We start from the raw sequence: 72,089 nt of genomic DNA, 5'->3' as shown, positions 1-72,089 counted from the left end.
GGTGTACCAGAAAGTACAGCACTGCAAAGGCAGAAGATTGTCAGCTTCATCCATTTGGAAGAATGTCTTAAATATGGGAAAACAGTGAGGCTGGTGAACACCATCACAGGCAGGATCTGATCACAACCAGTGAGGAGAATCTCACACAATGCTGCGTACACACCATGGTTTCCAGGGTCAGAATTGCATATTTAAGTGCTATCTTTATTGCAAAAACAAACCTGTTCTACTGTTTACACAGTGATCCAGCAAAGCATCCACAAATGACCACACTTTTCCTACCCAGATATCAAAGGAACTGCCACTGCTCCAGTACAGAAAGTAGCACACATAACTGCATGGGGAACAGACACTTCTGCAAAAATAATCCTCCAGCTTCTAGTTCACCCTCACAACAATCCGCCTGCAGATTTTCTGAAGCTGCAGAAACACCATGGAGATATTTGTAAGATCGGTTAAATAGGTGTTGTTATGATTTATCTTGATACAATCGTACCTATTGATGTTAAGTTTTATCACCTAAATTATTTTTTAAATGAACAGGGCCCCACTTAAATTGAGTTTTGGAATACCAATAATTTTTTTCTTCCATAATTTTCTTCTTCCAGCATATTCAGCTGACACTACCCACAGCCAGCCATAGATAGCAGTTTCATCACCAGTGGACCCATGACTTTGCTGTAGGAAGTGCTCTGTGATAAAGTGACTTGAAAGGAACAACCACTGCTAAACTTAAAATGCAATCACTTTCTGTAGTTACTTTAACATCCAGAGCTATATGGGAACATCTAACCACTCTAAAACATATAATGAGTAGGTTCCACCTGTGAAAAATTCTGTGTGCTCAGGACAGAGATTCTTTATGAACTATGGATTGTTAAGAACAAGTCACCAAGAATAAACCAGATTTTGTCATAGCCTGCATGAGCTCAGGAGCTCTACAGGTTATTGGTATTGATTTGACATTCAAAAGAACACTACCCTAATTCTTTCAAGAGGGCCTATCTCAGCAAGAAACACAGTAAAACCATTTAAGTCAGGCTTGGAATGCTACAATAATAGCAAGGTTTGAGTTATTTCAATTCCTGTCATTGTCAGTTTGAATCACTAAGCACAGAGAGGTGAGTGAGGAAGGAGAGAGATTTTTGAAAGATAGGAAGACTTGAGATACTTCTTGACTTCAGCCTGTTCATTATTACCTGGTCTTTGATACACTTCAGAGGTAAAATTGAACCAATGACCAGTTCAAAGCTGATGTGTTGATGGCTTACACCCATTTAAGAAAAGATTTGAGGGCACAAAGCAAGCCCATGTGGATGAAGTAATCCTGCTGATGACATACTTAATTCATCTAATTCCCAGATACCTTAGTAAGGCCAGGCTCCCTTTCTATATTTTCTTTTAGTTTTTCATCACTTACATTTTTCAAAGCAGGTTTCTTTGGATACCTCTGGAAGTTTACTAGCTTTTTGAGAATGTGTTATGAGCATAATACCTTTCATGCTGATGTTTCACATAAAACCCCCAACTTCTACCAACTCAATAAGCAGAAACATTAGAAACTTAAATGTTTTCCCAGTGAGCCTTTCATTTTCCATATTGGTTTGGATAAGTTGTTTTACACTGACTTGGAAAATATACCCAGCCAGAGAGCACTTCCAAATTAGAAGTAAATTGATTGCACTTTGGACTGGAGAGGGTAGTAGGGGATGGAGAGAAGACAGTATTGCTACCAAGAAGCATCCTCACAGTCATTAGCTGCAGAAAGAACTGCTCCAGAGGCACCTGGAACAAGCAACAGGAGAAAGGAGAGTTTTTAACTTAAGAGAGGGTAGATTTAGACTCAATACAAGGAAGACATTTTTACAATAAGGCTGGTGAGACAGGGGAACAGGTTACCCAGAAAAGTGATGGATACCCCATCCCTGACAGAATTCAAGCCAGTGAAAAACATGGTCTAATTTAAGATGTCCCTGTTCACTGCAGGGGAATGAACTAGATACCTTTAAGGATCCCTTTCAACCCAAACTATTCTGATTCTGTATCTAGCTGCCCTTTATTTGTGCTTTTTTTTTCACCCCCAGATTTCTTCAAGCATAAAAATGTGGTGATTTGAGGTGGTGAAAAAGTTAAACCCTGTATACCTGGGGGAGAATACTAAGGCAGACTGGCATGAGAAGGTGAAATATACAGTTAGACAGTAGAAGAAGCACCCTGAGGATCCTTAGAGCTACCAAGATTTAGGGTTGGACTGATCCTGCTGCATCCTATACTGAGGGAATAGAGAAGACAATGGTAATCTGAACAGGGATTCAATGTCTCTCTTACCCACAGCTATCAAGGGCAGCTACAGGAAATTCTGTCATCTGTCCTGTTAGCCTTTCATATCACCTTCCTCCACTTTCAGATTTAAAAAAAAAAAAAACCCAGAATACAAATGGATAATTTCAATGTTATCCAGCAAAGGCAGATATGACAAGATGATTGGTTTTAATTTGACACAAACCACCTATGGATTATCAACATTTAGCTCCAATTGCTGAATTATACTCTGTGATTTGGAGGATGGCTTTCATCAGTCCCATCTGGTCTTCAACATTTTCCTGTCAGAGGAATCAGGAGTTACAGACATCGTCAACAATTATCAAAAGGAACATGAGGCGTGAGTTACTCAGTGATATAAAAATAAAGGCATCTATTTCTGGGTTTGTGATAACTCCAGAGACTATTTTCCATGGTTAAGGATCCTAATTTCCAACTCGGGTGTGTTTCCTCTGTCAAACTTCACTTGCATCACCTCAAAGTATCAGAATTTTCTGTCCCAGTTCTCAAAGACAGGAAGTTTCCATTGTGTTCCATAGGTGTGTGGGCACTGGTAGGACCAGTGACAGGGATCCGTTTCCCTGCCTTAAGTGATGCCTTTTGGGGCTACCTAAAAGCAGAGGCCAGACAGAATTAAGGCAATAAAAAGCAGTTATATTTATTGAAAGGCCTTCAGGTACATTTAGGGCAGACAAAGCCCCCCAGGGCTACATCCAAAAATGGACCATGGCTCACAGGTTTTCACACTTTTATAAGTTTGTGCCATTTGCTTATTGGGGGTTAATCTGACAATTACAGCTTCAGGTAGTGAAGCCATGTACCCCAAGTTTGCTCCCCCAACTCACTTTTGTTTCCATCTCTCAGGCCTGAGGCAGTGAGGTGTCCTTGATTGCCAGGCCTGGAGAGGAATTGTTGTGTCTGCCCAAAATGGGAAAGCAGCAGCTCACACTGTGTGTGGAGTTTAGAGTTATACACTAAAGAACTGCAGGATTACAAATATATGAAAAATATAAAAGCTAAAATCCTAAGGCATCATAAGGAATGAGAATTTTACTGTCAGTCCCAACGCAGCCCCACAGTTCTGGTGAGGACTCAGACCCTTGCAGAGAGCACTTGTAGTCTGCATTCTGGAGTCCCCACTCCACCCTCCCACCCAGCCCTGGGTTTACTACATGTGGAGCTGCTGGAGCTCAGCATTCCCACCTCTCTGTCATTCAGATTATTTTGACACAGCCTAATGAAAAGCAGGAGTGAACAAACGCCTGATATTGCAATAAGTGGAACTCTGTTCCCTGCCACCAGCTGTTCAGATGGAAAATCCTTCCTGGCATGGCAGAGGCGGCACACATGGAGTGCAAATTAAAGTCTCAGCTTCTCCCCAGAAGGGCTGGCCCAGTGAGCTGTGCCCCTGAATGAGAGAAGAGATGGGAGGGAAGGATCCCATCCCAAACACCCCACAGAGCAGGGATGAGCAGCTGGGTGTGCTGAGGAGGCTCTGCAGCACCCAGGCTCTAACCTGAAGGCGAGTTGCACTTCTGAGAGCAGAACCTGCCTCTGTGAAACTTATTTAACTTTTTAAAATCTAAGTGCTGTCATTTTTGAATGAGCATTATTTCAGAATCTGTAAGACACAAGCTGTGTTCATTAAAGTACACAGCTTTGTGTTAATATTTGTTGTTCCCCTAAAGCAGCACAAGCCATACAGGGAGCTCTGTACACTCAACACAATGAAAACCAATCAAGAAGCAAACACCCAATACAATGAAAACCACTCAAGAAGCAACTTCTGGTTTCAGCTGCAGCAGGACAACCTCACATCAGTGAGATGATGCCAGATTCATTCTGACATCATCAGAGATATGACAGGTCAGATTTGCTGCCACAGCCCAATGGCCTGAGCCACCGTGGCAATGCAAATCACCCCAAATCCAGAGATCTCAGGGAAGAGCCTGCACTGGCTCCTCTGAACCAGAGGAGCAAAGCTCCAGCAATTTACTGTTGCCACTGAGATAACACAAATTTCCTCAAGAAACTGAAAACTTCACACACTGAACGCAGTATTTGCTGCAGCTTTTGTGTTTCTTTTTTTTTTTTTTTTTGGTGTAAAGCTGGAACATTTCTTGTGTTTTCCAACATAGGTTGTTCCCTTCTGCAGGCCACCTCATTATGTATTTATGAGAGTGCCTTGTCTGCTTCTCCTTCATCTCTTTTGTATCAGAAGGGACTTAGTCTCAACACAGCTCTCGGGGAGAGGGAGAAAGGCACAGTGATGCATGAAGGAAGTTGAGAACAATATGTATTTTCAAAGAAAGAGAATGGAAAATATCTTAACAAAGGTCCCAAAAGGCAAGCTGAAATAAGCTCTTATTTGCAGAAGACAAAATACTTTACAGGTGTGAAGTCCTTCCTCCTTTTATGCCATGATTAATATTATTAGTTCCCATGGATCAGAGTAGTATTTCTTCATTAGATAAAATAACATGGTTCTTAGAGTATCTCCAAAATTTAGAATGGGCAAATATAACTAAATACAGGAACATCCTTAGAATTACAATAGATAATTTTTGCCTCCATCTTTGCAGAAATCCAATATATTTAAATATTCATAGTATTTTAATTTCACATACATTAATCAAAAGTACAGGTTAGCATATGTCACCCTTCCTTTTACTTTTGAGTAATTTTTCAGGATATTCTGTATGTTTTCAGCCAGAAACAACCCAAACAACACATTATGTAGTGAAGAAATCCTGACTTTAAAACCCTGCAATAGACTTTAAGTACAACCAGACTTTTCCAGTCCTTGTTCTACAAAGGTCCTTCCCCTCATTTATCACAGCTGCTCCAGCAAATTGCTGAGGGATGGCCTTTGGAATAAAGCTTGTAAAAAGCTCCAAGACTGAAGCAGAAGATCTGCAGTTGAATCTGAGACCAGACAAACGCCAGAGCAGTGCTGGGAGCTCGGCCCTGTGCATCGCCCTGGTCCAGCCACTGATCCTGATGTGCTCAGCCAGCTGTTCTCAGCCTGTGGAGCAGCATTCAGGGAAGTGCAGCAGGAAAACACTCAAGGCAAAAGGGAATATTTCCAGCCAGAAATGACTGGGGGCACACAAAAGAGGGGTAAACCATTTCCCTAGGTGACACCACTTGTTGGGCCAGTTTGCACACCTGAGTTTGTAAACATAAGTGAGAATCTGGATGGATAAGGCAGGAAAATTAGCATATTCCAGCTTTTCAGATTCAGAGAGGGAAATTATATTAAACAGCTCAAAAGGAAGAGTGAATATAGCTACAGCTCTTATGGCAGGACTGTGCCACTTGTGCCAACTCCTTTGCTACAGGAATGGGAACTTTCCAGTGTCAACTGAATATGAAATCGTTAACAGCACACACATTCTCACACACATTTATTAGGAGCAAAACATATTATCTACCTGGTGGAACTTAAGATAGAAGGAGAAGTACATCTGTGGCTCTTGTGCAAGAAAAAGGCTGCTGACATCAGATCTGGAGAGAAAAAGTGGAAGACCACACATTGAACACAAAGAATCTCTAAGTTTGCTGGTGTCTTAGAAGCTCTCTCCATTTTCAGGGCAGATTAACCTCGTCCTCTCACTTTGCCTTCCTCTTCATACATTACCACAGCATATCAGCAAGGCCAGCTCCTGCACTCACACTCAGCTGCATAAGTATCTGTGGGAAATGCAAATATACCACAAAAAAAAATTATCATTTTTTGTCCCGCTTGCTTGGGCAACAGCAGGTTTTTGCTCAATTTTAATATCCTATATTTCCAATGCAAACACCAGAACCAGGTTAGAGAGCAGCACATAAGTGGCCCACGGGGGACTTCATTTTGGAGCACCAAAGCAGAGCCATAATGGGCCAAGCCCCAGACCCTGACACAGGAACCCACAGCAGGAATGTCAGCTGAGCGCTTTCCTATTTGACAGGGAAATGCAGGCTAAACACCACATAAACACCGCCCTCCTTACAAAGTAAATGCATTTTTGCAAATCTATATTTCTCACTTATTCAGTCTTTTCTCAGAAGCAGCTTATTAGTGCTCTGTTCTCCAGTGTGTGAAATCTGGCTTTTCCCCGCTTTGGATTTCCTTTAGTTCCAGGCTTTTTGGAGCAATTGTATGGATTTCTTATTAGCAGTGCCAATGTTTCATTTAAAATATCACTAAAGCCAATTCTATTCTAAAAGTGTGAAAAATCAAGCTGTCATTTCCCTGCTAATCCAGTAAGTGTATCTGAGGAGTAAATGATCACTCACTGGACTCTCTGTGTAGGGTACACTTCTGGCACCATTTCAGTGCTAACAAGGATTTCACTGATTTATACTGACATATATTCCATTACAGACTCTACAGAGGCATTCATAATATTTGAAATTTTTTTGGTTTCTTTTTTATTGTCACAGATGCATGAACAGATTTACATTTTTTAGATAGTTCGGTTTGGTAGGCAGTAGATAAAGCTGCAGAATGATACATTTGTAGGAAGTACTTACCAATAAATTTCATCCTAAAAATCTGATACAATTTCCTACTAATTTTTATATCAGTTGCTTTAACTTTTCATAGTTTCTCTCCCTTTTCAGTATTGATTTAAGTATGGTGCACAGCACAGCTCAGGGAGAGTATTGGATTGCATGGATCAAGAATTCATTGACTTATTACTGCTAAAAGGAATGACATGACTTGGTTATTCTTTATTGTGTTCTGTACTTCTGAATCTGCTCATCAAACCTATTTAAACCCTTTCTTTGACAAGACAAGGACAGTCACATTTTACAATAGGTGCATTATAGTTCCTGAGATTCCTTCCTGCTTCCAAGCTCATCCTGACACAGCTTCTTTTACAGAAGGAATTTTTAAAATCCCTCTTCAGAATTACTATAAGAAATTACATTTATTCTGTTCAAAAATATTTCTATCATTTGCTAAAGAAATTCTTCAGAGGAAAATGTGAAAAAAAGCGCATTTTTCCTAATCCTGATGGCACCAGAATGTCACTTTCCTACAGAGAAGCCTTATACTAGACAGCTACAGAACTTCTGCAGGGCGTGAAAAGTCCTACAGGCTCGGCCTGAGACATAAATTTGGGGTTCTATTCTTTCAAAAAATTCCTATTTTACCTTGACTAAATCACCCAAACTCAGGCCTTCTAAATTTATTTAGATGCTTTAGACTAATCCAACTTTATAAAATCTGTATCCTTTTCTTCCTCCTTCACTTTGTTTTTAAGAAGTAAATCCTTATCCCATACAAATGGAAAGCTGACACACATTTTTAAGACCATCAGTTTCTCTGTAACAAGTGCCAGTGATTGATAGCAGAAAAAGTTACCCAGGTTTTTTGAAGCATGTATTTTGAAGAATCCTTATTCTAACTTAAGGGCAAATTCATTTCTTGAATAAAGCAGTGCCAATGTCATTAACCTCACTGAATTGCAAGTCTTGGCAAAAAAGAAAACCACCTTTCCTACTACTTCTTTGAATGTAATTATTCATGATTAAAGAAAGCCAAATTAGTAGGAAATGTGAATTCAGTTCCATGAAGCAATTTCAGAGATACGAGCAGCTGCACCTTTGCTGCAGAGAACTGTAAAAGAGAACCTTTACTGCCTGCTCATAATTCAGAGCTGCTGTGCATGGGCTGAGGAAGAAAGGGAATGTTAATTATGTTTTCTTTTAACCTAACCCTCCTTTAATAGACCTGTTTCTAGGAATACCATATCCATAGATGGTTGAAGTGTTCTTGAGTTAAGAAGCTTTATTTCAGATGTGAAAAGATTGAAGTCAAGTATTACATTTCCTAGCTATTAATTCTTTCTTTTTAATTTTTTTTCTGAGTATTTTTTGGAGTTTAATACTTCTCTTAAGTAAAGTCCATTAGCTATGTAAGAACATCAGACATACTTTTCCTTCTTCAATCCTGTTCACCTCATTGTGCCCTTTCCTGCAAATTGCAAAGAAATTGAGTCGTTCTAAAAATGGCAGTACCAAACTCACTCCCTGCATTTCAGTGTCAACATACATTCAAGTTTTCAGGGTTATTTTTCCTCCTCTTTTCTACTGGTTTACTGTCTGACTTCCTTTCTTTTCTGAAAGAGACCAGTCCTTTCTGTTTAGCTGTATATCTTGTATTCATAAACAACTATTAGAGGTTAAAGACAGCAATGTTTTAACCATTCTGCACATGCAAGAGAGAGGCAGGATTCCACCCTGCTCTCCTCATACATTTTTAACCAGTTCTTTATTCAGTGCCATGCTTTACCTTGACGGTTCATAACTTTTATCTTGCAAAGAAATCTCTCATTGTTTCCACTGAGGTTTACAGTATTAAATTGCAAAAAAACCAATCAGTCCTGCAGCTGGCACTGAACTGGTCACTGGTGCAACTCCAAGGGCTCTGTGTTGGAGTCACACTGCTACCAACAAACACCACCATGGGGGGAATGCACAGAAACTGGTAGGTAATTTGCTCCACAGGTCATAATCAAACCCACAGGTGTTCTGGGCTGTGTGCCAGGGTCCCTGAGCCCCCTGGCAGGGTCCTGGCAGCTCTGGGCACCCAGAGGGATGCACTGAGTTCCGACAGAGTTGATCTCTGTTAATGGCAGCTCCCCCCACAGAATCCCTGCAGGGCCAGTGGGCAGGGACAGAGATTTCTGCTCAGAGCTCTGCTGGGACACTGATGCACTGATGGGGTTAGGATGGTGTGCTGCTTGTTGAGGATGTGGACTGGGAATTTTAACTGCACTCATCTGCTAAATTTATGTTAAAATCTTTTCTTAAAGTCTGCTCTCTTTGAGTTAACTTCAATAAGTTCTCACACGGTGTCAGATACTGCAGGTAACCATTTCCAAAGGCTGAGTGTGACTGGAGACCCCCAGAGAAACACAAGACACAGCTTTTACAGTCCCAGCCTGTGCTCCCTGTGCTGTACTGCAGAAGAACTCTGTGATGGTGTTCACAGGGGTCTTAGGATGAGGGAAGAGACGAGCATCTGACTCCATGTCTGAGAAGGCTTGATTTATTATTTTATGATATATATTACATTAAAACTATACTAAAAGAATAGAAGAAAAGGTTTCATCTCAGAGGGCTGGCTAAGCTAAGAATAGAAAGGAATGAAATAACAAAGATTTGTGACTCAGACACTGTGTCCAAGCCAGCTGACTGTGATTGGCCATTAATTAGAAACAACCACATGAGACCAATCCCAGATGCACCTGTTGCATTCCACAGCAGCAGATAATCATTGTTTACATTTTGTTCCTGAGGCCTCCAGCTTCTCAGGAGGAAAAATCATAAGGAAAGGATTTTTCATAAAAAGATGTCTGCCACAGAACTCCACCTGCATCACCCACCTTCAGATGCATTTACACACCCTATGCAGAAATGGAGAATTGCTATCCCACCTCCATTGCAAACTTTTCTTCTGCGTCAAGTAATTCAGCTAAGAAATTTTTTTGCATATAAAATCATTCTGGTCTTAAGCATCTCTCACAAAAGAACAATCCTGCAGTAAGAATTGACAAGAATCCCCTAAAGAATTATGGATTGCAGAATCAAGAACTATCTTTTGCATTCCAACTCCAACAGAAATTCCAATTTCTAGATGAAAAGGCACCTCTGAAAGCAACATAGAGGCAGTTTTCACTTCTGAATTTCTGCCTCTCTGTGCCCCTCCTTTCATGCAGAAAAATTAACTTGTCTTTGTCATCTTTTTAGCCAAGAAATCACTGCAATATCTTACATTTATATAATTTCTGCTTTTTCCTTTATGTTGGATATGTCAGTTTAGACATATAAAGTCTCCATCACTCATACTTCCTGTTTAATATACATGAAGTATCAGTAATAAATGGGTATCATCTCACATACTGTCCAGGTGTTTTCTGAAAATAAATTAATGGCAAACTGTTGAATCTCACTAAAGGGAGATTTTGCAATTTTTCTTAGAGCATGAAAATAACTGTTATGCCACAAAAAATATTAGAAAAAAGTATTTTTGCAAGTCACAGAGCAGAAAATACTTTTTTTTTCTTTTTTAATAAACCATGAAAATATATACAGGAATATCGCAATTGACTATATTCATAATTACTTTTAATGCAACTGAGAATGAAGTTTTCCTAAACCCCGCCTGTCTGTTGATTTAAATGGTACCTTTCACACAGTGCAATAAATCTGCAGCTTTCCTAATGCAAATCAAAAATATGCAATAGATGAATGGTCCAATGCAGCAATCGTGGTACATGATTGCAGTAAAATAATAAACAGCCACAGCCTGAACAATGTTTCTAGTGTGATGACAATGTCAACAATCAAACAGCCAAATACTTTTTCTCTTGAACAAAATTTAGGGAAATGAAAAATACTTAAAACCTCATGCAGGTGACATTCATTAAGTATTTTCCTCATTGTTCAGCAATAACTTCCTTTTTTTATTTTATTCAAGCAAGTCACAGTGTTGCCAGGACATTTTTGTGAGAACATTTACCTTCACGTATGCTTGTCAAAAACATTATTTCTCCACAAAACAGAACACTGTAAATTGGATAGACTATTTCTTGAGGGCAAGGAAAATAATGTTGTTTACTGCTATTTTTTCTAGGTTTGTACATATAATAAGACTCTGAAATTACCTCCTTGGGATGGTTAATGAAGTCGAGTAAGCCCATTTATTGTACAGCAGAAGCAATAACTTGTTTTAATTCTATATTAATATAATTTTGCCTGGATTTTTTTTTTCAAAATAGACAGTTCTGCTCTATTCTGGGGCAAATTACGTACTCTGTGCACATACTGAGCATGCCTTGATAACCAGAGTTCCCATTACATGTTTAATAATTGACTATTCAATAGAGCATTGATGCATTTTTGTCTGGAACTAATTCACCTTTGTCTGTGTATCAAGAAGAAAGTACAGTGAATTACAGATACGGTCTTGAAATGTAAAGGCCGTATGCTTTATTCATCTCAGGTCTTTTAAACTCCATATTCATGACAGGCACTGCTTGGGAATTAATATCCTGACTTGGATATGCCAGTGTATATACAATATGATTTATTAGAGCAATGATTCATTGAAAAGCACCTTGAACCTCTCAGGGAGACAGCACCTTCTGTAGCAGGTTTGACCTCCCAAATAAATCACTCACTGCTGTATTTGCAGAGATGTGTGTGACGTGTCACACTAACAAATAAACCTGTTGGTCACAGGATTTAAAAGCAAGTTTAATAAAAGTCTAAAAAATCCACACAAATATCTCTGTGGCAGAACAGTAAGCACAGGAAGGTCCCCTCTGCTCATGCAGAGTTGTCATCCCATCACTGCCAGCTTAGGAAGAGAAGCTCTTAACAGAGGGCTTATTCTCAAATGTAGGATATTTCATCTTAGCAAAAAATAAGCACCTCCAGCACCTCCATTCTCACCAAACACTTCTAACGAAGGTCAATCAGCCTGGGTGGTTTCAAGCACAAACTCACTGATCTAGGTCTCACAACCCCATGGAATTCAGCCCAGAATGAAAAATAAGACTGAAGAAAACAATCTCTAAAATTTTCAACGAATGGCATTCAATCTCAAGGAGAAAGAGCAGTAATTTTTCTCCATTGGTAAACATCCTCTCTTAGCTGTACAGTAACCAAACTACTTTTCCATGTTTGGAGGTTGCATGCCTAAAGGTGAATTTGTTGTATACTATGCCATTTAAGCCAGCATCTTCAAAAGCAATAAATTCCCATACAAATTATTTTTGTTACTTTGACACCACTGCACTATTGGCCCAATAGTGCCTCTGAATTTCTTCTGACTATAACCAAAGCCAAACCCCTCACAAGTGAAACAGCAATGCCCTGAAGTAAAGCATCAGTTATTTTTATAGTGATTTGTAAAGTCACAAATGTAAGTTTGTCACCAACCAAATCTGCTGAGGGGTTGCTTCTATCTGATAATTACTGCCGTCCAGCTTGCTGTGATCCTGAATCCTGCTTGGCCAAGGGAAGCATGGCATAAAATAGAGGAATGGGTATGATGAACTTGCCCAAAAATAAAGAACTTTAATAGCAAAATAACACATGAAGAAACCTCATCATCTGAGGGGCAAGATCCAAAGACCTTGGGCATGGCAAATGCAGCCAGGTCCAGGGGTAGCTGAAGGCGAGGGTCCAGTTATGAACACAACCTGATTTGTAACAGCTTCTGAACTAACTGAGAGCAAGAATAATATCCAGAATAGTTCCATTGACATCCTGACTCCCATGGCCATGTTCTTCTCACCATGCCCCGACCAGGTGCCCCCACTTCAGTATCCTGCTTCCCATGGCCTGAGGTTGATGCCCTCTGTAAATGCTGCTGAGGCAAAAGTCCCAGCTGGACACAGCTCCATAGATAATCTTATCTGTTACACTGCATTGTAACACATACAGGCTGACATAAATCTTGTCATGGAAAAAAACGGATAATATTCAATTTAACATTTTAAGAGATTTCAGATACAGACTCTGGTATTACTTTACCATTCTTATTCTTAGGAAGTGTTTATCTTCAGATCCCTACAAAGTAGAAAACCATTCCAGACACCTCTTTGCATCTTACTTTAATTTTTGCTGTCTTTGCAGCCATTCCTCCAGATATTTGGGTTTCATCTCTAAAAATGTTCAAACTGTAACAGACTTTTCCCTGTACTTGGCAGTTGTTCTCCCTCAGAGGGTTTAAGAACACAAAGCACCCCAAAAATTTTTATCCACCAATACACAGCTAGGTTTTGAGAGGCATTTCTCAAATCAGGTCATAGTTTTGCCACAGCCATGACAGACTCCACTACACTGATCACTCTGCAGAGATCCAAAAACCCCATTCTGAGGGTGTACAATCACTGCAGTCACTCACTCACACAAACCCAGGGGATCCCCAGCATTTGTTAAATTCTGCTTGAGGAAATAGCTGCAGACACGCCCTGTATTATTGGATAAATGACTCTCCCTTGCTGCCATCAAACCCAAAAGTGAGTGTTCTGCTAAATAAGTGTTTTTTTTTCACAAAACCACCCTGTAGATGCTGATGAGCAACAGAATTTCTTCCTATCTCGAGAAAGAATTTCAAATCATGTCAGCTACAAACCATTGGTTCAGCTCTAGAGGTGGGGCCACTGCAAGTAACCCATTCTTCTTTAGGTCTGGAGCAAAACCAAAGTAAAACACTGAAAAGACCTGAACCAGGATTTTTAGGAATCTACACTCTTTGCTTTCTAACACATTTGAAATGTCTAAATTTCATTTCCCTGAGGACTGTGGGTTTGGCTACACAGCTATCCAAGTGTTAAACAACTTCATTTGTGATTGGATGCTGGTCTGTGATTTTATTCCATCTTTTACTGATGGGGCCCTTGACAGGCAAAGTCAATTTAGTGATTTTCTGAAGCAAACAATAACTTACAAGATATGAATTCAATTCACGGTCCAGTTGAAGTGCTGGGTGATCCCCAGTGTTCTCACCACGTGTTTAAGGTTCTGCTGTACTTGGGAATATTTCCACTCTTTCACACCCTTCTTTGTTGAGAATACCTTTGGTAAGTACCATTAATTCCCAGTGGTTTATTTACTTCATGTTTATTTAACAAGATGTGCTCTTTACCCACTTGTGTGGTGTTACAGCCCTGACACGCTGCACACCCACAGCTTCACTTCTGGTTTTGGTGGGATTGTGATCACGGACACACGGGCAACAAAGACAAGGGACACTGAGGACCTTAATTACAGAGCCTGTTCTTCCTTGTTTTTTGATTCAGGAGAATTAATAATCATTTATAACACAGAAAGCTGGGGTTTTTTCTGCTCCCACATAACTGTTATGTTGTCACTGCATTCAGTAAAACACATCTAGAGAAAATGCTTTCCACTGACGAGTTCAGGAGATAATGCTGGTCCTGCATTAGCTGGAAAATTACTGACATTTCACTGCATGAGCAATGCTGTTTCCTAAGTGGATGCTTCACCTTTTAAAGGGCTTATTCCAAGCTTGGCTGTAGGCTGTACCATTGCACACAGCTTTTGTCTTTCATCAACAGCAATGGCAATCACCAACACTGCTCTGCAGCCCCAGAGACACTTCAGTCCCCATGGCCTCCAAGTGGTGAAAATAACCAGCAGTTCCTTGTTTCTGAATTATCCTGTGGTTTTCATAGCTGGCTCTCTGGATGCTGTCAAAATAAGTCAAATGCCCCATCCAGGACTAAAATGAAAACGCTTTCATAAATATGTGGGAAAGGAAGGTTTTTAAGGAAATATTAGTATCTTTAATGAAAAACAGACAAAGCTCTACTTATCATTTCTCTCTCTTTTGTAAATATGCACATATTGTCAACTGTTAGCACATCACAACCAGCTACACTATTTTGCAGTAATAGGTAACAATGACTGTTACACAAGATTTTGTGGCTCTCCTGAAGGAAAAAATCCTGACACAGCAGTTATGAAAAGTAAACCAAAACCAAAACCAAACAACCCCCCAAAACAAACAAACAAACAAATTTTTAAAACCCCAACCTTATATCTGCTTTTCTCAAAGCTTCATATAAAATATTTTTCTCTGCAAGGGTTTATTTCAGCAGTGATCTCTGCAGGAAGAACAGAGCTCCAGACAAAGTCAGGCACTGCTGCTGGATTCTGAATTGCCTGTGTATGGGCAAACCAATTAGTGACTGGCAATAAGTCATCAGGTGCAATTGAAAGGAATCTGCAATCTGGCTTTCCCTTCTCAAGAGGCACTTATCTTCCCATCCATTGCTGCTAGAACTTGAAACTCCTCTGCAGCTGCCATCTGGCATGCAAGCGTGGATGTGGGCCTAAATGAGGAACAATAAAGATGGATGGAAGCCTTGATGCTTTGTACTGCACAATACGGCTTTGTAAAAGATCCTTTATATTAATTGGTACTGAAATCAAGATTTTAAGCATTATGACTATGCCTCATTGTATCATTTCAAAGTTATATAAAACAGATTAAATAATCTTCTAGCCAAGTCACTATAAACTAAACTGGTGAGGAGTGAGAGAAAGAAATCATCTAGCTGACGAAGATAACAGAAAAACTGGTAAAAAAATGGGTAAAATGTGATGTTCGTGGCACATTGAATTTTTATTCTCTAAAGTACAATATCACATTCTCGGGGTCTTTTTGGGTCACTGCAAGCCCGAGAATGTTAAAAGTCTCTTTTCCCAGCCTGGTGCTTGAAGAAGGAGTCAGAGCTCTTCATTTCTCAGTCTCAAGGTTGTTTATTGTTTCTTATCTATAAAAAATTTCCTCCTGCCTTGCCCAGGTCCATCCAGCAGGACAGTTCCTGGCACTCTGCCTGCCCCCAGGGCAGTGTTATGTCTTTATATTAAAAACTACATGTACAATGTTTACAATTACTTTTCAATACCTATCACCTGTGTTAGACAGTGAGCTGCTACTCTAAACCATCTGTCAGTGCCACCATCACAGCAGAAGATGGAGGCCAAGAAGAAGAAGGAGAAAGGCTGGGCACACCCAGTTCCCTCCATCTTGCCTCCTGAACCCCCATTCCAGAAACCCCAAAATCTACTTTTCCACCCTGTGATAACTTCACTATTACTCTACCTAAACTGTTGTGGCTTGCTGCCTTCATCTAAGGTTGGTAATTTGCTCCATGGGTCATAATCAAACCCACAGGTGTTTCGGGCTCTGTGCCAGGGTCTCTGACCCCCCTGGCAGGGGTCCTGGCCATCCTGGACAGCCAGAGGGATGTCCTGGGTTCCCACGTCACATGTCTTTTAAAAAGTGTACAAATATGAACAAAAAAGTAATTTATTTCTTTTTGAAATTCAAGCCATGTTGTGCCTCAACAGTCCTTGAGGAGGATGCAGCAGCAGGTACCCAGGGAAGGCAGGCATCTGGCTGCCATGGCCTGGTGACATTGCTGAGAGCCAGAGCACCAGCACTGTGGGACACAGAGGGAATTCCTTGTGGGAACAGCCACCCTGCAGTGCCTCCCCAAAACACAAACCCCACACTCTCCCAACCACTTTGTTTGTCCACATAAATCCCACTGTACTCACTGGAGATCAGTTCTAGGACAGGAAAAATTCTCTTAATTTCCTCCTGACAACTCCAGGAGAGGAAAAGGAGGTGACATGGGGGGCAGAAACCTGCAAGTATGGTTTGCTATCAGAAAATAGCAACAAACTTGAGTATTTCAGCAAGCCTGTGTGGCTGTGGCAGCAGAATCAAAGACTGGAGTACCTCCATTTCTGAGAGTGGGGAAATGATGTGCCTTTGCAGCAATTCCTCTCAGAAAAGCAATAATGAAAGCCATATATTATACTCAGTTTTTCTACATTACACCACAATTCAGTGTTATAGAGAAGCTATTCTTAAATTTACAGAGCTCCCAAAAAAATGCCAGCTCTGGTTCACAACAAACCTTCAAGGTTTGAAATTAGTCTTTGGTCTGCATTGAAAGGACACAAAATCCTCTCTGTACTTTTTCCAAAGGAAAATGTGTCAGATACCAAATTTTATATAAACCCAAATGCTTTCCAGTCCTGGACTCATCTCCTTTCTCTGTGCCCTACCTGTGACCTGTGCAAGGGATCAGTGAGCACTCTGCAGTCAGAAAGTTACCAGAACAAACATGCCACCATGATACATTTCCATATTGACTCCTGCCACATTTGATCTAAATGCAATTTAATTTAAATCATCAGCACAGGGCACACGGAGATCCAGCAAGTGCCAGAGTTGGACAAGAGCACAGAGAGAAGTTCTAACTCTGCTGGCTACCCACGTTCCAGCTGGGCATGTTACAGCACCTTTGCTGCACAAATCTATTACAGATTACTGCAGCAGTATCTTTTTTGTCTTGGTCCTTTCTGAATTAGAACAGAGTCATACCAAGAAAACAAGAATGGTTTCCTTTTGGTAATGGGATTACTCCCACTTTCAGCTCAGCAGAATTATTACATCTCAAACTTCCAATGATACAGAAGCTTTAGGTATAGGAAAGCTGACATTTGACCAAAATGGTGCTGTGGTTTTCAGTACAATTATTAGAAATACCTGCAGGTAAATTCTGTAGGTTACAGAAGAACACAGCACCATGATAATATTCACTAACAGAAATCCCACAGAATGCACAAATGGCACCAAATACTTTCATAAAATGCACTTGAAAAAACAATATCAAATTTCTTATATTAAGAAATAGATTTTTTAATGATCTTACAAAATTTCTCTTGGACTTGTTATATGTTGTTGTTGTTGCTACCTCCAGACACAACCCTGCAAATTGTTTTAAATTGTGATTAAAATACCAAACAACTGTACGATTTTATCAGCCAGTAATTCCACTTACTGTGCTGGAAAGATAATATGGAATGTCATCAGAAGCATTCTGCAAACAAAACAAGCTATTTTATCTCCACTAAAATTTAAAATACAAGCAAGTAAGTGAAATGACAAAAACAATTGATACATATTGACATAACTTTACAAACAGTGGAGGATTAAGGAGAGGGAGAAAAAAAGAACCCAAAGCATTTTAAAATGCACATGTGAGAGACTCTCTAAAAACATAAAGAAATGAACCAAACATTTCATTCTGTTCACCTGTGACAAAAAAAAACAAAGACTGTTTTGATGGTCATGGAACCTAAAACAAGTGAAAAATTTTGTTTATCTCCCTTTCTGTGTTTGTATTTTATGTTCTAGATAAGCCCTCCTCGCAGCCAAGTTAAAAAGTTTTGTGATTGTTCTTTGAGCCTTTTTAAGTTGGTTTGGGTTCATTTCTTGACTTTTAGACAAAGCTTTGTATTCTGCTCTGTCTCTACCTCCTCAGCTCATTTATCTTCTGTGACTTCAGAGGAATCTGCACACTGGAGCCTGCTTTGCTTTGTTTCTGTACTGCAGTTTAGCCTTTTGATTCCTCCTGCTTGCCTCTGTAATACTGGATTTGCTAATGTTTGCCTTTAATTCCAACAGCACTCAACCAACAGGATGATTTTCATTTGCAGGAAATCAACATTTTCCTGCCCACCTCTATTTGTGATATTCGATGTAATGTTCAAAGCAGCTGTAGCTGCAGCACTTAAGTAAGTTCAAGATAAAGGTTGTGTATTTCCTTTGCTTGTGTACAGATGAAGCCAGGGGAATATCAGCAAAGCTTCAAGGTAATGCTCTCTAACTCTGCTGTGGAGGGGAAAGGTTAATGAACACTCCTCTCATGTCTCTCTTCTCCATCTCATCCCAACAGAATTATCTTTAGACCTGAACTGCAGATGCCAAGAACTGAAAGATTATTTATTAATTTACAATTACAAGCCCTAATTCTACAGCCTCAGTGTGCACAAACTGGTTAAGACCCCGGGAGTTTTGCATCTCAAGGACTGCATTAAATGCCAAATTTTCTTCACAACATCTGGAACAACTTTGGTTTGGAATTCCATACTTATAGTTTCACACCTTGACATGGGTATTCTGATTTACATTTTACTTAATACTAGTATAAGAGTAACATAATAACATCTTGCTCCAAATTCCCCCGGAAACTAGGCCAGAAACCTATGAAAATAATTCTGTGATAAAGAGTAGAAGCCAGTCCAGTGATAACCATTCTCTTTAGGTGATTGTCAGAACATGACCTGATTCTGTACCAGTAACCTTGTCTTTATTTGGTTGCTGGAAGACAGGGTTTAATTAGCCCATCTTTCATGTTGCTGGGGAACTTTCTGTGGTCATTTTTTCTTCCCTTGCAGAGAAGCATCTCAGTGCTTCAGCTCTTGTACACCTTCATGTCTGGTGCCCACATCATCCCTTTACACCACTGTACCTCAGGCATGGTTTGCAATTTCCCCCACTTCCAGAGGGCTCATGGAGAACTCAGCTTAGGATCACACCCAGCTCTCTGTTTGTTACCTTCAGCAAATTATTCTGTTCTAAAGCGTTTTATTTATGAAACATTTTCTTAAAAACTAATGTGAATTGGAAACCTTATGTTTAAAGGCAGCAAGCCAGAAGTGCACAGCTGTGATGCAGTTTACAACAAAACTGGTGAAGGACAGAACCTCAGCTCCCACTGGGACCAATGGAACCTCATTAATTTGTGCCCACTCACCAGGTCATCTTTAACTTTTCAACCCGATGCACAAAATTTAACCTTTGGATTGGTCTTTTCTATAAATGAAATGGTTCCTTTTATAAGGAATCTTATATATTGACAGAATATGTAACAGGAATGCAAACTCTAGGAAGAGGAGCTACTACTTTTCAGGAAAAACTTTATATGTTTAGTAAGTGTGGTCAGTCAAAATAAGTGGTCCATTATGCACAGGATGACAGTATCATAAAGTTTTTTTAAATGGATTTTGTCTGTCAAAGGGAGTTGGGGAATTGCTTTTTCTACTAAGTTCTAGATTCTTTTGTAAGAAAGATTATTTATATACACATTAGTTCATTTCAAAACTGTTAATCTGATTTTTCATCACTATATAATCCCACAGTTTTAAAAGTTAAGCATCTATGGTCTGGACTCCTTATGGTATAAGGAATTGCTTGAGTAGTCTTTATCCAACACTCTCCCTGTTTTAAAAAATTACAAGACTCACCCTGGCACTAACAGTAATAGTTCCCTAATATCTCAAATTGCAAGTCGTTGAAGAATGAAACTTGATGTGAACAGAGCAGGACCAAAGACAAGCATGGAAATGTCATGGAGAAATACACAACCACACACAGTTTCAGTTCAATTTCAGCATTTCCCACACTGCCACTTTATTAAGTGAAGTTAAATCTCAAAAGCAGAGCAAACTCTGCTCCCAGTCTGAAACCAAAGCCCCACTGCCAAAACCATCTCTTGGTCAGCTTTCAGCAAAGGCAACGAAAAATCTGAAGTACATCTCATGGCCTCTGTGCAGGAGTGAAGCTTCATCATTTGCATGTGCATTTCACACAGTAGAGCTTAAAAATGCTTTCCACAATCCTATTTATTATTATTTACCATGATGCCAGATCAGAGGAAAATTTGTGTTTCCTTTCATCAGTACAAAAACCAGGATTTTTGTGGTGGACTCTAAACCTAATGTCTGACATTTTGATGTCTCAAGAAACTGGATTTTATATGCCTAAAAATTAAAGAAGCACATTATTTAAAACTCTCTGGACTTCACAAAATATATTTAACACACTTTTCATTACATTGGCGTATTTTGCAAAATGTTCCACAGCTGATGGAGAAGACTTTGTGAGGCCATTGGACACAGAGAAAGCTGAGCTTTATGAAGAATAAGATGACTGTGTCTTTGCAAGCACACCGTGTGAAACTCCTTGTAGGCATGGCCAGGGAGTCACACACAGGGAGGTGATGGAAGAGACTCTCAGCTCTAGAAAATGGTACAAATTGGCACAGACTGCTGCTCAGCCAAGGAATGGTAAATTCCTGAACTTAAAGAGAAAGAACAAAGTCTTAACAGAGTTATGAACAGTGTTTTGTTACATTAAAAAACAAAAGAAAGGAGGGTACATAGTAGAGAGGGACATAGAGTAGGGATGTAGGAAATGCCTTGTGAGAACCCTGGCTGATGGGGAGAGCAAGAGGGTGATGAGGATGGGAAATTAGCACAAAAATGGAGCTGTGTCCCCCAGCCATGTGAAAGATGGAAATGCCCCAGGGCCTCTCCCTTTATTTAAATGAAGTTACAGGACTCCTCTGTATCCTTTTCAGACACAAACCTCCCGTGAATTTTCCCACTGGTTTCCCACTCTGTGCCTCGCAAGCCGACGCAGGGCCCACCCTCAGTAACAGCAGGAAACCAAAAGTTTGGGAGGTCACCCTCAGGTGACAATAAAAACACACTCACTGCTGTTATAAATAAGAAGCTTGACTAGGCCAATATTCAAGCAGCAATCAATTTATTAATTAATATGGTAAAGTATGAGCAATACAGCGCTGGGTACAGTGGAGGAAGTTTTCTCTCCAACTGCACGATAGTTGGGGCTTACAGGTATTTACAGGGGTACTCATCAGCTTTCTCAGCAGTTTCTATCCCAATTTTTACTCATCAGCAGTTTCTATTCCCAATTTTTACATCACAATTCTATACACTATTGTGATTTAGTTTTTCTCAGGATGTATCCCAAAAGGAGCATCCCCAAATGGTGGGGGTCCAGTGTTCGAAAGAAGAAAGACGAATCCCAATTGGTGAAGTTCAGTTTCCAGATATGGGTCCACCTTTTGATTGCAAGGACTATAAATCTCATAACAGCGATGTCCAGCTTCCCTTGGTCGAACCTATTAGTCCGTGACTGATGTCCATCTTCCTTTCTCAAGCTGCATGTCTCCTTTTTATATATTCTAAAGCTATAGTTTCAAAAGATCCTTACAACAAGCCATATTCTAAAATTATACTTCAAAAGTTTATTATTGCAAAACTCTTTAAGGCTTACAAGCAGAAAGTTCCTGTCAAAAAGCAACATCCTTAAAGCTTTAATTCAAATGTTTCTAAATCAACTTAAGACTTATAAAGGTTAATTGCAAACAAAGGATAGGAGCAAAGACCTTCTTCCATGCTTTATTTTTCTCAGTTATTATTAGAATTCGTCTTTATAACTGTCCCATGGTCGGTTTCCACACATATTACAATCACAAATACACACATTGCCTGCATGTACCTGACACGAAACACAGCTTTGTATTTCACACTGCTGTGGAGGGAGGCACGGCTGCCGCTGTGCAGATCACCTTCAGGTGACAGTAAAAACACACTCACTGCTGTGGAAGTCACCTTCGGGTGACAGTAAAAACACACTCACTGCTGTAGAGGTCACCTTCAGGTGACAATAAGAGCACACTCACGGCTGTGGAACGCGGCACGGCTGCCGCGGGGCAGCGGCGCTGGGGGAGGCCCGGCCGCGCGGGGCCGGCCCCGAGCTTGCCCCGAGCCTGCCCCAGGAGCCGGGGGCAGCGCTGCCAACCGCGGGGACCCCGCTTGTCCTGCGGTAAGCACGGAAGGAAGCACGGACGGACGGACACACGGACGGGAGGAGGGGAGGAGGCGGCCGGACCCCGGCGGGAGTCGGGAGCGGCTGCGGGCTCGGGCGGGAGCGCGGCGCGGAGCGGGCGCTGAGGGCATTGCGGGCACTGCGGGTATTGCGGGTAGGCCTCAAAGCCCCGGCCGCGGCTGCTGGGCTGGCCACGCCACGCACCCGATAAACGCTTATCCACTGCCATATAGACATATTTATTATATTTATATATATATGTGTGTGTGTGCGTGTGTTTGTGTGCGTGTGTTTAAAACAGAATGCTTTTTTCCCCTTCTTCCCCCTCCCTCCCCCAGCACCTAGCCAAGTGCAGTGAGGGTTTTAAAGAGGCCAACAGCAGATATGGTTACTTTTAGTTTATTTCAATCCATCTGGCTTTCGCCGCGTAACTTACTCGTCTTTTTCACCGGCTTTCAGAGGGTGCAGCAGCTGCTGTTTGATTTTATAAACAAAGCACGGTGTTTGTTTTATTTAAGCTTTGTAGCAGTACAGTCCGTGTGAGCTCATTTTCCGGGTGCTGTTTGCTATTGAAGGCTGGTTCCACTGTGTGTAAACTGCCTTCGTGCCTCTAACTTCAGAAATGCAGATTTCAGAATTTAGCCTGTCTGTGACAACCTAATTAGCACTGAGATGATCTCAAAGACCTTTGAGAAGTGCAGAGCTGCGTGTGGGGAACACGGAGGACACAACAAGTGGCAGTCCCATCAGAGGGGAATTTGAGCTTGTGCCTTTTAAAATAATTTAATGAGTCATACTGGGTTTCATAGCAGGGATGATTTCTGAGGATTTAATTGCTGCAGTGTTTCAGTCGCAGGTGGAGCTGTCAAGGCCCAGGTGCCACTGGAGCCCTGCCTGTGTCCCAGCCCGACTGTGCCTTCCCTGTGTGCTCCTATGTGAAAAATAGGAGTTATGGCTAAAATAAGGTGTTCCCACAGTAACTGCAGAAATTCCTGGTGAGTTTTGAGTCCCTACAGGGTAAGGGGACTGAGACCCATTCTCTAAGATTGAGAGCATTGCCTTGTTTCAGAAATCAGTAAAAAAAAAATAGATTAATTTCTATTTCTCCAAATAAACTTTAATATTGGGCTGAGGTAATTTTATACTTTATGAATTTGCTTGGGTTTATTAAGAAAGAGGGACTACAATGTGTCAACTGTTGAGTTTTAGATACTTCAGTTCAATGCTATTTTACTCTAATATTCAGAATAGCTACTCTAAAAGTTTTACTACTTAAGGTAAGTGAAGGTTTAGCTGAGGGCTGTGAAATACCAAGCTGTGTTTGGTGTCAGGTACACACAGGCAATGTGTGTTTTTCTGATTGTGATATGTGTGCAGACCGACAATGGGACAGTTGTGAATTCTAATAATAACTGAAGAAAGTAAAGCATGGAAGAAGGCCTTTGAACCTATTCTTTGTTTGCAATTAACCTTGGTTGATTTGGGAGCATTGGAATTAAAGCATTAAGGATGTGGCTTTTTGCTTGTAGTTATTCCTTAAAGAGTTCTGCATTAATAACCTTTTGAAGTATAATTTTAGAATATTGCTTGTATCCTTGAAACTACAGCTTTGGAATATATATAAAGGAAATATGCTTATCTCACACCTTAATAAAGCAGAGAAAAGCAGCTTGAGAAAGGAAGATGAACATCACCTCAAGGATTTATAGTTTTGACCAAGGGAAGCTGGACATCACTGTTATGAGATTTATAGTCCTTGCAATTAAAAGGTGGACCCATATCTGGGGAGCTGGACTTCACCAAATGGGATTTGTCTTTCTTCTTTCAGAAACCAGACCACCACCATCTGGGGATGCTCCTTTTGGGATACATCCTGAGAAAAACTAAATCACAATAGTGTATAGAATTGTGATGTAAAAATTGGGAATAGAAACTGCTGAGAAAGCTGATGAGTACCCCTATAAATACCTGTAAGCCTCAGTGTGCAGTTGGAGGGAAAACTTCCCCTGCTGTACCCAGTGCTGTATTGCTCATACTTTACCATATTAATTAATAAATTGATTGCTGCTTGAATATTGGCCTAGTCAAGCTTCTCATTTATAACAGGGTGTGCAATTACCACTCAAATTCTGGTGTGGATGTCACCCTCTCACCAAGCACTGTGCGTTTTTCTGAACAATAATTAGCAGAAATGAAAAAAAATTGTCACAAAGTATAATGGGGAACTTCAAAAGCATAAGAAATGCCATGCAGCCCAGTGATCTGGCACAGGCAGGTCTTGCTCTGTGTTCTGGAAATCCTGTCTCATGCTGTAGGTGCTATATATAATTATTTTGCATTTGAGTGTTCTGCAGTAGCACTGCTAGGGGTTTCATTAGCTTGCTGCCTTGTAAAACCAGCTTTATAAGAGCTGATTGAAGATGTTTTCTTTACTACTTAAATTTATCTTCCATTTGTGTGCGAGCTCCATTTCTGAGATTTGCCTTAGGATATGCTAAGTGTGTTTTACTAGTTGAAAGAAAATTACAGAAGTGTTGATAGACAAAAAAAAAAATCACTCTGAATGGCTTCTCAACAGGAACTCTTGAAGTTTTAGCAAGAGTTTGTTTTGACAGATAAGTTGGTGCTTTCACTAAATCAGCAGTTTGTTTGCTTAAAAATAGGCTCCCAGAGCTGCAGTTCTGTGTGAATCCTCTTTTTCTGTAAATCAGTATATTGTGCATTGTGGATGACTGACTCGTACATGCAAACAGAAGGAGGACTCAGAATAGTTTAGACAATTCTTCTGTAGAAGAAGAAAAAGCTTATTTATTAGTGTGATGTGGGCACAAAGAATAGGAAGGGAGTTGAGTGATCACTAGGATTATTGGAGCAGTAATTATAAACATCATACTGCAGGAAATGCAAGATACAGGAGATGATCATATTCTCTTGAGTTGTGGAAATGCTGCAAAACTGTGCAGGGAGTGGTGGTGTGTGAGGCCAGTGAGTCCTGCACTACCCAGCAAACACTGGCTACGAGCTGTTGGCCAGTCTGCTCCTTTTTTACTTATTTTCTGCATGGTTCTGGGTTAGTGGAGTATCACTGGCCTTATCACCAGAAGGAACTGCTGCAGAGCTCTATGCCTAAGTATTGTCAAGTGTTTTATGAGCAGTTAGAATATAATTAATGCCTTTTGTACAAAATGGGATTATTTCACTATTTTCCCTGACACAGAAAAATAACATTAAGGATGTTATGCTGTGGTTATATCTACATGTTTGCTGTTTAATGACAGCACAAAATCTGAAATAACCTCAGAATATTTAATAAATGCACAAATATGGATGTTAAAAATATGGTAGTTTACTGTTGATGTGCAGGAATAGTGTTTTCAGATTTCCATGTTGCTGAGTTGTTGTATTCCTTGTTGCTGTTCAGGCAATGAGCAGCCTGTAAGCATGATTTTGCAGGATGATTAAGAATGTTAATAACATATAATATTCTTAAGAATACTTAGAAAAGCACTAGGATATTATCATGGGAGTATCTCTGTGGATAATTCAGTGGCTGGACTCTGAGATCAGACACTCCTGTGCCCCACTGTGGAATTCTATTTACAAACTTGCAGCAACTCACAGGCTAAAAAAATGTGTTGTTCACTTGAATTCAAAGGCTCTGTTTTGTGTGTGTTGAGAACATAATCTTTGTTACCTTGTGCTAAGCAGTAATTGTGCTCAAATTTTTCAGAGCACAAAATTGTTGAAGGCAATGCTGTGTTCATTATTAACTGGAGGTTCAATATTTGCATCTATTTCAGACTGCATGAGTCCTGTGCTCAACTTACTATTTATATTTCTTGTGCTTTGTCAGTGAGTGATTTTTGTGGTGAATTTTCTCCTTTAGGCACTTTAGACTGCTGATTCTCTGTAGTAGTGAAGCAGAAAGATTGGGGATTGGAAACTGAAAACAGAGAAGTAGTTTCATTCAGAAGAAAAAACTCATTCCAAGCAAATGGAGCCATAAGTCATGTTTAGGTTTTAGAGATGTAACTGATGGAGAGGTTTGGTTGGTTCTTCTGTGGAAGGGAATACAGCCTGAAATAAAGGGATGGCAAGAGTGAAGTGTGCTGTGATTTGAAGAATTATAATCTCGGGAGAGGAGGAGACACTTCCTTCTACTGAGGCTGCTTTCTCTGGCTGCCACCGGGGCACTTTTAATTTGGGCCACAGGCAGTTTTCTATGAGGTGTTTTGTTTTGCTGGGAAAATTTGGTCCCCAAAGTGAGCAAATCGTCTGTCTCAGGCAAACCCCCCTGTGCACTGTCAAAGGCAGCATTTGCTGTGTTTTGAGCCATCTTCTGTGTTAGATGTGAAAAAGCCCAGATGTGAAAAAGCCCAGATGTTTTTATAGGCTTGAATGAGTTGCTGCTCTGCTGAATACTGCAGTGAGGAGGGAAAGCAGATCTTGGGATTTCTCTGAAGCTGCAGTGGGATTTGTGTTCTCTGACTAAAAGTCTGTTGTGGGGATTGGGAGGAGCAGCTTCATGGTTCTGATACAGTGAATTTGATAGGAAATTGTGTATCCTGTCATGGCTTGCAGTGAAAGTCAAACAGATGGGGTCCACCTGAATCACTGGAATTTAATAATAATAATATGACTCACCATGTGGCCCTGAAAAAGCTGTTTCGGAGGGTTACAGCATCATATTGGGCTGTGTGTAATATATATGTCCTCCTTGTAAAATCCTTTGTGGCTGGAGTAAGTAACTTCTTGATGAGTAAATTAAATACTGCCCCAGATTATGCATTTTCCATTTTTCCTCACCCAGGTACATATGTTCATTATTAAGGGGAAGGTGGGGATATACAGATAAATATTTGTCACTGTTGTGGAGGACTGCTTTTGGTGACAGCAAATGCTGGGGACTTACTGACTGGAGTAACTTCTCTGTGGCAGCAGAGAATTATTATTATTGACAGCATGACAAACTCTCATATCCAATCATATTTTTAGGGATATTTGTGTACTGTGGTTTGCTGTGATTTGGGTCAGCTACTAATGTAGTTTTATTTCCTGACTTTCAAAATCTGTCTCACAACTCTGAAATTCTTAGTGTCACTTGATGTAACTCAGCTGGTCCCATTGCATCTGCATGAATTTGTATGAAGGGATGATGTGGCCCAGTAAAAGAATGGAATTGAGCAGCTTTGAACTTATTTAAATCTAAATTTCATCTAAATTAATCTAGATTCCCCCTCACACGAGGAGATAATGCTTTAATCCTGTGCTAGGATTTGGTTTATTTGTGCTTTTTGCAGAAATGTTTCCCTCAAGGGTGAGTGGCTCACAGCGTGCACGTATCAGGGCCTTGTTCTCCAGTTTACTAATTTAACAGCTCATGAATCAGACTGTGCTGCAGCACTCCATTCTGCTGCTGATAATTAATCAGATATGGCTCTAATTACTGACTTTCAGCAGAACTTAAGTGTGGTCATCTGTAACATCATCTGTTATTGACATATTGTAGGAATACAGGCACCAGGGACAGAACTTGCAGGAACTATCAAATGAAAATCATGATGCTTTGTCCATCATCAAACCTTTTTTCTATGGCTTGAGTGTGGCCTCCCCATCTGGAGGTGAGTGCCCTTTTCTGCATTGCCACACCATGGCCCTGTTGTTGGAAGCTTCCCAAGCTGCAGACTGGCATTTCTGGGAATGCACTGCTTGCCAAGGGCTGCTGGAACACGGGCCCAGAGCAGGGCACACAGACTCTGTGTCTAAACTTCCCCCAGGGTTGGATTGCTCAAGGCAGCTTAGCTGAAAAATCAGTTTACTGTCCTTTTTTTCTGTTACTTTGAGTAAGGTGTTCTAATGATTTGAAGCCCCCCTACTAATTAATACCAGCTGAGATAGCAACTGAATCAGAAAGTTTTGTTTCAAATACTAAAAGTTGTCCTGGACCTGTCAAATAGGTGTAGGGTGCACCATATTTGGGGATAGTAAAAATAAAAACACTGATTTAAAAATAAATATATATATTTAAAATATATAAACAAACACAAACACAATCATTAAAATATATAAACAAACATTAAAATATATACACAAACACCCTATATATATAGGGTGTTTATATATATATATATAGGGTGTTTATGAGTTTCTAGATGTATAACACCTTGTGAGATGCTTTTCAATGTGTTTATTTTCTATAAGTACAATCTTGGTTTGTTGTGGTTTTTTTTTTTTCTGTTTTATGTTTTGGTTTTGTTTTGTTGGGTTTTTTTGGTAGTGGTGGTGGTTTTATTTTTGAATTTCCATTGTCAGTATGTCTGGTTATCACTAAAAGTCACAGGTTGAAGTCTTTCCCTGGAGTTTCCAGGGTATAAATGAGTAAGGGTATAAAACTGTCCAACACCTTTGTTTCAGGTGAGGAATAATGTGTAGAATTAAAAGGAAAGCAAAAGCAATCATTCAGTTGAGATGACAAATAAAGGAACAGCTATGGAAATATAAACTGCACTTGATCAGAACAGGAGGGAGCATGGGAGGGCTGTGAGCCAGCAATGAATGCTCCATCCAGGTGCTGATGTTTTACTCAGTTTCAGGGCAGAAACACCTTCCCCCATCCAATGGAGATGCATTTACAGAACTGCTGATACTGAACAAAAGAACAGTTTTGGTTTTTTCTCAATAAAGAAGCTATACATTTTGCATAGATTTTTCATGTGTGAGTTTTTGTGTTTGCACAGGGATGGTAAAGCAGAGGAGAGAGCAGGATGCAGTGAAAGGAACTTCCTCCAGCTGCTCCCATCACAGACCATAAAACTGTTCCTGTCTTTCAGTGGCTCTACAGCCAAGTGTTTTCTCCCCAGTATGTCTCCCCTAGTATGATAAGAAATGAGGAAAACAGAATAAAAACATTATAAAACCATTGTATTCATTACTAGATGTTGGAGGTACAGATAGCACTTAATACTTCAAAGGATTTTCTCAGTAAAAATGTTCAAATGTCAAAGGTTGAAAAAGTCACAAATGACAATATTAACACTTGTTACTTGGTGCACTGAGTGCTGTTCCATGGTACAGTCCCAGTCTTCAGGTGTAAATCCTCCATAAATGAACTGATTGGGTTGGCAGCTATAAAACATGGACTTGGCATGGATTTCACCATTATTATTAAATTGTTCTAAGTCAGAGAAAGGGGAGAGGGAAAAAGGGACTGTAAGAACTGGTAACTACAAGAAGTGAGCTTTGAGCTACAGCTACAATGCATAAGGAGACTGAGATTTGGCTGATGAGAACACACAATCTGTGCTGGGTTCGGTCTGTTATCCCAGGGCTGGGTTCTGAAGTTTGGGATGCAGGTGTCTCCTGCAGGAAGATTCTGTTTGATGGGGGGGCTGGAGGCCAGAGAAGGGAGGAGAGTGGTGTTTGTATGATATACAGGTGTGAGCAATGTAGAGATTTCAAATTCCAGGAAAAGACTTTGGATTTGCAGACATGGATGTGGGACACACTTGTTTTTATCATGCCAGTTGTATTCTGGATTAGTTTTAAAAAGAGTTATGCAAGTAAATAGCTCCAAGCACAGTGGATTTAAACTGATTTTTGCTACATTTTTAGTAGACGACTGACAGTTTAACCAAATTATGAGAGGGTTTTTTGTAAATGCCCCTGCAAGGCTCCTCACAGCTTTTTAACGCCGTGCAGATTTCCTGACACAGCTGTGCTCCCTCTGCAGGTGCCCTGCCCATTGCTCTGCAGTCCAGCAGAGGAGCCCCCCATGCCCATGCTGATAACCTGGCAGGAAGCGTTTGCCAGCCCCCAGTGCTGCCTGCCCAGCTCCCGGGAAGTCACACTGCAGGACTGGGTGTTGCACATGAGGATTTGTCACATGTTGCAAAGGTTCATTGAAAGGAGTTACTTTAAAAATAAAATTTGCTTTTGTAGCAGGCCTGCGGATACCAACATTATCAATGGCTACAAAGACAGAACAAAACCTTTCTCGCTAATAAAAGCAAGTTAAAAATTAAAAAGAAGTAAAAACAAATTGTCAGGATTTAGTAATAGCAATGTAAATTTCTAGAAGTATGTTGTAGCCATGTCTGTGTGTGGGGAAGCAGAATGTATTGTTGTTTTCCTAATTAATATCCAGGAGCATCTGTGTTCCTGAGCAGGGTCTGAATGCTGGGACAGGACTGATCTCTGGACACGGCACTGATACTCCAGGAACACCCAGCCCTGGAAACAGCTCCTTTTAGTTCAGGAACCAAGGGCAGACTCCTCTTTCTCATGTTTTTGTTTTATTTTTTTTTTTTTTTTTCTTCAGGAAGGAGCTGTAATGTTTTGCTGTCAGGATGAGGAGCAGGATCCCTGTCATCCTCCTGGCCTGTGGCTCCTTTAACCCCACCACCAACATGCACATGCGTTTGTTTGAGCTGGCCAGAGACCACCTGCACCAGACAGGTCAGTGAGGCCTGGGAAAAACTCAAAAGTGAGTTTTAATACTCACTTAGATCAGCTCTTACTTTACAGCTGGGTTCATTTTAATATTCTTCACTGATATTCATGTAAAGCTTTCATGGGATATTCAGCATAGAAAGTCTGGCATTACCTCAGTGTATAAGCAAGTATAATGAGTGCTCATGCAGGTAGAGTAAAAGTTTTATCAGCAGTTTGAAGATCCTGCTCATGGCACTGTCTGAACCTTGTGAAATGATATGGTTAATAATTTTGAAATTTAGGAAGATCTTTTATGTTCTAATTCTGTGCTTTTCTGATACAATGTGTTTCAATATGAAGAAGAGTTCAGGTAGCAGTTTTGACAGCCGGGGGAAATTGAAGAAAAGATGAAATGTTAATTATTCATTATCTGTCTTCACTAAGAGGCACTTCATCTATCCTAAAAAAAGATCAGAAAAGCAAGATGCCACAGGCTAGAATGTTTTGGCAACAAAAGAGCAAGGTGGTAACATCAGGAATTTAAGAAAGAATCAGAAATGCCACTGGAAAGCCTTGAACTCTAAGCTTGAGCAGCTCCTTAGTTGCTCAGGGATTTTTTATTTTTTTCCATCTGCAGCTAATATATGCAGTTATGTTTTTGGAAATGATTGGGAGGGAACCATTATTTATTGGAATCTGACAGACAAGATTCCAGGGAGGTGGTTCAGTAGGAACCTAAACTGCAAATAATAGTAAAAGGAATTTGGCTGTCAAATTGAGCAGGGGGGAGAGAACCTGGGAACCCACTGATACCAGTGTGCAGTAAAAGCATCAGTTGCACACTCAGAATATCCTGTGAGGAGGCTTTGACTGTCATGAGGAGGAATTACAGAGTTCGACCTCTACAAGTCGAACTAACATTATTTTGTTGCTCCTGCAGGACTAGAAATAAAGGGTTAAAAAGATATTTCCATTTACTTTTTTCACCGTAGTTTTATAAATTATTCTGCTACCCAGATATGAACAGAGTAGAAAGGTAATATGAGACCAACTGGTAATTCTGTTTAAGTCATAAATTGTAGTCCAGTAACATTTCTCTTTGCCTTTAAAGAAGGACTGAACTGGGAAATTAATTCTTATTCTGTCTGAATCAATTTAATGTCTGGTCTGCCCCAGGGTCAGTTTAGAAAGACTCCACCCCTTAGTCAGGGTACTTTGCTTAAAATCTATGAATAATCATATTAAAAATGAAATTCTGAAAGGTTGAAACGGAAATTGTGCATTATATTATACCTGATGTCAATGCCTAGTTCTGGGCAGGATGCGACTTGCCTTTTGGCTTCTTATTTTAATTTGTGAAGCCTTACAAGTACAAGGACTTTCTGCATTGGATAATCCTTCTTTGGTGTCTGGGTTGCTTACAGCATTGTCTTTGCACTTTCTGAAAGCTTCACCCAGCGTGGCAGCAAAGTCAGAGCCCTCAGTGTGCCTGCAGCAGCTTTACCCATCCTGAGCAGAGGTGGCTGCCCCTTCAGGAGCTCCAGGAGCAGCTGGATGTGTTTGTGCTGTATGTTTGGGTGTGTGGTTTGTATGTGTGGGTGCTCAAACCCCACCTGTGACCCTTCTTTGACAGGGAAGTTTCTCAAGCAGAAGGGGTTGGCAGCATGCTATAAAAATGACTGATTCTGGATGCCTCTTTTATAGCAGAACCATTCCTACCCAGCAAATTTATTGGTCATTCTCTCATGGTTTCAGCCCTTTTTCTACTTCTGTGGTTAGCAGGGAAGGAGAGGAGAAATTGGAGCTTATTTGCTGAGAAGAAGCAGCAGCTGCAGCCTGGGAGCTGATGGAGGGGCTGGAGAACAGTTGTCTGACTTGAGGCAGCAGTGGTTCCCTTTCAGAGGGAACAGTGCACTTTGGAGCTGACATCCACACTGGATGCCTGAAATGAGTAAGGGATTAATTGATTAGTGTGAGGGATGTGTTTCCTAGACTTGGTCTTGGGTTTTTGGTTGTTAATTTCTGCCCTGAGATGTGCAGGGTGTCTCTGTTTCGGCCCACGCATCTGAAGAACGAGTCTGGACTCTTCACTTTTCAGTCTTGAGGTTGTTTATTAATTCTTATCTATAAAATGTTCTTTCTGCCCAGCCAAGATCTGCTCAGCAGGGCAGCCACAGGCACTCTGTGTTGTCCTTTTATACTGCAAACTACGTATAACATATTTACACTTAATTCCCAATACCTATCACCTGTGTTAGACAGTGCACTTCTACTCTAAACCAACCCCAAAGTGCCAACATCACTGCAGAAAATGGAGAAAAGAAGAAGAAGGAGAACGGCTGGACACGCCCAGATTCCTCCATCTTGTCTCCATAACCCCCACACCAAAAATCCTAAAATTCACATTTTCACCCCGTGATAACTTCATTATCATACCACCTAAACTTATGTGGCTTTCAGGTCTTCATACAAAGCTGGTGATTTGCTCCACGGGTCATAATCAACCCCACAGGTGTTCTGGGCTGTGTGCCAGGGTCTCCGAGCCCCCTGGCAGGGTCCTGGCAGCTCTGGGCACCCAGAGGGATGCACTGAGTTCCAACAGCTTGGGAATGGCTTCTTCCTCCTGTTGCTTCAGTAGTGCTGCTCCATCACAAATCAGGCTGAAATGATGAGCTGGGCCATGGCTTGGCTGGAGTTCAGCACCAACCCTGGAAGTGTTCCAAGGATGTGTGGATGTGGTACTTGGGGAGATGTTCTAGTGCTGAGTTACTGGTGGGACTCAGTTATCTCAGAGGGCTTTTCCAACCTCAGCAGTTCCAGGATTCTGTGAGTTCAGAGGCAGGTTTCAGTGCCATGAATGGTGTGAGTATCCCTGATGTGCATCCTGACTGACATCTCCAGTAATTCTGTCTGCCAGCTTTTTGTACATCACATCAGTTTCTAATGCTGCCTAATCTTATTTTTCATACATCCCTATTTTAAGTAAGACATTTTATTGGGTTTCTTTAAGTGCAGTTTCATTGCCACATGTCAAGTAATTCATCCTTTTTCTGTTAATATCAGCCAATAAATCTTGTCATGCTGCCTTTTAAATACAACACACATAGCAATGTGTGCCTGAATGACTCAAATCATTCTCTTTACCTGGATTTTCTGTCTACTCTTTTGAATCTGGCACTTTACACATCCTCAGACAAAGCTAAAATTTTCCAATACTCAGTCCCTTGTTTTAAAATTGTTTTTTGAAACTGTGGCAGATGCCTTTGGAGTATGAATACCTAATATCAAGTACTTTTACTTCTCTGTGACTGTATTCCTCATTTGACAGTAAAGACCAAAGAAATAGAACTAGAATCAATCTAAAGATATTTTTAATCTTGTTTCTCAAGTGTTGACAGTGGAGGGTACTTATATCCCCAAGTTTCCAGGTGAGACCAAAAGCAATGCAGGTCAAAGGAAGGGGGTGAAAGACAAGATGTGTTATCTGTGGCAAGACAAATGCCAGGGGAAGGTGAAGGATAATGAGTTATTATCTAATGAAAACTGGGGAAAATGGGACACCATTACTGGGTTCTGTCACAGTCTGGCTCTCTGCAACCCCAAGTCCAGACCAGCCGGGGGAACGTGGCAAAAACAGAGGGACAGGAACAATGGACCTGCCCAAAAATAGAGAACTTTAATAGCAAAATAACAAATGAAGAAACCTCATCATCTGAGGGGCAAGATCCAAAGACAGGAGGGTGTGGGGAGCATAACAAGATACAGGGGTATTCTGAGGGTGAGGATCCAGTCACCAACGCAAGCTGGGACATGAACGTGACAGGTTCCAAACTAACCGAGAACAAGAGCCAGAAACATGACCTAATCTAGAACAGTTCATTAGCATCCCATTAGCATGCCATTAGCATACTGACTCCCATCAGCACACCCTTCTGGCCATGACCTGACCAGGTATGTCCCTTTCAGTGTCCCACTTCCCATGGTCTCAGGTTGGTGCCTCCTGTGTGTGCTACCGAGGCCAAACCACTGCTCACCTCAACTGGCTGCATCCCTCCAGCTTCTCCTGTTCACTGCTAGGGTAACACCAGGAAGCTGCAGAGCTTCTCTTGGGGCATTGTCCCTTGACACTGAGAGGAAATGAGCAGTGAGCAAGAGTTAAATGCATAGAAGTGTTTCATTTATTTGCTTTTCTGTAGTGGTTATTTACTTTTGTTATTGACTTCTGGCATAATTACAGTGAATTACAGACTTACTACCAGAAGAAATTAATCTTTAGAAGCCTCACCAAAATACACAAACAATTTTGTATGAATTGGCATTTGATAAATTTGCTTTAGTATTAATAAGCTAATTAAGCATTACAATTTATGTTAGTGTTTGTGACAATTTACAGTGACACCTTGATAACAGAAAACTAAATACCTATTTTTCTTAATAATCTTCTTTAACATGTTTAAGGAACAGTCTTTGTTTCGTTCCTTTTGTTATATTTAGCTTTCTGAGCACTAGGCAGTTCTCCTAAACAGTTCTTAGAAAATGCCAGTTCATAGCAAGAGGAACTTTTTTGCTGCTCTTGGTAGGTATATTTTGAAAAACAAAGCCACTTGAGGGCCTGGAGGACTTTTACACATATTTAGGACAAGTAATAATAACAAACTACATGATGAAAACAAATAGAATTCCAGAGAAATAGGATTTGAAGGTAATTCTGGACCAAGGAAGATATGAAACAACCTGTAATAATTTATGGGAGAGAGAAGAGAATTGCAATGGACATTAATAAAAGCCCCAGGTGACAGAATTTAATTATTTTGTCTTCACACACGTGCCAAAACTGAGGGGCATATTTGAGCAAGTGAACTTCTAAATTACTGAATTGGAAAGAAGTTATTTAGAGCCAGTAATAAAATTATTTCCTATATTTTGACAGCTAAAGCTTGTGTTCCTGTTAGGAAGGCTTTCGTGCATCCTGTTTGCACAGTGCTGGTTACTCCATTGTGAATCTCCTCAAGCCATTCCTGTGTTTGACTCTTTGAAGTGTTACCAACCTTGCTTTTTCTCTTCCAATTGGTTTCATTTCTGCTTGGGCAAAAGCTGATATGGCACCAGAAGCTCTGATCTCATTTCATTTATGCAGCTCAAGGGCAGATTAGAGACTGAAATCTTTCCATCTCACAAGGATGTGGCAGACCCATATGCTTGGTTAGCATGAGCTCACAGAAATGTGATTTTTTTCATTTAATATATTCATTTAAGTTATAAGGCAAGAACTTATATCCATAGAAATGTAAAGAAAGTGAAACATGGCAAATAAAATCATCTTGTAGGAAAAACCTTTTAATAAGGTTAACGTAGTAGTGAATTCAAACTGCAGTTTGAAAGAAAGTTTCCTTCCCTTTAAACGAGAAATGAATTTAAACTGTAATTTCTTTCCCTTTAAATGACAACTTGTTATAGCACTGTATAATACCAGAGTACGAGAGAATAATTGCTGTTCATAAATCAAGTGGAATTATTTCCAATTTCAAATCAAGAGATGGACTTAATTATATACACATCTTTGCATGATGCTGGAAAATTTTATCTTGCTCATTTTGCCTGTAATGAGAATATTTTAAAACAGAGGATGGTTTGAACTGACATCTTAAGAGGATGTAAATCTCATTGAATCTTACTGCTGGTTTTTTAAGTCCAATTCAATGAAGTTCTTTTGAAAATTTTATTACATCAAAATAAATGTGACATTGCTAGAGTGACATTTTCATGTTGGAATATTAAATTGTCATGTACCAGTATCAGAAATGTCAGGGGTGCTGTTTTCCTTACAAAGCAATAAAGGTAGCATGCTGCATTGAAGTTTCTCTGTTAAAATAATTGAATTAGAAAAAAGGACAAGGATTTTTTTTCCCCTCTTCAGTAGCATATTTATCATAGTTATTTAAAATGCATGTGCTACATAAAAAATAATTCTGTTCATTTCTGTTCAGCTGAAACACTCTTCCTCTCCTATCAATTTCTCAAGGCTTGCAGCTTGTTGTGGTGCTTTATTTTTGTTTCCTAGTTTGGGGCCAGAACTGCAAAATCTAACCAGTCTGTTGTGTTATGTTGTGTTGCAGGGGTAGAAAACCAGGGGCATATTGTCAAATGTATTTAACACAGTCAGCCAGATAGAAAGGCATTCAGTGGCTGCTGAGCTGATGTGGGGAGCACAGTGCTCCAAGTCTTGTTTTAGACTCCATTAGCCCCATCTTTGTGCTTCAATCTTCTGGTTTGTCTGAAGCACATCTATCACAGCTGCAGTAATGTGCTGTAATTCTTGCTTTAACGCAAAGGAAGGCACAATGATTCTGATAAATAACAATGATCAGATAGCTAAGAACAAAGGAGTGGTCAGTTAAGTCATTCTTTGCTCTGGCTATATCAAAGCTGTACTAACTGGACTACGAAAATTAATTCCATCTAACAATTTTGATAGTGTGCAACATCAATTATTACTCTGTCTACGTGGTTTAAAATTGTCTGTTTACTCAGCTTTCCTTTTTGGGTCATTTATTAGGATAAACATGATAGTAACTGTGAGCAATTCACAGAGTAACAAAACATTTGCATTTTAATTTTGTAATTGCTGGGAATGGATTAATAACAAAACCCAAATCAAGGTGTCCATAGCATCTCAAACCTTTGCCCTTAACCATGATGTTACCCTTTGAAGAGGTTGGACTAGGTGAGCTCCCAAGGCCCTATCCACCCTAAATTTTCAAGATTCTGTGAAGAGGATTTAATTTTCATACTTTTCTTTTATTTTTTCCCAAAGGAAGATACCAGGTGATTGAAGGCATAATGTCTCCTGTTGGTGATAGCTATGGGAAGCAAGGCTTGGTGTCAGCAAGGCACCGGGTGGCGATGGCCAGACTGGCCCTGGAGACATCTGACTGGATCCGTGTGGATCCCTGGGAGAGCCAGCAGGACACCTGGACAGAGACAGTGAAAGTATTAAGGTGATTACACTATCTTCTTCTTGTCTTCATGAAATTACTGACTGCCAAAATTCTGCCATGTCAACACACAGAACTCGCTGCTCTGAAACAGCCAGGCAAGTCAGGACTCCCCACCAGGAATCTTTCATTTGCTTCCCCCAGACCTGTGCAATAACCATGGTCCTGCCCTCATGTCCTTCAAGTAGTTGGATGCATGTGGGAAGCCTCTGCAAAATGACGGCCACTGCTGGGTTCTGCAGGAAAAGTTCCTGCCTCCCATGTTACCTTTCTTGGGTGTAAGTCTCTAAGCAGGTGATAGAGAGTTTGTGATCAGAAAGTAAGAGAGTTCACAAATGGTGCTGCTCTTCAGGAACATCTCTGTTCCAGGTTAGCTATGGTAGCAGTATTATGCCTCCAGGTTTATCTGTTCACACATCCTTGTAAAGTTTTCTTATTAACACTAATGGTAAATTAGGCCCAAGCTCATAACTGCTGATGTTTTCTTCAAAATCTCAGAGTTTGCTTTGATTTTGTGCTGGGAGGAGAAATTAAACAAGTAGTCCAAAACTTGATGCAAGGACCTTAAAACATGTCCTTTCCATATGGTAATGAATGCATATGGGGCAGGGAGTGAAAACACAAACTTCTTATGCTAACTGCTCTCTGGAAAAGGTGCTACAGAAGGTAACAGATAACTGGAAACCTTCATGGAAGTCTACAGCAAATGTGCTTTAAGAGCTACCATTGATGCTTCATTTTTATCCCCATTTTCTAGGTGACTTTCTAAGTGGAAACAGGTGTTCAAGGCTCTAAATTGTGCTCTCCCACAGCTGCCCCAAAAGCTCTTGTAGCTCTTTCTGAAGGCAGTTAAAAGCCAGACCTGTTACTTCACAAAAGCATCTATAAGAATTCATTGGAAACTTACAAGCCAAAGTAGAGCCTTTTAGATCTGCTTTTATTTGCTTCCTTGAAGGAACACAGACATCCAGTTGCTCCTTTTGCCCCTTCCCTCCAGGCAGCAGAGCAGGATCAGGGTGGGAGGTTTTCTATCTTTGCAGAAAACTCTGTTCTTTCTCTGATCATAACTGTATGTCCCAGTTAGAGAAGTCATCAAGTGCTGTCCTAGAGTATGGCCTGGTTATGGGGCTTTTGTCCTAAACTTCAGTTCAGTCAAACCATTTTCCTCCAGAGAAGCAGTGTCAGACTTACAGATCAGGTGCTCCTACTTTGGTCTTGCACAGCTCCAAGTGAAGTGAGTACTGCCTGCAAGACAGGGTTTGTAAATTATAAATCCACTTCAAGTTCTTCAGGATAAGAAATCCAGTAAGTAAAACCTATATGAATAATTTTCTGCTCAGGCAATGTGGTATGAACAGCCAAACTTCCCATCTGCTTAAAAAGTGAACCTCTAGTTATATTAGGAAATCCACAAAATGTTAAAATGGATGCTTGTTAAGGAGAGAAACGAGCTTAAATCTTGTTTTGTCCACAAATGTTGATGTGTGTTAATGAGCTGAACCAGTGCCATAATCCAGTGCTGAACCTTGTCCCTTGAATGGGGAAGCAGCATTTTGATGAAATGCAGGTGTTTGTGCTTTACACTGTATTTTAAGTGTCACAGGTGAATAAAAGATTTAAAAAGAGCAGGGCCTTACTAAGTATAAACAGGCAATGGTTTATTGTAGAGTTGTTGTTCTTCACATTCATTCAGAGTTAATCTATGGGTTCCTCACTCCTCAAAATACCAAGGACTAACTGCTGCCTTCACAATAAGCTCCCTCAGGTAGGAGACTTCACTACCAATAGAAAGAGATTTTCCCATTGCAAGGCGCAGGAAATCTTTATTGTACCTAAGTGTCTCTTGTTATCAGTGGTTTGAGCTGTACACTTACCTGCAGTAGAACATTTAGTCCTAAAACACATGAGTGGCCTTTTCCTACAGTACTTGTTTTAACTGAGTGCAATAAAAATGTCACATTTCATCAAAACCTGTGGATTTTGCAGAGGATCCCAAGTAGCTGTGACACAAAAGAATTTAAAGTAGCAAAGCTCAAATCCCACTTATGGCAGTGCTATTAAATTAGTATGGAAATCTTGGAGACTCTCCCAAGGCTTTTCTTAGAGAGGAGGAGGGAACATAATAGAGCTGTTTTCCATTTAGCTGCTGTTGATGAGTATTCCTAGACAAGGAAGAAGTATTGTCAGAAGGCAAAGGACTGCAGTCATTGCTCCTGTGGATGTGATTGGCATGCAGCTATACCACACAGTAATTAAAAATTGGCAAAGATCTGCATTACCCAACTTCTGTTGAGTTGTGCTTGTGATTTAGCTCTGTAGTTACTCAAAGCTTCATACACAGTTCAGAAAACGCTTGAGAAGCTGGCAGATGGGTTTGTCCTTTTTGCTGTGTCTAAAGTAATGCAGCCCCACTTGCTCCAGCCCTTGAGCTGCTGAGCAGACCCAGGGCAGCTCAGATTTTGCAGTGTTTGTAATGTTGGTCCTGCAGGGAGCTCTTTGCCAAACGTTCTTGTTTTTGAATCCTGGCCCAAGAATGTCAGAGCACGACACACAGTCGGTGTGCTTGGCTATACATAGCAGCAGCCTGTTTACAGCAAGGCAGGGTTAAAATTGGGTGTGTGGGAAGGCACAGACCCAGCTCCTGGTACCCACTCTCTGCTGCCATATGTGCCTCACCTCTTGGCTGTGCAGTTTTCCTGGCCAGTGGAATGTTGGCTTGTGCAAATGTTAGCAATGCTTAGGCCTGGCTCAGGATGGTGCAAGGCAGGGACTGTTCTAAACAAGCAGGGTTTTGTGATTTGGAAAGAAAAGGCCACTGCCATGAGGTAGCAATACCATTATTGCAGGGGGGCTCAGGGATGAGGAGTGATAAAGGATAAAGTAGCAGAAACCTGGAAAAACATGCAAAGGGATCCTTGCCTGCCTTCCTGGATCTGGACTCAGTAAAATTAGAAGCACAGCAGATGTCAAAAATCTTATGAGAATTTTTAGTTTCTTGGAATTGTGATTCTTCTAATTAAAATAAACAGGAAAACAGCAAGGTGAAAACTCAGGGAACATATTTTTGTGGAGAAGAGGAGGAGAGAGAATAAGAATGTCTCCTCCTCAAAACAGAGCACATGTTACAAAAACACTATCATGAGGGGTTGTATGTAACCAAAAAATCAGAGCTATTGATTGAAGTGAGATTTAGTCTTGTTTCAGGCAAAAAACCCTCTATGTTTTAAATGTAGTAGCTACCAAAATTGCTATAATGATGGAATTTCAAAAATTTACAAACCAGGATGCCATTAAGGAGATCACACATGAATTTACAAAATGTAACTAATGGTATTCCAATCCAAAGGGCAGAAAAGTAGGCTCTGTTCTGGAAGGGGAAAGTACCTGGTAATCACTTTGGTGCATATCTGAGAATTACCTCACACAGGAGCTTTTATTTTAAATGCAGGCACCATTATAATGAAGCACTCAGAACGTTCCAGTCCAAGGAGTTCACAAGAAACAAACTTCCCACAGAAAGTTCTACAGTGGACTCCCTTTCTTGCCAGCAACCAGGTTGGTTCATGACTGTAAATATGATGCTGTGTTTATCATTAAAAACTCTACAGCTTTACCAGATTAGTAGAGAGAAAATTGAACATAGTAGCTGGTGAGTTTTGAGGGTTGGAGCTGCGTGCCAAAACCAAGCCATGCCAAATGCCAACATTCCTGCTGGGGCAGTTGTTCTGTAATAGCTCCCACACAGATAAGAGACCCTGGAGTTGTATTGATTCTTGATTTTATAAGCAACTCTCTAGCTCTGTCAGAGATGTACATTGTGGCCGTGCTTCTTTTGCAAAGCACAGAATACATTCATAAAAAATACAGGGATTGCTTAGAATTCTACTTCTAGTGTTAGACAATGGACAGAGTGTATGGATAGCACAGTAGTGATGCTGCCATGAGGATGTTTGCTGGCCAGAAAAGCTCCTGTTGGCAGTAGAGGCATGGCAGGCTCTGGAAACAATGTCAGTTTTCAGTTCCCTATCTAATCATCTTCCCTAGCCCTATGGCTTGCCAGGATGCTGCTGGATTTCTGGTACATTGCCTTTTTCCTCCAGTGTTGTAGCATCTCTTGGACATTAATAATACATTTCAGTTGTTGCTGGTTGTTAAGGAGTTGTATCTTTACAGTTGGTGGAGGAAAGAAGTCACACTTTTGACACATCATCACTGGAATGTTTCTTACATTCTGAATATCTCCTTTTAAGGTGTTTGTAGAAGACTTGCAGATGTGCTAACCATCAAACGAGTGTAGAGTGAAGGCAAACCTCCTTTCCTCTTCATTTCACATGAATACAAGGCTGTGAAACTACCTGGTCAATGTTTGTGCAACAATAATGATGAGTGCTGTGGAAGAAGTTTGAGGAAAGAGTTCTGTGCTGGGGCTTCGGCAGTGAACACCAAATAAGAAATAGAGACAATAAAGAACAGCAGGGCAGGATGGTGTGGAGTAGCCAGGTTCAACCAAGTCTAATCTTTGTGCTAAATTATTTCTCTTTATTTCCTTCTTCCCCTTTTTGGATTACTTGAGTGGAGTAAAAATTCTCATTTAACTGTGTACAGATAATATTCAATATGCTTTGATTGGCGATGAAGTAGGTGATAAAGTAGTTGTGACCAGAACATAAAAACCTAAACTGAATTTTTCTTGCAACTTTCTGAAAAAAAGCCTGGAGTAAAAGTAAATAATTTAAAAAATAATTTTTTAAAAAAATCTAAAGTGATGAGTTAAAACTGATTTTAAGTATAAACTTCCTAGAAGACTGAGAAAGGATAAGACTTCTGTTATTTCCTTTTGTCTTTCCAGTTCTACCAGAATTGAAGCTGCTCTGTGGGGCTGATTTTCTACAGACATTTAAGACACCCAATCTCTGGAAGGAAGAAGACATCAAAGAAATAGTGGGGAAGTTTGGTTTGGTCTGCATCAGCCGGGCTGGCTCTGATCCATCCCAGCTCATCCAGGAATCAGAGCTTTTATCTAAATTTCAGCACAATATTTTCCTAGTGAGAGAGTGGATCCAGAATGAAATCAGTTCAACACAGATCCGCTCTGCCCTGTGCCGAGGGCTGAGTGTGAAATATCTGATCCCAGACTCTGTCATTGCCTACATTGCACAGCACAACGTTTACACCGCGGAGAGCGAGCGCACAAACCAGGGGCAGCTGCTGCAGCCCCTCAGGCTGCAAAACACAGCACTGAACCCTCTGAGGGACTGATTCCTGCACTGTGTCATGTAAATCTCTTGAGAAAGTTGTTTCTTATTAATAATGAAGGGAAACTCCAAAATTTCTTGAAATTGAACAGCTTCTTTGTGAAAATAAAAACAAGGAGATCTTCACAATAAATATTCTTAGTATTTCAATAATTTCAGTAAGTCAATAAATATGATTTAAGGGTCAAATACAGTACTTTCCTACCTTGTAATTCTGCAATCCTTACTGTTCTAAACCAGCAAAATACAATGAACCATAACTTGAGAGAGAGAGAGATATACGTTTGAATATATATTGCTTCTAAACTTTGACTTTATAAGGCCCTGAATAACTTTTTTGATTTTTGGCGATTTGGCCAAGACATGGAAATTAATCTTGCTTCAATGCAAGCCCTTAAAAATGCACATGCTACTTCTGCCACTTTTAAGGCTCCAGGTTCTCAAATGACAGGCAGTCCTCATCCCCACATTTAAAGCTGTGTCTTGGTTTGAAAGTGTGCTGAGTAAGGCAGGAGCCTCCCTTGGAATGGAAAGTGTAAATCCCCTCCCTCTGAATTGCTATAAATTTGAAATTAAGGGGCTTTCAGGCAAAGATAGAAGGATAGGAATAACAGTTCTTTACTAATATGTATAATAATAATTTTTTAAAAAACAAACTAAAAACTACAACTTAATAGGGAAATGAAAATACAATGTAGTAGTACGAAAACACTGCCAGAGTGAGAATAGGAGCTGCCCCCCTGTGTGTCAGGGGGTGTCCCAGCCCCATCCATGGGGGCTCAGCCCTCCTGCAGTGCCAGCTGTGGCTCTGCTGCAGCAGGGATCCTGCACAAGGGGGGAGTTTTCCTCTGCAGCTCCAGGGCTGCTGCAGATGGGCCTGGGCTCCCTCTGGCCATGCAGGGCAGCAGAAAGCTGCTCCTCTGGCAATGCAGAGGGCAAAGGCTGCTGTGCTGTGCCAGGCTCAGATTGGATTCAGGGAGGAATGCTTGGCTGCTCCCCTGGGCGGAGCATCTCCCCATGGGATGCTGGGATTGGATCAGCCCTGCAGGGACGCTCAGTGGCCATGGACAGCAGAGATCTCCTGGAGGGAGGGTTGGCTGGGGGGAGAGTTAAAAGAAAACTGCCCCACCTGGTTTTAACAGATGGTGATAGAACACACACTTCTGGTTACCTCTTGCATTGCAACCTAAGACAAGTGGGTTTCTTTTCTTCTCGATTCCAGAGTCTTCTCAAGAAGAAGCAATTGCCAAAGCCCCAGAGTAGATAAAATATCCAGTAGGGGTTCAGTTGTACCATATGCAAACATCTGTGAGGCTCAGTGCTTGAGCTCTGATGTTAGTGGGGAAAATCCATGCTCCTCTCTGCTGGTTGCCTGTTATGCTGATTGAGTGTCTCATTTCTGACAGGAGTCACTTTCAGAGAATCCAGAACTCTATGAAGTGTAAAACTCTGTGTTTCAGAGCTCCTCAACTGCAAGTATTCATGTAGCAGTGATGTAGCATTTATCACTGTACAGAGCAACCACTGCTTCCCAGTACAAGTTTCCACCTAAGTGGTGCTTCTGAGCCCCCAGCTGGCCAAGCAGCTTCCACGGGTGGTTCTTTAGGATTCAGGAGCTCGTGGAACAACTTAAAGGAATACCAGACACAAATGGCTTTGACTGAAAGGGTCTGTACGATTGTTTTCTTGGAAGAAAGCATAAAGTAGCTGAAACCTATTCAAGAAGAAGAATTTGGCTCAAAAAAGACACATTTTTATAACTTTGGCTAATATCCCAAACTTTTATAGCTTTGGCTAATATCCCAAACTAAAACTGTTTGGATGGCTTGTATTTTTTTTCTGAGTGGCAGGAAGAATGAAGAGTAATATGGTTAAAACGGATTTCCTTCCACAGTGATATGAAAGGTGAATATTTCATTTGTTTTAAATCAAGTCATCCTGCTGTCATGGTAGAAATCTCAAAGGCTCAGCCTTGTAGAAGGATTTAAAAGCAGCACTTCAGCAATAATCGGATTAGAAGGACTTGCATAGCTCCATGGTATAAAAAAGAGATAAAAGAAACCAGAGTCCCAACTTGCCACAAAGCAAGGCAGTGAGTTGTGGGGTGCAGAATCAACCCACAGTTCTGAGGCAGTGATTTTGACATTCACCTGGAGCAGGGATGCCTGCAGACTTCAATGGGTACTGGAAAATGGTCAGCAATGACAATTTTGAGGAGTATCTGAAAGCACTGGGTAAGGTTCCCTTCAAACTTCTTGTATGAATAATCAATGCCACCTTTCTTATTCTTTATGTGAATCTATTTTTTCTTGTACAGCCATAAGTCATTTTTGTGAGAAGTATTTCTTTTCAGAAACGCACTTTAAGGATTGCCTTAAGCAAAATTGTTTTGCCTTAAGCAGCCTCTACCTTTTAGCATTTTGAAGCTTACATTAACAGACATTAAACTACATAGCTTGAGGAGGTATGTAGTGGATTCCAAACATAAAAGAATTTCCTATAATTTTAAAAGCAGTAAAATTTTCATATTTAATAAAGATTCAGTGTAGTACTTTATGCAATTTTGTGTGTTTGTATTTGATGTTGTGTTAGTATCTCTGCAGAAATATTAGAGGCCTTATTAACTGTCAAATACAAATGGTATTTTTTATAGATTTCACATAATTGGAAAATTGAAACATTAAGTTATTTAAGCTATAAGAATTAGGTTCCATCCTTTTTCTGGATGGGAAGGCTGGTTTGAAAGATTTGGACATCTATTTATCTTTGTTCATTTCAGTTCTCCCTAGAAGCAACAAGCTTCTTCTTTTGGAAGACTTTCTGGATAAAAATAACTCTCTTTCTTTTTCAGATGTAAATGTTGCTGTAAGAAAAATAGCAAACTTGCTAAAGCCTGACAAAGAAATCCTTCAGAACGGAGATCATATGATCATTAAAACACTAAGCACTTTTAGAAACTACATCATGGAATTTGATGTAGGAAAGGAGTTTGAGGAGGATTTATCTGGGGTGGATGATCGCAAGTGCATGGTAAGAAGTAGAACTTCAGCAAGGAACAAAATTATTATTGATCACCTGAGGCCTTTCTCAGAACACATCTTTTAACCATCCTGGTGGCTATTCCTGAAATTATTTCTGTACTTCTCAGTTTGCCAAGAGGTACCTATAGTTTGCAGCATGCCTTTAGATTAGAGGAATGCTAATTTTAATCAGGATCACAAAGCAATTTCATCAATCAGTGAATAATAACCTCAGTGAAGCTGTGCTCATTTATACTGGGATGTTTGTTAGTCAGAAAGACACCCAGGGTCACTTCCAGAACCTCCTTAATGAGTAAGGTTTTACAGTAGAGGAAATCCACTGATTGCAAGGTCAGGCACTGCTCCTGTGTGAGAATGGCCAAGTGCTTAAAGATTGCCTGGGTGTTCTTATTAGAGTCCACACTTAATTAGCCCACTGGAACAAATCTTACTGAAATGAATAAGCAAACACTGGGGACTTTGTTTTACAATAGCTCTGTTTTATGAGCTCTTTTTGCTTTTTAATTTAGGACTGATAAATATCAATTTACAGAGGAAAAATTGAGAACTTGAGAATAGCAAGTTCTCACCTATTAGTTTGGCAGCATGACACTGGCAATATTCTACAGTTAGGAAGTTGACAAATAAAAGAAAATTATCTCAGAAGAGACTCTAGAGGAGAAATCTCATAAAAGAGAATTAATAGGTTTACATTCTGAGAAAGATAGTGCTATTTAAAAACAATATTTTTCTCTCACACTAAGATTTGCAAATTTGCTTTTGCTCTGATAGTGGCAGGAAAGGGAAAAAATGTGAAAACCAGAGAAAAAGAATGGTTGGCTACTGAGTGCCTCAGCAAATCCCTCTGTGGTCCTTGTTCCAGAGGGTACAAGTTTGATAGAGTGCAGAATCCAGCATTCACAAAAGGGAGGAGCAGCTGCATTTGTGTTTAGGAAAGTGCCCCAGTGGCAAAATCTTGTGATTTTGGTTCCTGGAATGCTCTTAGTTAGGATATTGAGGTCCAGATTCACTGAACAGTTAGGAGCCCAAGAAAAGATTTAAGACTGAGGTGATTAAATTACCATCAAAACATCTGCTCCAAAGGTTTGTGTGTGCACAGAACTGTCCCTGTGTAAGCATTATCTGTACTTGAATACCATTAATTCCCATCTGAAGAACTAACCATCCTCTGCATGGTGTAAAGAAGTAATATTTTATTATTTTTAATAAACCAAAATTCTCTACCCTATTTTGCTAAATTGAGTGATAAGGGAAGGATTCAAAATGTTAAACCAGAAAGAAGAAACTAGAGAGAGAGAATTCCAGTCACCACAACAGGTGATTGATTTGGCATAGAAGCTACTTCAGCCTACTTTCAAAGGTTACTCAAACATTTCTCTGTTTACTGTTTGGTGGGAAATGCCTATTCAGCCTTGGAAGCAGAAGGTACCAGCAGCTTCCTGCCTGTTCCAAACAAACAGACAAAAACCCCAAACAACCAGGGGTAGTCACTGCCTCTGACTGGGTTTTTTAAAGAAGGATTTAGGGATGTAATTCCACAGAAACCCCCCCGAGATCTCTGTGTGTCTCTGTGTCTCCAGCTGGACAGTCCAGGTCACTGACCACTGGTGCTCCATTTACCTTGTAGGAGCACATCACACTTTATAGTTCAATTTTCTCTTAAAGATTTCTTTTCTACATGACACCTCTGTTTTGTCAATGAAATAACAGTACAAGAAGCTGTCTTGCTAAGGTGACTTCAGTCCAAATCTGATAACCATAATGTCAGGCAAAATTTGCAGCTGTTAAGCAGCAAAATGGCACCAACAGTGCAGAAGGAGTCTTGTGAGCGAAGAGTCATGGAGCTTATAAAAGGTGCTGGACCACTCCCTGTATGGTGTTACCAAGAAAACCATCATAAAAGCAAATGTTAAATATCATTCTTGGTGCTCCATTTGTTCATGTAGAGCCTGTGGAACTGCATGCCATAAAAGGCTTAATCATTAATAGCCAGCCTGTGTAATGGGAAATGTTGTGAATCAATTATTGTTATTTATATTGTGGACTGAGCAGACCATGGGGCAAGTTTTATCCAAGGAGCTCAATACGTGAGCAGTACAAAGTAACATGGATAAGACAAATTACACATTAAACATTAATCTATACAGCAGAGCAATCATCAGGAGACTAACAAAAATAATCTTAGAATTAATTCTTCCTAGACATATAGATTGTTTTTTCTTTTAATGAGGAATATATCATCTAGCTAGAGTTAACATATCTGTAAAAATAATATCAGCACGGTGGACAGGTTAGATCCTGTGTGTAATTCACTGAAATTGTGTTCACCTTTCAGTTGTAAAACATATCCTTGAGCCAGTCAGGGTAGAGTGTAACTACAGGAATTCCAAATCAATGCTTTCCATGAGCAGGAAATGCTAAAAATTTTTGCAGATACTTATTTTTGATGTTGGAGTTTTGATATTAAGAACTTGACAGTCTGGTGATAGCACAAGCCCTCTCCTCCTTTGCAGTTAGGGTTTTTCATTTTTGTAGTTGGTCACTCCTGGGAGCCTGTCTGAACTTTCATGATCAGAGAGTTAATTGAGAAGGATAAACTTCAGCAATTTCAGTTTGTTCTTCTGCTGACCCTCAGCCTGGCTTTCTTGCATGCACATATTTTTGGGTGACTGTTCACTGCAGGGATAGAGGGAACGGCAGCTGGTGACATCAGGTCCTTTAGGATTTTGTTTCTGTTGGGAAGTGAAAATTTGTGACTTTGGAAACACTAAAGCCCTGCAGCTTAGGTCAAGATGCAGTTTCTGTGTTCTGCAAAACCAAAGATGGGGATGGTTGAGCACAGGAGAGATCACAAATGACAGCTGGTACCAATGCTCCTCAGGCTTTCCACCAGGACTGGATCTCCTGGATAAAAATTAAATCTATTCACTTGGCAATTTTGTGAAAGAGATCTTTCTGCAACTTCAAACATACTTAGCAATGCAGGGTTGTTAAAAACTTGGCAGCTTCAAGCACAAACGTAAAATGAAAGTTCAGGAGCATCTTTCATTCCTTGCGAATGTTCCAAGGTGTGCATTAGATGGTGTAGATGGAAGTTTAGAACATTAATTTGTGTTACATTTTTCTCACATGATGTGAATTGGAGCATGTAGTTAAGCTTCTACTGCTTTGAAGAGTTTGTTCATAGTTTTAATTGGCAACACATTATCAGATGGAGTATGTACAAGATAGAAATTTAAAGTTAAATGGAGAGCTCTGGCTTTGGTATTTCTCACACTGAGTCTTTGATCCTGCTGTCTTAATTCTCAGTGAAGCTCCAGTCTCATCATGAAGTCTCAATTTTAAAGAGAATTTCTACAATCTCAAATTGTGATTAATTTAGCATCTCAGGTGTTACTCTAAGTATGAAATTTTGTTTCTTGTATATAAACATTACTGTGGAAAAAAATTACTATGCATGCAAGAGGAAGACCCTATTGAAAAAATTAATTCAAAACTGTCTCTGAAAGTATCTCTCATTTATAAATACCATAATACCATAATAAATATCTCTATTTATACTTGTGCTTCCCTTTTTCCACTATCAGTGATAACCAGTGAGGCTGGTGAAACACCTACAGTGTGAAATATAGGAATATAGCACATAGGAACAAGGCACATAAGCCTTCTGTACCTTCACAGTGTCATTTACTTAGTGTTTAGTAAAGAAATGATGAAAAAGTTAACTGAAAAACCTTAAAATGCTGAAACAAAGGCTGAAGTTTCACATTGGAAGTCTTTGCATTCAATGAATCACAGCAGATTGAAAATTAGACAGCTCAGATGCAAAAATCACTTTCTTAAAATTTTTAGGTTTTTAGTGATTCTGCTGCTGAAGTCAGAGAAGACTTTTGCATTATAATTATTCTCTGCTGTTCAGGCATTTGAAAGACTGAATTGCTTTGTCTCAGAGTGTTAATTAATCTATCTTATGCAGAATTAATATCTTTTGACAGAAACTAGGGGCAAGTGATGTGTTAAAAAATCAAGGAAGATTTTATGTTGTAAATATAGAAGAGCAGAATTTCTTGGATAACTGAAAAGAGTTGTGTTATAACTGAGTATTTGTCCAAGCATATGAGAGGTGCTTTGGTAACTCAGAACCTTGTGCTCTCTGATACAGTAATTTTCTTCTTCCATTGAAGCAGGAAATGAAATGACAAAGGCAGGGAACTGGGAAACAGAGAAAACTGCAAGAATTTGAAACTGAATGTGGGAAATAATACATCTTAACCATTTAGTTATCTAAACCTGAATACAAGGGGCATATAACCATGAGTAAGTTATCAAGTGGGTGTTTAGGTTTCCTTTATTGGAACTAACAGAACTTGTAGTCCTAGTTAAGACCTGCTGGGGTGGGGTGGGGTGAGGAGGATTTGGGAGTTGTGGAATTCCCACATCAGATCTAGAATACTTCTCACCATGTGAAATGTCAGTTAGTGTTTGGAATAGACCCACAAGGACTGTTCACAGACACCTGAGGGTGCCATGTCCTGCTGAAGTTGTTCAAAACTGATCATGGCTCTGTTCTAATTAACAAATGTTCCTAATGTGACGCTGATTCCTCTCAGGTTTGTACTCAAGAAAACTGCAGTGGAGGTAGTTGTTCTGGCCATAATTTGATTTCTACCACTGCAAGGTCAGAATAAAGCCCTATTACAAAATCACATGGTTTGTGAAGCTTATTTAACTATTTAGGCAGGTTGCTCTGTTACACAAATGGAATTCACAGCTGTTAATCTAGTTCTGAGCAGGCTTGGGAATTAAGACTTTGCTGCCACAAAAACAACAACCAACAAACAACATTCCAGTACATGGAATTACAGGAGGGATCTCCCACAGCATGAGAAGATTCAAAATAAATAGTGCCTGTCTAGTGAGATGCCAGATCAGCAATATGTCTTTACTTGATCCCTCTGATTTAGCTTTTTACTTTAGCTGATTTTGTTTCTTTACCCTTCCAGTGCTGCCCTTTTGGGCTTATAAGTATTTTCTCATATATTTTGGTGGAACAAGCATTATTCTAGAATTACTGTGCTGGGGCTCGTCTTCTTTCGCATTCAGGGCCTCCTGTCTCTTTGCAGTACTGTAATGTCCCCAGCTCCTCATTGGCATAATCCCTGATTTTTTTTTTTTTTTTTTTATTTTGGTGGGGAGGGAGGTGTAATTTAAAAGAGGTAGAATTTATGATAGTTTTCTGTTGGTATTTCTGGCTCTTTACAAACTGCTGTCAAAAAAAGATGGAGAAAAGTCCTCCAGTCAACCCTGTGAGGCTCCAGAGAGCAGAAGTCCATATGTGGACTTCTCAGGCTGTGTCAGAATGGACTCTGGTCCTTCTGTGTGTGCCTCAGTGAGCAGCAGCAGTTTCCTTTCCCCCTTTCCCCTGCCTTGTCCCACCCTGCTTGCTCCTTGGCCACGAGTCCCTGCCTGGAAGTGATGTGCTCAGCACATTTACACGGTGATAGCAAATGGAATCTTTGCCCATATAAATGTCATAAACTTCACATTTTGCAGGGCTGGATTCCTGTCTGAACCACGAGGCTGATTAGAAGCTTTGGAGCTAGTTATTCACAGAACTGCTGCTAGCACAAGCAAGCTCTGCAGGGAAAGTGGGTTTGGATAGGTTTAGCATTTCACTTTTTGTGAACTCAAAAAGCTCTGAGAGCTATGAATGGAGAAAGAGCAATCAGAATCTGCTGAAAAGCTGAGAACCAGACTTAACAAATCCAATTTTGAATGACAAACCATTAGTGTTGTGTACAATTGTATCTTGCCAAAATTACACAGGGGATAAATCACTTACAGCCATTAATTTAAACACTAAGTGTCTTAGAATCGATTCTGGTCGTTGCACAGAGTGAATTGGATGTGATGGCTTTTACTCTTTTTTCTGGCATGGGATGTACACAAGTTTTCCTATTTTTGTATTGCTTGAATACAATTTTATTTCGGTAAGAAAAAAAGCCACCATTCCTAAGAAATAAAATAGTATGGACTGTGTAAAGTATTGATTCTCCTCCTCCCCCACACACTGTCAGCTGCACAGCCCAGAGCTTTGCACCTTCACTTTCCTACACCCTGGAACATCTCCTGGCTTTGCTTTGCTCTGTTGTTCTTATGATCAAGGATTCAAAACAAGGAATTGGAACATTTAGGATCTGATCCTATGTGCCTACAGCTTACTTTTCATCTGATTTTTTTCAATCCAATCCTAAGCCCCTTTTGCAGCAGTGATGCTGACAGTGACAGAAGCAAAGGACACTGCTGTGGCTGAGCCACAGCGTGGCTGAGTAGCTTCAGCCTTTGGCCAGCACCAGCATCTGGAGATAAAGGATTCCAGGAATCCTTCCAGGCATTGTTCTGTCGGGTTTGTTGTTGTTTTCTCCGTAGTTTCTGCGGCTGAACTTCCAGATACAGATGTGAAAGACTGAATTGCTTTATCTTAGACTATTAATTATCTAATGCAGAATTGATCTCTTTTGACAAAAGGGGTTTCAGGGGGAGGGGACAAAGCTGCCCATGGCTGTAGTCTCTGGAGCAGCCTCCTGCACAGAGGCCATAGGGAGTGACCACGTGGCAGAATTCCCTCTCACTGCTATTGCACTTTGTCTGGGACATCAACATCAGTTTATTCTATCAACACTTCATTTTTTCCCCAAAAAAGCTGCTTACAAGAAGTTTTTGTATCACTTTGATACCTAGTACAGATGAAATGGTTTATCTTGAGAAGTTGTTAAATACCTTGCTGGAGATATGGCTGTGTTTGACCAAAAGTTCCAGGATATTTTCTTTGCTGTTATTTACAAGACACAGCTCAAATTGGATTTTTCTGTTTCATCTGACCTAAAAAAAAAATCCTTTCCATTTTTTAATCCTTCTTAGATCATAATTGCAGTTGTAAAATGGGCTGTCATTGTCCCAAGCAGAGACTTACTGGCTGAAGATGGAGCAGGGAGTGTGGTGCATGCCTGGCTTTGCAGTCATTTGGTGCTCCAAATATAGAGACAGCACTGAGGGAAGCAGCAGAAAAATAGAACTGATGCTGCTGTGTTTGTGCTACAGATAGAAATCAATATCATATTTTTGATGAAAGGTGGGAGCTGCAATTCGTACTTGTAAAGGCAACGTGTCAAAAATCTATGTAGCATTAACAAAAAATGTTCATGAACTACTTGGATAAAAGTTTTTTTTTTCCATTCATCTGTAAAATCCATTCTGCACCCTCAGCTGCAGCCCCTGAGCCAGGCAGGCTCACAGGAATTGCCAGCAGGGGAATGAGAAATATTGTGCAGAGCCAGCACCAAATGTCTTTGCACTTGGACCTCAATGGGAAATGCAAAGGACTCTGCTCACATGTTTGATGACTGTTTCAGTAAATTACAAAAGTCACTGTCTCTGCCTGTGTATCAGGATGATTTGCCACTGGGAGCTGAAATTGTGCAATGTTTCACTACAGCTGCTGCTACTAAAGAAAAAGCAGATAGGTAGTCAAGAATTTGTTTAGGGGTTGCTAAATATTTCATTTAATAAATCTACCTTGTCTCATAACTGGAAACAGTAATGAGAATGCTTTAATTATCATTTCCTCCACCTTTAATTTTCAGGAAGATTTAGGCAGTGCTATGCATATGAATTTAAAACTTCATAACACAAAGAGATTAAATCACTAACAAAAGTATGTGGATGCCTAAGTAGTACACAAAAAGTGAAACACTACAGAAACCATACCATAAAAGTAAAGAAAATTTGAACATTTTTTGTTTTCTCAGGCTTCAGAGGCTTTTCCACTCCCCAGAAGTGCTCCATTCTCTAGTATTACACCTCAAGAACAAAGTGTACATAATCTGAAATTTGTGCAGTGCTGGTGGTTGGATTTTTTGGGAAGAGTTAAATTGAGGCAAGACTCGCAGGTTTTTACCTCAGTCCATCCCCTTTTCTGGCATTCCTTTAGTATTATTGATACTGGTGACTTAATAGTATTAGACTATAGTGTCAAATAATATTAGACTATAATAATATCATTATAATATATTTATATATTACAATAATTAGTCACTATAGGTGACTAATTAATATATAATAATACTTATATTTATATTAACTATCTATTAAATATATTCATTAAATATATTAATTAAATATATTAATTATTAATATATTGTTAATATATTTATTATTAATATATTAATAATATGTTAATACATGTAATAAAATGTTAAATAACAAAATAATAATAAATAAATTTTTTTACATATAATAAAATGCTAAAATAATAATTAGTCGTTATAAGTGACTAATAATAATATTGGACTATAGTGACTAACAATATTTAGTATTATTAGAACTGGTGATTAATTGCACCCATCACCATTCTCTGTTGAACTTTCCTACAGATTTACATGCACATGACCCAGGACAGTGTGAATCTTAGGGTTAAGTATGAGCAGGTGGAAAGCAAGCAAGAGTCAAGCTTGCTCATGGTGAGCTAGATTATGCACTGTGTTGTTGAAAGGAATAAACAATGGCTGTGATGTATTATCAAGTAGCACAAGGTGCTCAAAAAGGCAGAGCTCAGTTTTAGAGAAATGCTCCATTTTCACCTGGTTGGTTCTGCCACTGGAAGCTCTGCATGTCCCCTGGGTTTGCCTGCTTGTGGAGCAGGATGAGGAGCAGGAGCTGAGAGCCTGGGCTGCCCTGTCCCCAGCCTGGGCAGGATTTTCAGTCCTGCTGGGCAGGTGGCAGCAGCTCTGTAACCAGGCAGCCCTTGGGTAATGCTATTACCAAAATGGGGGCAAACAAGGTTCCTCACAAAGGCGCACTTTGCTAGGAAAAGCAGCTTTACATAAAAGGTGAAGTGTTTGTTTATCTTGGGAGTGTGTGCCAGGAAGGACCAGAGGGTCACACAGAGCAGTCTGCAAGCCCCTGATTACACCATGGCAAGGTCCTGATCCAATCCTCAAAAATAAATCCTTGCTCTCTGATACAGCAAGAGAGATTATACACACAACATTTGCCCTACAGTATTTCTGGAGTGTTGTTTTTATGTTCTGATTGCAATATTTGGGAATGTTGTAAAGCAAGTGTTGCTCTTCTTCAGGTGTTGTAGAGGGTGGGATGTTGGAGCAGCCAGAGCAATTCAGCCTCAGCTAACACTCCCTGTGTGTCTCAGTAGAGGTATTTAATCTGAGTTAAAAGAGAATTTTATATTTTTTCTACTAGTTTAATAAAAGAGACATTGAGACATTACAGTTTGACCCAAAGAAAGGATACAGATGCCACTGATTAAAGTGGTTGTTCCTGCTAACAAAGAAAATTACATTATGTTCTCTTGCAATGTATTCTACCCTTTATAACCTTCAGAGCAAAACAGCTACATACAGAAACCAGGAATTGTGCGGTTTACTCATATCCCTCACTGTTTTATATTTCTCAAAGGGAAGGCAGAGGATACCTGAGAATATTGTCTGATAAGACAGCTTGGTCAATGTCTGTGGGTTTAGACTCTTGGTGGTTATCAGCAAATTGCAAAAAACAATTTCTAATCTTGACTGGAAAAACAAAAAATCCTGAGGAAAAAAGTGTGTTGTTTTCTGAGATGAAACAATTTCAGTCATCCTTGGAGGCTAAAAAGTTAACATTTCCTTGTGCTGCTACAAATATTTCTCTATTTCCCCCAAGTGTACTAAATCAATGTAACACTCTCAACTGACTTTGAGCATTAGGACCAATAAAGTTGGATCCTACTTTATCATGGTGTTTTGCCTCTGAATTCACATCTAAACCCACCAAATTTAACTATTAAGCTAGAATAAAGATAAAACTATGCTGAGCTAATACTCAGTGGATACAAATAAGTGGAGTTACTGAGCAAAGTTCCACATACAAATGCTTCATTCCAGAGTATCCCTCACATCTACAACTCACCATTCATAGTTACATTCGTTTTTTAGAATCAGAATTTTGTAGCTGTTAATTTATAAATTAAACATTATTCACTTTGACTCCTATTATTTGTTATCTTCCATCCCTTCAGTGGATGTGTGCAGATTCAGACATGGGAGAGGATTTAGTTTATGGTGACCACATTAACAACAGAACAGTTTCACCCAAGTATGTTGTTCCTTCCTGCATTAGCATTTTTTTGCATTAAAAGGATATGGTTTCATAAAATGTTATCTACTGCTTGGTTTAAATACATCACTTTACAAAAGAGAACAGAAGCATTTGTGAATGCATTTTATAAATTAGAGAGATTTTTAGCAAGGACATGTGAGTTTGTTTGTCAGAGCCCCCATGTGGTGCAGACAGACTGAAGGGATCAATCCCATTGCCTTGCCCATGATTCTCTGTCCTGGCACTCTGGAGTGATTCATTTTCCATGCTGCTTTAGTCTAAAGCTTCCCAGGGGAGGAGGCTGCTGCCTGCACTCATTCAAAGACAGTGCCTGTCACGGGTATCATTTAAGAATTAATTGTTTGTGACACACACAGATTAAATAAATAGGACTGAATAGATCTTGAGTGTTGAACTGGGCTTAATTACCAAAAGGAAGAATGTAGGCTGACTTCTTCTCTTAGGAACTACACAGGATGGATGCAGGAAGTGTCCTTTAATGACAGATCAGAATTCTTCATCTCTCCATATCTGACTGCTCAAGCCTTTTACAAGGTAGACATCAATTCCCTGTTTAGTCCTCAGAGTGCCTTCAAACAAGCTGATTTACAGGCCATGTGCTAATATTAATGTTAAACTATCCTCATGGAGCACAAACTGTCACCACTCTTCCCTCTGTAAATGTTTTACAGAGCATTGCTTCTCTTTGTCTCAGGGAGATGGGAAAGGCAAATTGTCAGTAAATGCTGACCAGAGGAGCAGGCTGCACTGTCATAGAGGGAAGGAATTGTATAAATCAGGTTTTCCTGAAGCCCCAGGACAGCACCAATATTCACACAATATTGGTGAATTGATTATTGCAGTATTGATTACTGCACCTGACTCTTGGCTTGCTCTGCCAGTCCTGGCTGGAGAAGTCCCCCAGCCTTTTTTTGCAGGATGCTGCAAAGTTCCCAATCTGCTGACCCTTCCAAACCACTCTGCTGGGGGAAGGAAGGCAGATTGAGAATGAGGAAAAGCCAGCTCTGTGTTCAAAAGCTTTGTTCATCCACAGGAAATGGGAATTGTTCTCAGGTAGAGTGGCTGGGGAATCATTCAAAACCAGGCTGGATCTTAACTTTTCAGCTCCTTTTGCACATACAGTGTTAGGCAGAAGGGCCCTTCTGCTGCTGCATTTTTCAGCAGGGAGAGAGGAGTGTGTTTTACACAACGGTTTTGGTGGTATTTTTTCTTGCTTTATCTCATCCCTCCAGTTTATGGCAGCAATTTTCTATTCAACTCATTTCTTAAGTAATTATCCTAAGTGGTACAACACTATCCCATCATTCTTTTCATGAGATATACATTCACCATTAGAGATAAGTTTTGCTTCAGAGAACTAATCACAATATCAGAGAATATGACAGTAATCCCAAACATGTCTGTTTTGTCAGACCACCGTGTCTTGGGATGGAGATAAGCTGCTCTGTGTGCAGAATGGAGAGAAGGAGGGCCGTGGTTGGACCCAGTGGATTGAAGGAGATGAAATGCACCTGGTAAGAGCATGCAAGAGGTTTGGAATGCCCCTCCCTTCAAGTGGTTACCTACAACACAGCAGGGAATGTGCTGTGTCATTTTGGCTTGCTTGGACATAATTGGGTATTGGTGCAGCACTTGAATTGTTTCTAAAGCAACAATTTCATTTGGAGCCATTATGTTTTTATGTGCCTTTCAAAGCTCAGTGTCTGTCCAGACTCACCAGGCTGAAATGTGCACATATTTACCAGAATGTCCCTCACAGTCTGTAAAATGCTCAGTATGGGAGCTGTGAAACTGAGCACCCAAAAGCAAGGGAAAAAATACACAATTGTTCTCTTAAAATAATTACAGGCCACACTACATTATAGCCTAGAGAACTAAAATGGCAATTAAGCTTTTGAAATTGATGGTTTTTTCAGATTGTCATTTTTATCTTTCTAAATTAACAGGACTTGAAAAAAGATGCCTGTTCTTTTGTCCTATAACTCTTTATAGCATCCTCACTCTCTCATCAGTGTGGGTAAAAGGCAGTGTTCCTGCTGGGATAATAAACTCCAACCTCCATTTCTCCTCACTGTGCAGTGCTATTAGCATTCAACAATCTAAATGGATATATTTTAAATGTTCAAATCAGCACCAGAGTTAGCAAATCCTTGCAGAAGCACCTCAAGCCCCCTATTACTAAATATAATTTTGAGGAAGTGTTGGTGGTTCCAGAATGCAGCTGAGGAGAGGAATGGCTATGACAGATCTCCCACCTGGCCTTGGTGCAGCACAGGCAGGAGAAGGTTGCTGTGTGAGTGAGGACTTCATAGCTGAGGCTCAGAAACATGATCATGGAAATGAAATAAATTGGCCAGTATGTTGGCAATTTAAGCAAAAAGTCTTGGTTTAACAAATACTGTCAAATGTCACAACAGTGTACAATATGCTGTCCTCTGGGCAAAATAAAGCCAGAATATTTTTCTGCTTTAATTAATTTTTAGGAAAGAAGTGTCCACATCAAACTAGGTCAAGATGACAAATCACTGTAAATAAAGTCTGCTATGTTGGTTCATCAAAACTAGGTTCTGCAATGTGTTTTTGGTCCAACTGGGATTCCACAGCACCCCGTAAACCTGGCTGGGCAGTCCATGTTAACTGTGGGAGCAGGGCACCAGAAAAGATTCAACATTCAGCCAATTATTACTCTCCTTCCAGAGGAGAACTAAAGTGTTCCCTCCTCACCTGGAGGAGGGGAGGCAGCAGTAAATGAGATACCCAAATTTCCTGTGCAGGCACACTCCCCCCAAGAAGCCCCTGTCAGTATTTCCACACTGTTGGGGAAGATGAAACAGGAAAGCATTATAAATATGATTGCTTGGCAAAAGATTTTGAGGATATAGAAACTATAAGCGAGATTGAAATGAAAGCAAGCTTTGAGATCCCTCAATTACTGAACAACTGGAAAACAATGGTGTGGCTGGCTGAAGGTAATCCCCTCTTGATAGAACACCCTCTGCTTCCAGACAGGTCCAAGGGCCAGAGCAGACCCTGCCAGCTTGGCAGAAGGGGCCCAAAGAGGAGTTTTTAGGGTTTAAAATGTAGCACAGTATGGTAATGTAATGATTCTTATAGGCTGTATGTAAATGCTGTAGGAATTGTATCTTGTACTAGATCGGTGAGTGAGAATCAGAATATTCAACACAGAAGATTTCTGGTATTGGACTGGGGACTTCACTCTCTTATCCCTTTTACTCTCTTATGCTTTTGTTCTCTTACCTTCTCATCCTCTCTACCCCTCTCTTCTCTCAGTCCTGCTCTGAGCTGTGCCTGGCAGCTCCCAGCAGTGCCCTGCCCCCAGGCCCTTTGCAATAAACCCCAAATCCCAGCAGGGCCCTGCACCCAGGCTCTTTGCAATAAAACCACAATCTGTCTCCCATGTGTGCAGAAGTTCAGTCCAAAATTAACTCATGCAAAAGAAGTAACCAATTATTTTAGAGCCCACTCCTCAATCTTTCAATTTTCTCACTTCTGTTATTTCATGGATTTCAAAAGATGTCCTCTTTATTTCTCTAATCTTGTTAATGCAGCTCTCTCCATTAAAAGTACAGTAGAGTCCCCATTAGTATCTTATTTTTGACCAGCTAAGATTACTAGGTCCTGTCCTTTTGAGAGAGCTTTAATACAATGAGCAGTTACCTTTAAAGAATGGATACTTCAATACCTTTATGATCTTATTGAACTTTACACAATGAGCCAAGTGTTAATTTTTTCTTTTCACAGTTCTGCAGAAAGTAGGACCACATCCTTTAGGAGTTTATCGCTTCCTATTTCCTTATTTCATTCTGTGGTCTGTACTTTGTAGTTCTTTTTGGATTTTATTTTATGTGAGTGACTTATTTGACCATTCCCCACTTCCTTTTGAGTTTTATTGCCCTTTTCTATTGTATTGATTGCTTCTGCTCCATAGTTTTTTGTCACTGTCAGCAAATCTCTCAGCCCTTATTGCACACTCCTTCTTCTGGGTTTCCTCTGCAGGAGTGAAGAGAACAGGTCCCAACCAAAGTCACTGCTCAGTCTCTTGTCCCACCAACTCAGCATGGAGCATTTTCTCTTGTTGGGGTCAAGCAACATGTGTTGTAGCCCCACATTTCTCCTCACAGGGAAAAGCAAGGCACAATTCTTCCCAAGAATATTTCTGGGTTTCACATTCTCTGAACCTCAGAGAAAGGAAACACAATTCTTATTGTGTTTGTGCCAAAGCAGAATGCAATGTGGAGATTGTTTACCCACAGTGAGGGTGTTTTGTTCCCTTGGCCTGTCAGGGCCAGGTGTGTGTGTGTGTGTCAGGACTGTCTGCTCACAGTCATGACTTTCTGTGTAGTTGAGTGCAGTTGAGTGCTTGCCAGATTCAGTTTAGATGTATAGAATAATAAAGTATGATAAAGTAATTAATTTGCCTTCCGATATTCATAGAGTCAGATGCATCATTCGCTCCCCTTCTTCAGGGTTCCCAGAGCAGCCATAATATGTCAATTGAGATTATTGACCTAGTTCAAGGTCTGCACCTTTTAGCAGAAAACAAACCCAAACCAGATGGGGTTTTTTAGGATGAAGAATAGGCTAAAATATGTACAGACCTCCCAATTTAATTTAATAGAAAATCATGGATTCAAATTCAGCTGGATATACACGTGAATCCATAATGTTTGTGTCCTAAGTAAAAATTGTAGTTTCTAATTATTTTCTCTTCCTAGGAAATAAGAGTGTGTGGAGTCACATGTAAGCAGGTCTTTAAGAAGGTGCAGTGAGCTTCTGCTGCTACAGGAGTGAAAAACAACAGAACAACAGAATTTACTGACTTGCCAGCAACTCTCCAAACGTTAGCACTGAGCATCCTCAGCAACAAGAGCAAACACAGAAATGAAGATCACATTAGAACCATATAGTTGGAATAAAATATTTTTAGGAAACTGAAAAAAATGACTGCAAATAAAGCTATCTTTAGAAATGCCTATTAAAGATACTTTATAAACTCTCTAAATGTGTGCATACCATAATTCTTGACTCTGCCAAAAAAGGACTATTAGGTATAAAACAAGATGTTGGAGGTTTAGACATTGTAAGCTATTTTTTTACTCTCAGTAGATATCACCCTTTTACTCTCAATATCACCCTTTCAGAGCCTCAGCCTTGTTTTTAAATGGTGGACTGCAGTTTTAAGGAAGCAAATGAGAGCTGTAGGATGCAGCTTGCACTTAAATCCTGAATTTACTGAAGTCAGTAAGAATGTTACCATTAGCTCTGGTGAAATAGATCTATACTAGAAGTGTTCCATCAAAAATAAAAAATCTGATTTCTCCAAACTAGTAAATTTATGGATGAAGATTTTGGAAAAAAACAATGCTTACAGAAGCATGGCTAAGGGGCAATGCTTTTCCAAATGCTTTAGCCAATATCTGCCCATGCAATTTTTTTATTGTTGTTGTTCTGGAGACACTAAGGTCAGAGCTAGAAACTGTCTGTAACTGTACACACAGCACACAGAAGATGAGACCAGCATTGCTTTGTACAGTATCATTTGTGCAGTATCATTTGCAGATATTTTATGCCCATCACAGTCCCCTGTTCTTGTGCACACTGAGAGCCTTGGCCTGGCAGGTGAAATCAGACCACTGATTGAACCTTAGTTAGGGCAATAATAATGCCAGATTTTCATCAACACACTGGATACAGTGAGCACCACCAGCTCACATCAAATCCTAAAAGGTTTAAATTCACAAGGCTTTAGCATGTAACCTGGAATTCCAGGTGTCTCCTGAAGCAGCTGTTATCAGGCATTCTCAGGGACTCAGCCAGTGGGGAAATCACCACAGCAGAGCCTGCTCTGAACTGGGAACATCCCCTTCCATGCTCTGCTCTGCACTGGGACCATTCTTTCCATGCTCTGCACTGGGACCATCCCTTTCCATGCTCTGGAATGGGACCATCCCTTTCCCTGCTCTGCTGCAGCTCCTCTCCTCAGCCCTGCTTTTGCCTTCCCCAGGGACTCAGAGCTGACTGGGGCAGTTCAGACCTGTAAATGGAACAAATTCTGCCATCCTCTCTAAGCAGAGCCTGTTGTAAAACCTGCACTGTTATTAATCCTGCTGAAGAAAGCCTGGTCTAACATGGAATCCCAGACTCACAGAATGGCCAGGGGTGGAAGGGCCCTCAGAGATCCGACCTGCCTGCTATGGGCAGGAACACAGCATGGAGAAAAGGAGGCTCAGAGACAGCCATTGTAGAGTCTGAAGTTTGCACAGCAGGGATGGCAAACTTTCTGAACTCTGTCATTTCAATGATGTGCCACCAGATGTGCTGTAACGCACATCTAATTCCATTTTATAAAGTTTTGGGGTTTGCTTTACTTCAGAAAGTACCCAGAAGATATTACCCATGAAGATTTAAGCACCCCCATGTGATAAACAGGTGAATAATACTCCCTGTCCATGTAAATTCTTGTACCACTCAGAATTAAAGACATGCAATCAAATTATTTATTTAAGTTCTCCTGTAATTATTTTGTCTTGGTAATACTTATGGCTAAGGAGGTTTCTGGGAAATGTATTTGAGTCTGATCAGCCAGGGCTATGCAGAAGCTGCTTTTCTCTCCTGGAAGAGTGTGTTAGCCAGCCAGCTGTGTGTTCATAGCTAAATGGATATCCCAACAGACAGACAGACAGACAGACCACCAGTTTATGGGGATTGACTTTTCTTCTACTTGGAATGGGACAGATCAAAACTGGTTACAATTAAATAAAGTAGAAAGGTTTTAAGAGAGGGAAAGGATCAGACACCTGTGGATCTTGGGCTAAAATGCTGCTCTGCTTAAGGGAAATTGCAAATCCTTGCCTATTTAAAATGCTATATATCATCTTACACAAGGTTGAGGATATCCCAGCTGCCAAATTTCAGCACATCAGTCATTTGTTTTCCTTGGAAGATTATTGGACACAGAAACTTTTTTCCTTAAAGTTACTAATTATTGATTTCATAATCATGGACACCCTCCAAGTATCTTTCCACTCTTCAGCCCCAAGGAGAGCAAGAGAACAAACAAGTAACTGTAATAAAGTGAAGGCTCACACCTCCATCCCCAGATAAAATTGGCAGGATTTCTTTTTATGCTCAGCACTGACAAAGACCTTTTTGGAAATGTGGTTTTCCTTCAACAGAACTTGGCAGTTCATAACCCTTAATTCACCAGCTGTCTTCTAATTTTTGCCTGCATTTCTCTCCAGTCTTGTGTAACATTCACAAACTCTTCTTGCAGAAGGTTGTAAGTGGATCAATTAACATCTAGCTAAGTAAATCCAATTGTTAAAAGCTATTATTATTGCAATCAAACAGACAGCTTTTCCCCTTTGGGTCATTTGGTACAAGGGCAAATTTAGCACCATACTAATAACTAATGGCTTATCAAGCAGAAGCAATGTAACCTGCTGCTAATTATGGAGGAAAGGCAAGCCTACAGAGCACTTCCACAGCTCATGGGTGGAAAATACAGAAACTTCAGAAATGTTTAACTTTCAATAGATTCTCTTCAAATCATCTCAATTGCTTGTCATTATAATTGTAACCTCCTATCTCAGTGCAGCAACCCTTTCCCTTGGAAAAGGAAATGATGTTCATCCATTGCTTCCATGACAATGCTTTCCAATTAATGTGTGTAAAAATTAACCACACTGTTTCCATGAACCTTTAACTACTGTTATCATGAAATGTAATTTAAAACTTCCTCCATAAAATAGATACTTACTGAATCATAATAGAATTCAACAATTATTTGACAAACATTTTCCTCCCTATTTCATAACTACGTAGTAACCAAGACCTTCACAGGGAATTCATATCCAGATTTGCTTGTGATTCAAGAATCAAACTTCATATTGATTTTCTTGATCTTCAACAGGATTTTAGCCATGGTTTGCCAATATCCACTCTGTATTTCTACAGAACTGCAATACCTTCAGATAATGGACGTTTTATGTTTTGTTAGTTCCTACAGGAGCAGTGTGAATGGAAAGTATAGACAAAGCAGACTGTTCCCATTGTTGAGAAAACACTTTTTCTCTAGGTGAACCTGCATCCTACAGGTCCTTTGCAATGTAATTCCTCCCACCAAACAGCCATTCTCTGCTTTGTCCATGCCACTCAGGTTTTCTTTACCCCTTCCAGGGTATAAACTTGGCTGTCCCCATCTCTTACCAGCTCAGCCACGGAAACCAGAACTGAAAGGAGAATTGGGGTTCCAGTCCACATTTGTGCAACAGTGCAGCTCTGAAGGGTGGGGAGGAGCTCCTTGGGATGATCTTTGTTACACTTTGATTGGAAAATAAACAAGGAATGGCAAATTCCTCACATCGGATTCCCAGAGTGTCCCATGGGACTGAGCTCTGGGGCACAGCAGAGCCCTGGTGTGGCATGGATGTTCTCCCCTGGGTACATCCACTTCCAGCAATGTCTCCTCTACGAAATTTGACAGTAAAAAGCAAGAGTTCACCCCTGCAACATTAATAAAACTTCCCAGAATGTATCATTTTGTATTATATTCTCAATTGGACAGCCTCATCTGTAACCACAGAACAGATTTCCAGCTATTCATCCTTTCACCCTCTAATTTGTCTTGGATTATTACCTGGATGGTACAGCTATTTCTATTTTAAGAAGGTTTTTTTCCACCTCAAAGCAAATGTTTATTTAAATAATTTGCTCCTGTCTAGCAAAAGTGCACACAAAAGTAGAGTTCCTTCAGTATCATGTATTTTATTACCAGGGCAAGCTTTTTCTCTATATTAGTAGCTAATAATAAGAATCCGCATTGAACAATTAAGCAAAATACTATTTCAGTTCTTCACCAAACCCTTCAATAAGACTGGTTGGCAATTAAGTTTGTGCTCCATGGAGGCAAAATGAAATCCCCCCTTTCAATGGCAACATTCTTATTAAAGGAAGGGAGGAAAGAAGGATAGGAAACAGGCTGTGATTATTGACTCTACACTTATTTACATAACAAGAGACCATTTGTCTTGTGGTACACCCCAGTCCTAGTGCTGAGCAAGTAAAAGGTCCATATTGTGACAAGAGCACTCCAAATTTAAAATATCTAATTTAAATATTCAGGTATTTGGCATTTCCAGCCTGGAGCAGAAGCATGAGCAGTTATTTGTGTGTCCATCAGCATCACAGAGCAGCAAACATTTAAAACTTGTGTGTGCAAGTGCAGAACAGGTGGTTACACAGCCCATGGTCATCAGCAGCACACTGCAAAGATAAGCACTCCTTTAAATGCTTTTAGCCTCACTCCCAGAGCTTTCTTGTGCCTTGTTTGTTGTGCCTTTCTTTCCCCTTCAGTTACAAAAGGCAGCAGTGCAGAAGAGCAGAGATGAAACACAAGGAGTGATGAGGACTTAATGCAAACTTGTACAGAAACTTGGAGTTAAGCAGAAAGGTTCCTCTCCATCCTGATGTTCCCACTGAATTTTTCTCTCATGCAAGTCAGGATTTACTACAAAAAGGAAGAGTTTATAACACAGTGCAGTCACCACTGTAATTTGGTGAGGCTCAGAACCACAGCCCATGGGGAGAACTCACTGGAATTTAACATTCCATCAAGTGCAACAAGACTCACAGCAGTTCCTTTCTCCCCTTCTCTAATTTGAAATCACCATGATTTGAGTTACATTTTCTTACCAAGGCACTGATGCTTGTCACCCATAACCATTCCAATTTCCAGCACTTCTCTCCAGCTGGGCATGCTAAGGGCACGCAGAGGAGGTTAACAAACTCAATAGAACTTCTGTGGAGGGACTGTGTGATCCTTCACCCATCCTGGCACCAAACATGCTGCCATTCTTGGTGCTGGCATTTCCAAGGTTATTTTTGTGGAGTGTAAGAGCCAAAATGAGAGATGTGGGACTCCAGGGGCTCTCCAAAATGCAGTTTATTGCATACAAAATGCAGTTTGTTCCATCCAAGAGGTTACAGCAGCCCAGGGTTGTGGGTGACAGAGCTGTGCCCACAGCTGTCAGCTCCAGCTGCAGGCAGCCCTGGAGGCCCTTTGGTTTTGATTACAATGCATTATATACTTTTCTTTTGGTTACATTGCATTATATACTTTTCTTTTGGTTACAATGCATTCTATACTTTCCTTTGCTGAGCATCTTAATACAGCAGAACCAATCTATACCTTAACTATTATCTATAGCCTATCATAACTACTGTAATTACCATATTCATGTTACTGTTCTCCAATCACTCAAAGTTAGTACATTACAGTTTAAGCTAGAAGTTGTTTTTCAGTTTTCTTGCAGTGGAAAATTCTGAGACCTTTTTTCTACTTGCCACATTGGCAGGCTTGTTTGCCTGTGTTCTCTTTCTGCTTGGTAAAAACATCTTCTTGTTCAAGGTGGGTTTATCCTTTGCTCTAAGCCATTAAACCCCCTTCTAACTAACACACCCTTTGCCTCCTTGGTTATCCAGTAAGATTGGCTCAGCAAATCTTTTCTTCTATATCAAAACTTGCTTCCATCTCTTTTCTTCATCAGGCTCTACATTTAAACATCTTTCTGCTAAACACACATATCTGTGAGACTTTCTTGTCAAACTTTCATCCTTCCCAACATCAGAGGGAAATGAGAGAAAATTGCCATTTTATTTGTGTAAACAACAGCACAGAAAGAACTTGCTCAGACGCAGCAGTGAGCAGCTCCTCCACACACCCAGCTTTGGGCACAGCAAGGTAATGCAGCCTCTGCATTGCCACACTGATGCCAATGCTCATCAGAGACACTTAATTACTCAGGACAGTCCTTAAGGGCAGCCCATGCTCTCAAGCAGCCCTGGCTGGAAAGCCAAGCCATCGCTGCTGCTCCATTCCAACATTATTGAAATGTGTTCATTATTTCAGCTACAAACACAGACACCCAGTTCCTCTTTGCAGCTGGTAACAAATTCCAACTCTGACAGAATTACTTGGGAGTTTTAGCCCTGTTATACCTAAAAAGGCAGCCCAAGGCACAGAGCAGGCTGTCCCAGCAGTAACTCATCATCCCAGCCTTGCCTGGGCTCAGCCTGAGACACGGGGGCTGCAGGAGCCAGACAAACAGGAGCTGCACACGAGGTTTCACACCTCAACATGATGCAGAAACTGGTGATTCATCCCCTATCAAGCCAAACAAAAAAGAAGTAGAACATCAGAGTTGCCTAGCAAAATAACCTGTGAACAGTCCAGTTCCAGCTCCTTATGGACTCAAAGCTCCAAAATCCCACTAGAAGCTTTCCTTGTCATCTTTTGTGCAATTGAACACAAGGAAAATGCCTCCCAAACACAGATGCAGAATTATTTCAGATAATATTTCTTTTCAACATATGTTCAACCCTTTAAAATGTATTTTTCTCTCCCAGCAAGTCCACCTTGTAGACATTTGAATTATCACATCACACAAAATCCCATTTCTGGTTCCACCTCTCAGCATGGAACCATCTATTTTTGACTGCCTTTCCAAATGTATTTTGGGAACCAAAGAAACAAGGACGTACTCAAACTGCTGAAGGTCACTCCAAAACCTTACCAGGTGCTTAACTTTGAGTTAAAATTAACAGTTTAAAAGCACCTAATTTGCTTGAAAATCCTGTGGATATTTTTAGGAGAGCCTTTTTGCCTTTTCAGACGCAGAAAAAAAATGCTTTGAAAATCTGATTAATGTCATGCAGTACTTCCCACTGCAGCTTGTGTAACTTCAGGGACATTTAGGTCCTTCTCAGTCATGTACTCCCCTGGAGTGATTGGTTTTCAGGACCCATTAGACACTAGGAATTTGAAATGGGAATGTCCAAATCTTAGTCAAGTGAAGGTAAATGTAGAACAGATCCTCAGACAAGTAATTTTGTTCTTAAGTCCCCCCTGCACAATGGAAAGGAAAAAATGGTCTCACAACAGCAAAATTATCAATAACAAATAAGAACAGCTTTCAATCAATCACAGGGATGACCAAGGGTTCATTGCAGCTCATCTCTGAAGCATCAAGCTTCAGGACACTGGATCATGAGGAAAAGAATAAATGTATTAGGTATGCACAGAAAAGAGCCCTTTTCATAAAAGATATTTCTTTGTGAAGTAAAGCTCTTCCTGGATCCACTACAACTCTTTTTGGAGTGCATTTTGTTTTGTTGTGCAGCAGATGGGATCCACCAGACAAAGAATAATTGTTGATGGAACAGCTGGGCAGAACAAGATTTTTCCTTTATTCACATTCCCTTTTTAGTGGAAGAGCTCCTTAATTTTATAAAATTCAGATTTTTAAATGTGTACCACGCGTCATTTCGGTGCTTATTTGCTTATAATTTTGCCCTTTCACAATGAAAGTACTTTCTGAAATAACACTTTTTAATTTATTCTTTATCTTTTGACAGAACAACAAAACTACCTGTAATTTTGCCAAGGATTTCAAAAGTAGGTATTTCCATGTTTAAGATTGATTAATTAACTTCCATGTTAAGATTAATGCAAATATGTATCCTTGTCCTATTTAAATATCTAAATTCAACCTACTGTCTACATTGCAAATGCCCTTGAATGGATTCTGCAAGGGACTGAGATCTCTGCCTTGATATGGGAGCTATAAAAGCACAGTGCTATCACTGACAGGAAGAAAAAAGCTGTGTTGATGTGCTGAGGAGATAAAAGGGAGATTAGCCAGCAGCTGCTGGTCAGACACTAATGAAAATGTATTAATGGGGGGGAAAGGAACAGTCTTGGGCTGCTTTTGATGAATCTAAACTTCTAAAGCATCCAATTAGAGACTGGCTGTGGGAAGTGTGTGTGCAACAGCCACTAGGGAAAGGCTGTGATGGTGATGATGATGATGATGATGGGATGTGTTCTTTGAAACTCCAGCTACACCTGATTGTCAGGCAGCCCTAGAGCCCTGAGCTGTGAGGGAAGGGCCTGTTGGGCAGAGATGGTGTCCTAGGCTGACTATATGATGCTTTTATCCCCAATTCTCTGTTCTGTTTATGCTGAATAATAAGTTTTGCACATTTAGGATTTGTTGCAGAGAGTGAAGGGGGGAGAGGAGAAGCTCAGTTTGTTTTCAGACACTGCACTCACTCCTCCACATTCCTGCTCCTGCACTGTGCTGTCTGTGGATGGACAGACAGCGGGACAGAGCTCTCCTTTGCTTTAGTTAGTTTAGCTAGCTGAGGCAGAGAAGTTCCCTGGACTGTGGGGTTGTTTCCCTTTTCTCTGGCCCTGTCTAACCTGCTCTGGATGAACACCCAGGGGAGCACCGACAGCTGCACCTGTGGCCACCGGGCCGGGCCTGGCCTGCGGCATTGCCAGCACTGAGGGACTGACAGAGCCTGAGTGAGCAGAGCTGCAACCCGGGGAGGGACTGCCTCAGTGCCATCTCTTTTGGAGCAGCAAGGGGTTTATTGTTTAATATTGTTTAGGTTTTATTGTTTGATAAACAGGTTTTTTCCACTTTTCTCCAAGGAGGTATATTCTCCCGGATCGGTTGGTGGGAGGAGCTGATTGAATCTGCTTTCATAGAGGAGCCCCTTTGGGGATTTTCTCCAAAATTTGCTCTGAACCAGGACAGATGGCAAATCAGCCTTGGGAGGGCACCAGGAGCTCATTCCAAGGGTGGCAGGGACCAGGCTCTGCCCCAGCTCTGCTGCCCTTGGTCACTGCCACTGCTGCTCTGTGACCGCGTTCACAGGGTCTGAGGATGAGGGAAGAGATGAGGATCTGACTCCATGTTTCAGAAGGCTTGATTTGTTTTTTATTATATATATTACATTAAAACTATACTAAAAGAATAGAAGAAAGGATTTCATCAGAAGGCTAGCTAAGAATAGAAAAAGAAAGAATGATAACAAAGGTTTGTGGCTCGGACAGAGAGTCTGAGCCAGCTGGCTGTGACTGGCCATTAATTAGAAACAACCACATGAGACCAATCACAGATGCACCTGTTGCATTCCACAGCAGCAGATAACCATTGTTTGCATTTTGTTCCTGAGGCTTCTCAGCTTCTCAGGAGGAGAAATCCTAAGGAAAGGGTTTTCCATAAAAGACGTCTGCGACACTGCTTGAACCCTTAGCACTGCACTCAAGATGCAGCTGTAGCAGTCACCAGGAGGAAAAGGAATAATGTTTTCTCCTTATGCTGAATATTGTTCTAACAGAACAATATTCAATTTTTTCTACCTTAAAATGCCCCTGGTTTCAATCCCCTGATAGCAGAGCTAATTCATGCAACAGTGGTCTCGCCAAAAGTTCTCCCCATCTTTCAGGACGCAAGCCATGGAGCACAGCAACAACCAAGACTCCTCTTTTCCCTGGCAGGGTTGTCTTTTACCAGCAACAAAGGCCATGATAAACATCACTCTCACAGATATATAGCTTACTGCGATGACTGTGCTTTATGTTTGGCAAGTTAGGAAAAACTGCCCAGTTATCTATATTTTTACAAGCAGCACATTTCATTTCAGCACAGCACTTTGTTTTCCCACTGCCATGAAGGGAGACTCCTCATGAGGTGCTGATGGTGCTGAGGAAATACTGCCCAGCACAAAAACTCCTTTTTCATGGCAGAATTCAGAGCTGACACTTCCCTTGTGCTGTTCCACACCCCTGGCAGCCTGTGTCCTGTCATGAGCATTGTATCCATATTGGGTTTTGCTCTGATCAAACCCCAGATCACCTGGAAATTTCCATAAAATCATGATAGAGCCAAAAACTACAGTAACTATAACTTCAAATGCAGTCTAAAAGGTACAGGTGGGGAAAATCTCTAGAGACCAGAGTGGACACTTCCACGTTGCACTAAATAGAAAATAGTTTTAGCAAGACAGAGGTAAAAGTGGCTGTTCTGCCTTCTCCATCCAGCTTTCATAAGTTCCTTTTGGAATTATTCTAAGCAACCTTCCTTCCTTCCTTCCTTCCTTCCTTCCTTCCTTCCTTCCTTCCTTCCTTCCTTCCTTCCTTCCTTCCTTCCTTCCTTCCTTCCTTCCCTTTCCTTGTTATATAAAAAATTCATTTGTATAGTTCTGCAGTTTCTCTGAAACTTTTAATGTAAATTGGTGCCACATGGACTTTGGGAGTCCCACCCCCTCCACATTACAGTAACTCTCCTTATCAATTGATCGATTTTTATTTTTTTTTACACATATAAACTGGAGACACACATCATGAATATTACTCTGAACTTCTGGGGAATCCTTTCATAATCTGAGATTATATTTAAGTCTCAGGTTTTCAAGTTTCAATCATTTTTCTCTTTTCATTTACTCTTTCAGTGAAACACAGCTTGCCATTCTCTTATATAGATATAGATATAGATATAGATATAGATATAGATATAGATATAGATATAGATATAGATATAGATATAGATATGGATATAGATAGATATAGATATATAAATATATAGATATAGATAGATAGGTAGAGAGAGAGAGAGATAGAGATAGGTAAATCTCTATCTAAATCTACAAATTTTCATCTGAAATACATAATTTAAAAAACTTTACTTTCTCTTTTATCTTCTTCTGTATTAATATACTTGGTACATTTTACTGAAAAGTGAAATTACCATGTTTATCAATTCCTTATTTCAGTTCAGTTTTCCAGTGGCAATGTCAATAAATCAGATATAAATGCTCCTTCCCCTGCTTTGCATGCATGTGCATCCAGTAACTGAAACCACCTGGCATCCCTGCTGCTAAGAACCAATTCTGTCATGTGTCTGGGAGAAATCTTAACTTCAGCAATGTATCTTGGAGAAATCCTACTTTCAGCAACGTGTCTTGGATT

The 72,089-nt window shown here is 40.3% G+C and overlaps 2 protein-coding genes across 6 annotated transcripts; both read left to right on the top strand.

Annotated features, from left to right (window-relative positions):
* Positions 1-22,079: 22,079 nt before the first annotated feature.
* NMNAT3 (nicotinamide nucleotide adenylyltransferase 3) lies at positions 22,080-43,170 on the top strand. 5 transcript variants are annotated; one of them, XM_064720840.1, is made up of 5 exons: positions 22,080-22,354; positions 30,675-30,811; positions 37,602-37,785; positions 41,231-41,337; positions 42,632-43,170. In XM_064720840.1, exons 2-5 carry the CDS (start codon positions 30,703-30,705, stop codon positions 43,039-43,041), a joined length of 810 nt encoding a protein of 269 aa, XP_064576910.1. In that variant the 5' UTR covers positions 22,080-22,354; positions 30,675-30,702; the 3' UTR covers positions 43,042-43,170. The 5 variants fall into 5 exon arrangements, with proteins under 5 accessions (XP_064576910.1, XP_064576913.1, XP_064576912.1 ...); XM_064720842.1 differs by lacking the exon at positions 22,080-22,354 and adding an exon at positions 22,454-22,511; XM_064720841.1 differs by lacking the exon at positions 22,080-22,354 and adding an exon at positions 23,208-23,352.
* Positions 43,171-44,558: 1,388 nt separating this feature from the next.
* On the top strand, positions 44,559-61,161 carry RBP1 (retinol binding protein 1). The gene is made up of 4 exons (XM_064720845.1): positions 44,559-45,271; positions 45,889-46,067; positions 57,664-57,765; positions 60,988-61,161. Exons 1-4 carry the CDS (start codon positions 45,199-45,201, stop codon positions 61,039-61,041), a joined length of 408 nt encoding a protein of 135 aa, XP_064576915.1. The 5' UTR covers positions 44,559-45,198; the 3' UTR covers positions 61,042-61,161.
* The last annotated feature ends 10,928 nt before the right edge of the window (positions 61,162-72,089 follow it).

This window comes from Zonotrichia leucophrys, chromosome 9, assembly GCF_028769735.1.
Source record: "Zonotrichia leucophrys gambelii isolate GWCS_2022_RI chromosome 9, RI_Zleu_2.0, whole genome shotgun sequence".
Classification (NCBI taxonomy): domain Eukaryota; kingdom Metazoa; phylum Chordata; class Aves; order Passeriformes; family Passerellidae; genus Zonotrichia; species Zonotrichia leucophrys.
The sequence above is the reverse complement of the archived record's forward strand: the minus strand, read 5'-3'. Positions and strand labels throughout refer to the sequence as shown.

Excerpts from the sequence above, each read along its gene's own strand:
- NMNAT3 (XM_064720840.1), top strand. The coding sequence starts at position 30,703 with ATGAGGAGCAGGATCCCTGTCATCCTCCTGGCCTGTGGCTCCTTTAAC. Across the intron at positions 37,786-41,230 it reads GAGACAGTGAAAGTATTAAG|GCACCATTATAATGAAGCAC; the intron begins GTGATTACACTA and ends TTTTAAATGCAG. Across the intron at positions 41,338-42,631 it reads CCTTTCTTGCCAGCAACCAG|TTCTACCAGAATTGAAGCTG; the intron begins GTTGGTTCATGA and ends TTGTCTTTCCAG.
- RBP1 (XM_064720845.1), top strand. The coding sequence starts at position 45,199 with ATGCCTGCAGACTTCAATGGGTACTGGAAAATGGTCAGCAATGACAAT. Across the intron at positions 46,068-57,663 it reads TGGATGATCGCAAGTGCATG|ACCACCGTGTCTTGGGATGG; the intron begins GTAAGAAGTAGA and ends CTGTTTTGTCAG. Across the intron at positions 57,766-60,987 it reads AAGGAGATGAAATGCACCTG|GAAATAAGAGTGTGTGGAGT; the intron begins GTAAGAGCATGC and ends TTCTCTTCCTAG.